At 54.5% G+C, this 60,948-nt stretch overlaps 1 protein-coding gene across 3 annotated transcripts; it reads right to left on the reverse strand.

The window, feature by feature from the left end:
* Positions 1-33,002: 33,002 nt before the first annotated feature.
* Positions 33,003-57,591, reverse strand: TRMT44 (tRNA methyltransferase 44 homolog). 3 transcript variants are annotated; one of them, XM_030876807.3, is made up of 11 exons: positions 56,937-57,591; positions 55,189-55,303; positions 52,052-52,271; positions 50,042-50,110; positions 49,135-49,242; positions 47,822-47,893; positions 44,599-44,705; positions 43,068-43,251; positions 40,770-41,175; positions 38,311-38,427; positions 33,003-33,791 (listed from the first exon to the last, which is right to left on the reverse strand). In XM_030876807.3, exons 1-11 carry the CDS (start codon positions 57,565-57,567, stop codon positions 33,562-33,564), a joined length of 2,259 nt encoding a protein of 752 aa, XP_030732667.2. In that variant the 5' UTR covers positions 57,568-57,591; the 3' UTR covers positions 33,003-33,561. The 3 variants fall into 3 exon arrangements, 1 of the variants encoding a protein (XP_030732667.2); XR_009563898.1 differs by lacking the exon at positions 33,003-33,791 and having other exon boundaries at positions 38,308-38,427; positions 40,562-41,175; XR_009563897.1 differs by lacking the exon at positions 33,003-33,791 and having other exon boundaries at positions 38,516-41,175.
* Between the last annotated feature and the right edge of the window lie 3,357 nt (positions 57,592-60,948).

Genomic DNA, 60,948 nt, shown 5'->3' on the forward strand with positions numbered 1-60,948 from the left:
AGTGAGTGAGTGAATGAATATCTCTCTTGGTTTCCCTGGTAGGTCAGGGACAGTGTGAGCCATTGCTGCGGCATCCAAATGATAAACAAGATAGGAAGAGAAGGCGGGGGGGAGGGACAGAAGGAGGGAGCAGTAGCCCTGTTGCTTCGACACTGCACACCAGCAGGAAGCATCTTCCTGTATTTCACCCTGACTGTTATCTAGAAGCTGCAGCCTGGACCGAGGGGAGGAAGCTAGTGTGGACCGAGGGGAGGGAAGACAGTGACTTCTCTGGAGGCCTGTGGTGCAAAGAGCAAGGAAGGCAGAGTCTGGCAGATGCAGCTTGTAGGCTCAGCTGTGGCCGTGATGAGCTGTGCAACCTTGGGTAACTTCCTCAGCTTCTCTGAGCCTTGGTTTTCTAAGAGTTCTTTCCTTAAGGACTGCAGACTCTATGGGGTGATGGACACAAAGAAGCCCTGGGCTGTGCGTGTGAGGTGTGCTCAGGTGAGACTGAGTGCCACGTGGACATGGAAGGCAGGGGCTAAGGGGGGAGAGAAGGAGGGGAGAGCTTGTGGGGGAGGAGCAGGGGAGGGAGAGAAGGAGTAGAGGGGGTGGAGGAGCAGGGAATATTGCTCCCCCTGAAAAGAGTCAGGCAACAGATGTCCTGCAGTGGAGCTGAGGCTCAGCCTGTCTCAGAGCTTCAGCGAGCTGCCAGGTGAACAAGACGAAGCCTGCACGTAGGGAGAGCTTTCAGCAGGGCAGGGAGAAGCCCCTGTGGGTGGGCACCTGACTGACGACGGCTAAGGGAGAATGTGGGGGCTGTATCTGAGGACGGAGTTCCAGGTGCCAGGCCTCTACCCGTGCTGGCAGGGAGGCTGTACCCAAGCTTCTCTCGGACCACAGCGGCAGCACTAACAGCTGTGGCAGTGGGAGCCCACTGGTGCCCACACCTTCCTCTGCCAATCAGAGGAGCTGAAATCCCAAGAGGGTGGGACAAAACCAGTTGCTTTTTGCCCTGTCCTCCTACTACTTGGCCCTAGACTCAGGTGTAGTCTCAGGGAATGTATAGCAAAACAAGGTAAACAGAGCCCTAGCCTTTCAGCTAAAAGACAGAGGAGGGGACCTCAGGGAACATCATGAAGAGGAAGGAACTTGGACTCTGACATCATAACACTGTTCCTGAACCCCTGGCTTGCCCCCTGGGCTGCACACGTGTAGATCTGACCATAAAGAGCCAAACAAGACATTGAGAACCCATTTAAGGTAGACCGCCTCTCAGGTTCTGGACTGGCCACTGGGTGGCGCACACACAGGATAAATCACCGCAAAGACTGAAAACAGAACTGATGTTAAAACCACGACCCACAGAAAGCTGGTGGATCCTTGTGAGCTGGACCCAGCCGGATCCATTGCCTGCTACAACAAAAACATCAATATTCTCCATAGGACTTAAACAAGACTCAGATTCTCATAACATAATATTCTGAAGGTCCAGGATACAATCCAGAATTACGTGGCATACGAAGAACCAGGAAAACTTCCACTTACCTGGGAAGAGACCATCAACAGATAGCAATGCCAAAATGTCATAATTGTCCGATTAAAACTTAAGGCAGGGCTTCCCTGGTGGCGCAGTTGTTGAGAGTCCGCCTGCCGATGCAGGGGACACGGGTTCATGCCCTCGTCCGGGAGGATCACACATGCCGCGGAGCGGCTGGGCCCATGAGCCATGGCCACTGGGCCTGTGCGTCCAGAGCCTGTGCTCCACAATGGGAGAGGCCACAACAGTGAGAGTCCCACGTATGGCAAAAACAAAACAAAAACAAAACAAAAAAAACAAGGCAAATATTGCAAAAATAACCCAAGAAGAAAAGGTGAACACTACTAAAAAAAAAAGATTAAAAATCTAGGCAAAGGAATAGAAGATATAAAGAAGAACTAGATGAAAATGTTAGAACTGAAAATAAATACAATTATCAAAATAAAAAACTCATTGTATGGACTCAGTAGCAGAACGAACATGATGGGAGAATAAGTGAGTGAACTTGAAGATAGAGCAATAAAAATTATCCAGTATGGAAAAAGAAATTAAAAAATGATCATAAAATCCAACACCCTTTCATGATGAAAACACTCAACAAACTGGAACAGAAGGAAACTTCCTCAACCTCATTAAGGGTGTCTATGAGACAAGCACGGCTACCATCATACTCAGTGGTGAAGATTGGATGATTTTCCCTAAGATCAGGAACAAGGCAAGAGCATCACTTCTACTGAACATCGTCCTAGAAGTTATAGCCAGGACAATTAGTCAAGAAAAAGATAAAAGGGAACCAGATTGTAAAAGAAGAAGTAAAACTATCTTGATTCACATATGGCATGATCTTATATACAGAAAACCTTAAGAATCCACTGAAACATCTGAGTCACTAAAAAGGGGAGCAAGGTGGTAGGATATGAGATCAACACACAAAACTATGTTGTATTCTTATACAGTAGCCATGGACAATCCAAGAAAATAATTCCATTGATAGCATCAAAAAGAATGAAATACTTAAGAATAAATTTAGCCAAAGAATAAATTTAACCAAACTTCAAAACAGTGTTGAGGGACTTCCCTGGTGGCACAGTGGATAAGACTCCATGCTCCCAATGCAGGAGGCCTGGGTTCAATCCTGGTCAGGGAACTAGATCCCACATGCCACAACTAAGAGTTTGCATGCTGCAACTAAGGAGCCCACTTGCCACAACTAAGACCTGGCACAACCAAATAAATAAATACATATTAAAATTAAAAACAGTGTTGAAAGAAATTAAAGGCCTAAATAAATGGGAAGACTTCTTGTGTGCATAGATTGGAAGGCTTAATATTGTAGGCAATACTCCCAAAAATGATCTACAGATTCAATGCAATCACCATCAAAATTCTAACTTGCTATTTTTCAGGAATGGATACACTGACCCTAAAACTCATTGAAAGGGAGCCCAAATAGCCAAAACCACCTTGAAAAAGAATAACAAAGTTGGAGGATGCACACTTCATGGTTTCAAAACTTACTACCAAGCTAGCATCATTGAGACAGTGTGCTTCTGGTATGAGGATTAACAAATAGATCAAAAGGAGTAGAAGCTAGAGACCAGAAATAACCCATACACTTATGGCCAATTGATTTTCTACAAGGACACCGAGACCATGCAATGGGGAAAGAATAGACTTTTTAACAGATAGTGGAGGAGTAATTGGACAGCCACATGCAAAAGATAATGAATTTGGACCCCTACCTCCCACCATATACAAAAATTAACTCAAAATTAACACAAAGACCTCAATGTAAGAGCTAAAACTACTAACTCGAAACATAGGTATAAGACTTTGTGACCTCAGATTTGGCAACAGTTTTTTTAGATATAAAACCAAAAGCATAATCAATAAAAGAAAAAATATATACACTGGACTCCATCAAAATTAATAATTTATAAAGAGTGTTACAAGAGATAAGGAGGGATAGTACGTAATGATCAAAGGATCAATCCAAGAAGAACATATACCAATTATAATGTTTATGCACCCAACACAGGAGCATCTCAATACATAAGGCAAATGCTAACAACCATGAAAGGAGAAATCGACAGTAACACAATAACAGTAGGGGACTTTAACACCCCACTTACACCAATGGACAGATCATCCAAACAGAAAATAAATAAGGAAACACAAACTTTAAACGACACAATAGACCAGATAGATCTAATTGATATTTATAGAACATTCCACCCAAAAGTGGCAGAATACACTTTCTTCTCAAGTGCACATGGAACATTCTCCAGGATAAATCACATTGTGGGTCACAAATCAAGCCTCAGAAAAGTTAAGAAAATTGAAATCATATCAAGCATCTTTTCTGACCACAACTCTATGAGATTGGGAATCAATTACAGGAAAAACAAAACTGTAAAAACCACAAATACATGGAGGCTAACCAGTGTGCTACTAAATAACCAAGAGATCATGGAAGAAATCAAAGAAGAAATTTAAAAATACATAGAAACAAATGACAATGAAACACAACGACCCAAAACCTATGGGATGCAGCAAAAGCAGTTCTAAGAGGGAAGTTTATAGCAATACAATCTCACCTCAAGAAACAAGAAAAATCTCAAATTAACAATCTAACCCTACACTTAAAACAACTAGAGAAAGAAGAACAAAGAAAACCCAAAGTCAGTAGAAGGAAAGAAATCATAATGAGCAGAGCAGAAATAAATGAAATAGAAATGAAGAAAACATAGCAAAGGTCAATAAAACTAAAAGCTGGTTCTTTGAGAAGATAAACAAAATTGAAAAACCCTTAGCCAGACTCATCAAGAAAAAAAGGGAGAGGATGCAAATCAATAAAATTAGAAATGATAACGGAGAAATCACACTGACACTGCAGAAATATAAAGGATTATAAGAGACTACTACAAACAAATATATGCCAAAAAAGTGGACAACCATGAATAAATGGACAAAATCTTGGAAAGGTACAATTTTGCAAGACTGAAAAATTAGAAAATATAAACAGACCTATCACAGGTAATGAAATTGAACCCGCAATTAAAAATCGTCCACAAACAAAAGTCCAGGACCAGATGGCTTCACAGGCGAACTCTATCAAACATTTAGAGAAGAGCTAACACCCATCCTTCCCAAACTATTCCAAAAAATCGCAGAGTGAGAAATACTCCCAAATTCATTCTATGAAGCCACCATCACCCTGATACCAAAAACAGAAAAAGATATCACAAAAAAAGAAAATTATAGATCAATATCACTGGTGAACATAGAACCAAAAATCCTGAACAAAATACTAGCAAACAGAATCCAACAGCACATTAAAAGTATCATACACCATGATCATGTGGGATTTATCCCAGGCATGCAAGGATTCCTCAATATACACAAATCAATCAATGTGATACACCACATTAACAAATTAAGGAATAAAAACCGTATGATCATCTCGATAGATGCAGAAAAAGCTTTTGACAAAATTCAACACCCATTTACGATAACAACTCTCCAGAAAGTGGGCATAGAGGGAACCTACCTCAACATAATAAAGGCCATATATGACAAACCCATAGCAAGCATCACACTCAATGGTGAAAAACTGAAAGCATTTCCACTAGGATCAGGAACAAGACAAGGATGTCCACTCTCGCCACTCTTATTCAGCATAGTTTTGGAAGTCCTAGCCACAGCAATCAGAGAAGAAAAAGAAATAAAAAGAATACAAATTGGAAAAGAAGAAGTAAAACTGTCACTATTTGCCAATGACATGATACTATACAAAGAAAACCCTAAAGATGCCACCAGAAAACTACTAGAGCTGATCAATGAATTTGGTAAGGTTGCAGGATACAAAATTAAGGCACAGAAATCTCTGGCATTCCTATACACCAACAATGAAAAATCAGAAAGGGAAATTAAGGACCCACTCCCATTTACCACTGCAACAAAAGGAATAAAATGCCTAGGAATAAACCTACCTAAGGAGGTGAAAGACTTGTACTCAGAAAACTATAAAACATTGATGTAAGTAATCAAAGATAACATAAACAGACAGAGAAATATACCAAGTTCTTGGATTGGAAGAATCAATATTGTGAAAATGACTGTACTACCCAAAGCAAGCTACAGATTCAATGCAATCCTTATCAAACTACCAATGACATTCTTCACAGAATTAGAACATAAAATCTTACAATTCCTATGGAAACACAAAAGACCCCGAATAGCCAAAGCAATCTTGAGAAAGAAAAATGGAGTTGGAAGAATAGGCTCCCCGACTTCAAACTATACCACAAAGCTACAGTAATCAAGACAGTATGGTACTGGCACAAAATCAGAAATATAGATCAATGGTACAGGATAGAATGCCCAGAGATAAACCCACGCACATATGGGCGCCTAATTTATGACAAATGAGGCAAGAACATACAATGGAGAAAAGACAGCCTCTTCAATAAGTAGTGCTGGGAAAACTGGACAGCTACATGTAAAAGAATGAAATTAGAACACTACCTAACCCCATACACAAAAATAAACTCCAAATGGATTAAAGACTTAAATGTAAGACCAGACACTATAAAACTTTTAGAGGAAAACAGGAAAAACACCCTTTGACCTAAACCACAGCAAGATCTTTTATGACTCACCTCCTAGACTAACAGAAATAAAAACAAAAATAAACACATGGGACTTAATTAAACTTAAAAGCTTTTGTACAGCAAAGGAAGCCATAAACAAGACAAAAAGACAACCCTCAGAATGGGAGAAAATATTTGCAAATGAAACAACAGACAAAGGATTAATTTCCAAAATATACAAACAGCTCATGGAGCTCAATATCCAAAAAACAAACAATCCAGTTAAAAAACAGGTGGAAGACCTAAATAGACATTTCACCAAGGAAGACATACAGATGGCCAAGAGGCACATGAAAAGATGCTCAACATCACTAATTATTAGAGAAATGCAAATCAAAACTACAATTAAGTATCACCTCATGCCGGTCAGAAGGGCCATTACCAAAAAAGCTAGAAACAATAAATGCTGGAAAGGGTGTGGTGAAAAGGGAACCCTCCTACACTGTTGAAGGAAATGTAAATTGATACAGCCACTATGGAGAACAGTATGGAGGTTCCTTAAAAAACTAAAAATAGAACTACCATATGACCCAGCATTCCCACCACTGGGCATATACCCTGAGAAAACCATAATTCAAAAAGAGACATGCACCACAATGTTCATTGCAGCACTATTTACAATAGCCAGGTCATGGAAGCAACCTAAATGCCCATCGACAGACGAATGGATAAAGAAGATGTGGCACATGTATACAATGGAATATTACTCAGCCATAAAAAGAAACGAAATTGAGTTATTTGTAGTGAGGTGGATGGACCTAGAGTCTGTCATACAGAGTGAAGTAAGTCAGAAAGAGAAAACCAAATACCGTATGCTAACACATATATATGGGCTCTAAAAAAAAAAAAATGGTACTGATGAACCTAGTTGCAGGGCAGGAATGAAGAGGCAGACATAGAGAATGGACTTGATGACATGGGGTAGGAGGGCGAAGCTGGGGCGAAGTGAAAGTATCATTGACATATATACACTACCGAATGTAAAATAGTTGGCTGGTGGGAAGCAGCAGCATAGCACAGGGAGATCGGCTCGGTGCTTAGCGATGACCCAGAAGGGTGGGATAGGGAGGGTGGGAGGGAGGCTCAAGAAGGAGGAGATATGGGGACATGTGTATGCATACGGCTGATTTGTTTTGTTGTGCAACAGAAACTAACACGGTATTGTGAAGCAATTATACTCCAATAAAGATCTATTTTAAAAAATGAATAACTTGCTGCCAGGGACATTCTCAAGGAAGTGAAAAGGCAACACACAGAACGGGAAGAAATATTGGCACACCATGTGTCTGATAACTATCTGCTGTCTAGAATATAACAATAAAAAACCCAAATAATCCAACTTTAAAATGAGCAAAGGATCTCAAAGACATGTCTCCAAAGAAGACGTATAAATGGCCAACAGGCACACGAAAAGATGCTCGACGTCATTAGTCATCAGGGAGATGCAAATCAAAACCACAGTGAGACATCACTTCACACCCACTAGGACGGCTGTCACCAAAAACAGAAACAGCTGAACAGCTGGTGCTGGTTAGGATGTGGAGAAATTGGAACCCCTGTGCACTGGTGATGGGCATGTAAAATGAGGCAGCCACTGTGGAAAAGTTCTCAGTGCCTCCAAAAGTTAAACATGGAATTTTCATGTGACACAGCAATTCTACTCCTAAGTATATAAGAAAAATGAAGGGAACAAGAGAAATGAAAACATAGGTCCACAAAAAAACCCGCACATAAATGTTCATAGCAGCATTATTCACAACAGCCAAAAAGTGGAAACAGCCTACATGTCCACCAACGAATGGATTTTTTTTTTTTTTTTTTTTTTTTGCGGTACGCGGGCCTCTCACCGTTGTGGCCTCTCCCGTTGCGGAGCACAGGCTCCGGACGCGCAGGCTCAGCGGCCACGGCTCACGGGCCCAGCCGCTCCGCGGCATGTGGGATCTTCCCAGACCGGGGCACGAACCCGCGTCCCCTACATCGGCAGGCGGACTCTCAACCACTGCGCCACCAGGGAAGCCCAGATTTTTTTTAATGTGGTCCATCCAGACGATGGAAGGTTATTCAACCATTAAAAGGAGTGATGCACTGACATAGCTACAACATGGATGAATCTTTGAAAACATTATGCTGACTGAAAGAAGACAGACACAGAGGCCACATATTAGTGGATTTCATTTATAAATGTTCATAGCAGGCAAGCTTATAGAGACAGAGAGCAGATTAGGGGTCATTAGGGGGTGGGGGGGGATTGGGAATGACCACTAACAGGTGTGGGGTTTCCTCCTGGGATGAGAGAAATATTGTGGAATTAGATCATGGTGATGATTGTGCAACACTGTGAAGATACTAACACCACTGAGTTGTGCACTTTAAAATGGTTAAAACGGTGATTTTATGTTACACAAATTATATCTCAATAAAAAATGCAATTTAATAAAAGGAAAAAAATGGACTTCCCTGGCGGTCCCATGGTTAAGACTCGGAGCTCCCTCTGCAGGAGGTGCGGGTTCGATCCCTGGTTGGGGAATTAAGATCCCACATGCCGCGCAGTACAGCCAAAATTTTTTTTTAAAAAAAGGAAAAACCTGAATAAAGTTTCACAGGCCTGTGAGGAATAATGTAAGGTCGAATGTTTGTGTCATCAGAGTCCCAGACAGAGAGGAGGAAGGGGACAGTGCAGAAAAAAAATCTCAAGAAATAGTTGCTGAAAACGTCCCACATTTGGCAAGACATAAGCTTGAGACGACCCAAATGTCCTTCAGTGGGTAAACAGAGAAACGAACGAGGTTACATCTGTACAACGAGAGCCACCCAGTGGACAAAGGAAGGCCCCGCTGACACAGGAAACTCCTGGGCTGGTCCCCAGGGCATCTCGCTGAGGAAGGAAGCCATTCTCCAGGCCTCCCTGTCCCCTTGGGTTTCTTTCACAGTCGTTGCTCGAAGTCTTCTTCAGATCATCCCAATGTCCTATTTCATCTATAAGATGTTCTGGAAAAGACAGAACCGTGGTGTTGGAAAGTAAGTCACTGGTGGCCAGGGGTTACGGCTGGGGGAGACCACAGGCAGCTCTGGGGTGGCTGACTGGACCCCTGGGCCAAGGAGGAGAGGAAACGCCAGCTCTCCAGACGCGAGAGTCCTGACACTCGACCTGTGATGTGTGGGCACCACGCCGGGTCCAGGAGGAAGCCGGGGACGCACGGAGCGGCCAGCCCTGCTTCCCCAAGGAGCCCCAGGAAGACTCCAGCACCCGGGCAATGAGCCCATCACCCTCACTGCCTGTCCCGACTTTGCCGTGGACACCCGTATCCTCCCCTCGAGCTCAGCCAGGCGGTCACCCAGACCCCTCTCAGCGCGCAGCCCAGTTCACGGCCACTAAGCGTGTCCCCAGAAAGGTGGTGTCTGGCGCTGAGATGAAAGCGCCAGGTCTGGTTTCCGGGCAGCGGGTTTTGTCTCTTAGCGGCAGGTAGACGAGGGAGCGTCTCGCAGTGGTCCGTGTCTAAGAGTCAGGACGCTGTGCTGGTTAATCATTCCTGCAGCTGACACGGGCAGTGTGCCGCCAGGGGCTTCACTGGAGGAGGAAGCCGGGGCCCGGGGCTGTGGACCATGCAGCCCTGCACAAGCGGGGTGAGTGAGTGGCAGAGCAAGGTCGCCCCAAGTGTCCACGCTCTGAGCTCAGCTCTGGCCTGATATCCGCCCTCCCCAGGCACCCTCCCTGCCCGAGCCCCCTCCACTGCCGACCTCGGCCCTCCCCAGGCCAGCTCCGGAGGCCTCTCCGGCCCTCACACCCTGGGAACACAATCCTTCCTTCCTCTTAAACTGGGAATATTTGAGATTCCACACAGTGCCCCATTGAACTTTTCCAGAAATATTTCCTGAGCAGCAAATTCTTGAGCCTTTTTTGAAATGCATTTTCCTTCTGTCCTGCTTTCTCTGCTGCCCTTTGCCTCTCCCGCGGCCCAGAAACTTCTCTGGCTCACAGGAAGGCCTGCGTCCTTTTGAGCAGGGTTCCCTGGGGGGGCCTTACTGATGGGCTGTGAGTTTTCAGCCTCCGTGGGTCCCATGGGCCTCCGTGCAGATGGATTCTGAATCTTGTGTCACCTTGGGAAACACCTCCCCTGGGAAGCCCTCCTGACAGCCAGCCCCACCCCGGGACAGCACGTGGGCAAGGCGTCCATGGGGAAGAACCAACTCATCCCAGATCCAAATCTACAGGTCCTACCGTGCGTGAGCGTGCAGCCTGCACCACGTGGGATTCGCCACGTAAACTGGCATGTCCGCATCAGGATGACATCTGATGAGCACGTGCTGGGTGCTGCTACCAGGCAAACTGCGATGAAGTCTCCCAACGCTTGCCGAGAACCCGGGACAAGCATTCTGCGACAGCCCCATGGTGCGAACTGCGCAGAATCGCCTGTTGGGGCCTCTCAGCTGTGGTGTGTCCTGATCCCAGGCTGAGCCCCCGAGCAGTGAGTGGGCGCCACGTCCCAGCAGGAGGCCTCCGGGCAGAAGCCGCGTTGAAGGAAGAAAGGAGGGAGTGTGAGCGAAGAATGAGCAGGAGAAGGGGCCCGTGGCCGAGAGGAGGGAGGCACCCGGCTTCCGGAAGGGCACGGTGAGCACCGGAGGCTGCCCTTCGCAGTCATGTGCCGTGTGAACGACCCCGACTGTGCTGTCGGCACCCTGCAGCACACGCTGTACATCGCTATTTCCTTTTATGGTCTGAACTTTCCTGTCCTGGTGAAGAAAGCATTCTCTAACCTGAGATCACAAGAACATTCTCCTGGATGTTCTTCTCAACGTTTTGGAGTTTTGCTTTTCCCATGTAGGTCTTCAATGCGTCCAGAATTTGCTTTGGGCCCTACGTCTTCATTGCCCACACAGACAAGCAATTATTTCAGCCCCATCTGTGAAAGTGCCTGCCCTTTCCACACTAAATGACAGAGGGGAGCCAAGACCAGCTCTCTGACTTGCGATCCGGAATGCCCTCCTCCCCCTTAACCAACTCCTATTCATCCTTCAATACCCAATGTGCTCACTGCTCCCAGGCAGACTTCTCTGATGCCAGGCCTGGGTTTGGTGTCTCCTCTGGGCTCCTGCAGCCTCTCTGCTTCCCTCTGCCACAGCAGAAAACACAGAAATGAAGTCTGATAAACTGGGGTAGGTCGTGAAAGGTTGAAATCCTTCTCTTTCAGTTGTGTGACCTTGGGAAAATTCCTTAACTTCTATTAGCTCAGTTCCCTTGTCTATAAAACAATGGTAATAATGTATGCCCTAAAGGTTGTGGTAAGAATTAAATAAGGAGGGGCTTCCCTGGTGGCCCAGGGGTTAGGAATCCACCTGCCAGTGCAGGGGACACGGGTTCCAGCCCTGGTCCAGGAAGACCCCACATGCCACAGGGCAACTAAGCCCGTGCGCCCCAACTACTGAGCCTGCGCTCTACAGCCCACAAGCCACAACTACTGAGCCCACGTGCCACAGCTACTGAGCCCACGAGCCACAACTACTGAGCCTGCGTGCCACAACTACTGAAGCCCGCGCGCCTAGAGCCCGTGCTCCGCGACAAGAGAAGCCATGACAATGAGAAGCCCGTGCACCGCAACGAAGAGTAGCCCCCGCTCGCCACAACTAGAGAGAGCCCGCGTGCAGCAACAAAGACCCAACGCAGCCAAAAATAAATAAGTTTTAAAATAAATAAATTGACACCTTAAAAAAATAGAATTAAACAAGGAATCTTTATAAGCTTCCTAGAATATTACAAAACTCCATAAATGATCATTATAAATGCAGTGCTGACTGTGGGTGTTGTGGCCATCTCTTTCCTTGTCTGTTTGCCCCAGTAGATGGAAGGCTTCCTAGGGGCCGGAACTGGGTCTGCCCCGGGGGGTGTTTGTGTTTGCATCCCAGGACAGTGAGAGGACACGGCTTCGGCCATCGCGGCGGGGAGCAGGCAGTTAAAAGGAAGAGCAGCCCGGGCTTGGCTTGGAATCGGGGCTCCAGTCCGCGTGGCCACCCCATCCCTTCCAGGGCGTCTCTTTTCACAGTGGAAAATCAGCCCTGGCAACCGCCCACTGGAGGTACAGGCACTAGTGGGCGGGCCCTGCAGAGGGCTTCTCCAGATGGCCCCGGAGCAGCGTGGCTGAATTCCTGCTGAGAGCGCTCTCCTTCCCGAGGCGGCAGCCCGGAGCCCGGCGCGGGGGGTGGGCTGCTCATTGCCACCTTGTTTCCCGTCGCCCCACTGGGGACACAGCCAAGCAGCGTCAGCACAGGGACCCAGGCCTTCAGCTTCCTCTCCTGCACTAAAAGTCAGAACGGAAAAGTTGACATGTTTAAAACCCACCGGTCCTTTCAACACGACTTTCTTGCCCTTTCTGTGTCCAGCCTGTGATAGGAGCAGGGGGTCAGAGAAGATGGAGCCCACCCAAGTCCCGGGCCGAGACCCCATCGCTGAGAGAGGAGCTGACGGGCCCTGGGGGGTTCTGTCCGGCCAGTCACAGCAAAAGGCCCAAGGCAGCTGCTGTCCAGCCCCCAGATGGTCTGTACCGAGCCAGCTACTGACGCACCCACCTCCCTCCGGCCAAACCCGGCTCTTCACGTCAAAGGCAAGATAGTTCATGGCAGAGCCCAGGAGGCAAATTGGCCTTTCATCTGTTCATCCATCCATTCATTCATTTGTTCATCTCTCTGTGCTTCAATTTCTTTCTTTCTTTCCTTTTTTTTTAAGTGAAATGTGATTTATTTCAATGTTTTTATTTATTTATTTATTTTTGGCTGTGTTGGGTCTTTCTTTCTGTGCGAGGGCTTTCTCTAGTTGCGGCGAGCGGGGGACACTCTTCATGGCGGTGCGCGGGCCTCTCACTATCGTGGCCTCTCTTGTTGCGGAGCACAGGCTCCAGACGCGCAGGCTCAGTAGTTGTGGCTCACGGGCCTAGTTGCTCCACGGCATGTGGGATCTTCCCAGACCAGGGCTCGAACCCGTGTCCCCTGCATTGGCAGGCGGACTCTTAACCACTGCGCCACCAGGGAAGCCCTGTGCTTCCATTTCTTCATCTGGAAAATGAGGATAATAATAGTGCCCGCAGGCTTCCCTGGTGGCGCAGTGGTTAAGAATCCGCCTGCCAATGCAGGGGACACGGGTTCGAGCCCTGGTCCGGGAAGGTCCCACATGCCACAGAGCAACTAAGCCCGTGCGCCACAACTACTGAGCCTGTGCTCTAGAGCCCGCGAGCCACAGCTACTGAGCCCACACTCCACAGCTACTGAAGCCTGCGCTCTAGAGCCCGCGAGTCACAGCTACTGAGCCCACACTCCACAGCTACTGAAGCCCGCGTGCCTAGAGCCCATGTACTGCAACGAAGAGCAGCCCCTGCTCGCCACAACTAGAGAAAGCCCACACACAGCAAAGAAGACCCAATGCAGCCAAAAAAAAAAAAAAAATAGTGCCTGCCCCATAGGGATGGCGTGTGGATTACTTCCCGGAGGGAGGAGGTCTTCACTGATCAAGCTCGTCTGTCCTGCCCAAGACTGGAGCCAACTGCGGACAAAGAAATCAGGTAGGTGGGATTGGGAATAAAGCATCAGCTTTATTACTTAAAACAGACAAACAAGACTGGATTCAGAAGAACAATCCTGGGACGGGTAGAAGCAGCGGCTTCCTAGTGCCGCCCACCAGGGTTAGGCTATCGTCGGGCCACGGGCAGCAGCGACCCCTGCAGGCCTCCTGTCAGGGCTGCCCCGAAACCCGGCCACCAGGTGGAGCTGACCACACTGCGAACTTGGAGGGGACACGTCCGACCACGCTGTGAACTTGGAGGGGACAGAGAGCGGAGAAGCTTGTGCACGGCCTGCTCCCCCAGCCGGGAAGAGCTCTCTCCTCCAGGCAGGTTTAGGAAAATCCCTCCTTAAGGAGACTGGTGAGGAAAAATGCCTTCTGCCGCTCCCACTCTGTCTACACAGGGTTGATATTGATATAAAGTGCTTAGACAGTGCGAGGTGTGGAGAAGGTGCACACTGACCATTGGCTGTTATGATTCTTACTACTATTATTTGCTAAGCCCTTGCTATGTGCCAGGCACGAGGTTAGAAGCTGAGGATGCAGAAGTGAGCAGAGCGGGCACGGTCCCGCCCACCTGAGCCGCCAGCCCAGCACCCACGAGCTGTGGGATCTGGGTAAGGCAACAACTTCCCTACACCTGCTTCCTCTTGGGCTCGTGGAAAGGATGCCATGAGACACCGTGTTGTGTGTGTCCTCCTTCAAATAGTGGACACTTCAGCTTCACTTTGTTTGTTTGTTTGGCTGTACCACGTGGCTTGCAGGAACTTAGTTCTCCAACCAGGGACTGAACCAGCGTCCTGGGCAGTGAAAGCACCAAGCCCTAACCGCTGGGCCACCAGGGAACTCCCAGCTTCGTTCTTTTCAACTTGTTTTGGACACTTTGGGTCTTTTGCATTTCCGTATGAATTTTAGAATCGGTTTGTCAATTTCTACTAAAAAGCCCACTGAGAGCTTGCCCGGGATTACATCGAATCTACAGATAAATTTGGGGAGAAGAGTCATCTTAACCTCTTCTGTGTCTTCAGGTCTTTACTTTCAGCAGTATTTTGCGGTTTTCAGTGCACCAGCCTTTCAGCTCTTCCGTCAGATTTATTCCTAAGTATTTCATACTTTTTGATGTTCTCGTGAATGGTTCTTTTATACTTCAATTTCCAATCATTCATTGCTAGTGTATTAAAAATGGCTTTATATATTGAACTTGTATCCTGCAACCTTACTTATTCGTTCTAATAGCTTTTTTGTAGATTCCATCAGATTTCCTACATAGATGACCATGGTGTATGTGAAAAAGACAGCTTTACTTCTTCATTTCCAATACGCATGCCCTTTCTTTCTTTCTGTTGCCTCCTTGCACTGGCCGGCCTTCAGTACAATGCTGACCAGGAGTGGGGCAGCATATAACCTTGTCCTGTCCCTCTCCTCAGAGGCAGTCTCTCTTCCTCCACGAAGTACGATATGAACAGGGGTGTTTTGTAGGTGTCCTTGATCAGCTGAAGGAAGTTCCCTTCTATTCCTAGTGTGCTGAGAGTTTTTATCAAAGATACATGTTGGGTTTTATCAAAGCTTTTTTTGCGTCTATTGAGATGATCATGTGTTTTTTCATTTTCAGCTTATTAATGTGGTAAATTACATCAATTGCTTTTAAAATGTTAAACCAACCTTGCATTCCTGGGATAAATCTGGCTTGGTCATAACATATTATTCTATTTATATATTATTGCATTCAATTTGTTTAAATTTTTTTCACTTATGTTCATAAGAGAAGTTAGTCTGTACTTTCTGTAATGTTGTTGTCTGGTTTTGGTATCAGGATAAGGCTGGCTTCATAGAAGGAGTTGAGAAATATTCCTTCCTCTTCTATTTTCCAGAAGAGTCTGGGGATAATTGGTGTTACTTCTTCCTTAGATTTTGGTAGCATTTTCCAGTGAAACCACCTGGGCCTGAATTTTCTCTTTGGGGAGGTTTCAATTACTAATTCAATTTCTCTAATAGCTATAGGGCTACACTCTGAAAAGAGAATCTTTTTCTTCTTAAGCTTCGGTAGTTCATGTCTTTCAAGGAATGTGTCCATTGTAGCTAAGTTGTTGCGGTTTAAGAAGTTGTACGTACTATTCCCTATTTTCCTTTTAATATCTGTGAAACCTGGAGTGACGTCACCTCTCTCATTCCTGATATTGGTAATACTGGTAGGCTTAGCCCAGACAGGATCTCCTACAAAATAGTAAAGACATGCTGAATTGGCTTCTCCAGTAGCTACTTCACATTCTTTCTGGAACCCCTAACGTTTCCTCCCCTCCTTCCCTTCTGCTCGTACCATCTGGTCCTATATCCAGTTGAGCCCCAAGGATGGCCAAGCAAGGTAGGACCAGGTATGGCTGCACACAACAGAAAACAGAATTAAATGGCTTAAAGAGTCCAGCAGTTTACTTTCTCAGGTAAAAGATGTCAGGAGACATGAGGTCAGCGGAGACCCCAGAGCCTGCTCCCTTCCTGCTTCCACATACTCACTGTGCGGTATGTATCTTCAAAGTCACAATCTGGCTGCGACAGCTCCGACTAGCACATATGCATCCCAGCCAATAAGAAGGGAAGAGGAGAGGTTAAGGGGGTGAGCACCCGCTATCTGCCCCCCTTTAAGGAACATTCCTAATTTTCTACTCCAGTACCTCCACTCCACTTCACTGGCCATGCCTGCAGCTCCAACTTCACCTGCTCTTCCCTTCAGCCCGTCTCTTGGGGTCTCACCAAGCCCACTCCTTCCCCAACACGACTCTGCACCAGAGTTCTGTGCCGCATCTCCTTCCCACCAGAGGCTCAGAGGATGGTCCTCATTCCCCATCCCTCTACAGATGGGGAAACTCAGGCCCCAAGAGAAGGGGCTCACCCAGGGTCTCACAAAGTTGGTGCCCCAGAAGGGCAACCACGCCAGCCCCTACTCCCGCCCAGAGCTCTAGTTGGCACAATCCGTCTGGCTCTCTGAAGACGACATTCCAAGAGATTGACTGCAGGATCCAGGACCACCCAGAAAGCGGCTGAATGAGTCATCTCACAGCCAAGGTGCCAGGTGCCTCTGGGCCCTCCAGAAACGGGGCTGTGGTCCTGCTGACCACGGGGGGCGGGGTTCTCTCATCCACTCCCCAAGTCTGCTCAGCCCCCAACACAGGTCAGACGTGGTGCCGAGCATGAGGGTTCAGCAGAGGGTCCTTTTGTCTTCCTAGAATGGTGCTTCAGTCCCCAATGCGACTCCCTCGCCTCCCATCTCCCAGAGGGTGGGCACCGCTCACCCCTGCCCGTGTCCTCAGCTGACGAAGCACTGGGACAGAAACAGGCAAATGACCCCAGAGCACGGGCACAATCCCACCCCACACTCAGATCACCAGGGTTGGAAAGAACTGGAGAAAGTTCTAGACGATCCTACAGCAGCCCCCCTACGCTGTCTTCTGTCCCCCGCCCACAGGTGGACCGCCTGGAGGTCCCAGAAGGACCTTGGGGTGCCATAAGAGTCAGGGCCTGGCTGCAGGCGGGCTGTGAGCAGAGACGCGTCCGCAGCAAAGGCTACTCCATGCCCTCGGTCAGTCCTCTCCCAGCCACCCTGCACCGGGAAGGCCCTTTCTCATTTTGCAGACGGGAAGTTAAGTTAAACTGCCCCAAGGTATTTTAGACCCCTTGCTCTGCTGTCCCGCCTGGAGCCCTAACTCCCCTGACCCAGCCCCTTTGCCGTCCACCCCACACCAGCCCAGTCAGGAGAACCTCGGCAGGCTTCCTGCCCCCCTTCTGCCCTAACACCCAACTGAAGCCTGGACGGGCAGAGCCAGGCCAGTGAGGGCCAGCACAGGGAAAGGGCACTGTCAAAGCAAAGAGATTCCTGAATGCAACTCAGTTCTTGGAAGTCACTTTTTCCTTCTCTCTCCCCAGGTGCCCGCCCTCTTCGCGTCCTGCCAGGAGTTTGTACCTCGTGAAAATCCTGAGAGGAGGGGGCCGCCTCCCAGCCGTGGGCCTGCAGCTGACGTGGCCTCGAGCCTGGCCACCAGCAGGAGGACGAGGGGGCCAAATCGCCTGGGCCCCTCCTGGCCGGAGGGACAAGCCTCCACCAGGATGTCTTTGGGGGCTTTCTGGGTGAGGGGGCTGGAGACGAAGCGGAGCGGACCCCCTCAACAGGCGCCTGGGGCTCCCCTCTGTTATTTGGCCCCAGGGGTGCACAGACCCTGCAGGGCCTCCACCCCAGCCCCTGGCCCCCCCAGCAGCCCCGCCATACCCTCCCTCCTTCCTGCAGACAGGAGGTGCTGCCTGGGCACCTGTGCAGGTAAGGGCAGAAGGGTCTGACCCAGGTTACTCAGAGTGCGTGCCAAGGCCAGGTGTTCCGGACCCCAGAGCCTGTGCCCTCCCCGGCCATGACCTCTTGGGGCTGAAAACAGACTCTGTGAAGGAGCAGGAACCCAGGAGACTGTCAACGTCAGAGGACACCTGAGCTGGAAGGACGAGAGAGCCACCCAACCTGTCCTCAGGCGAGGACTTGGAGGCCCAGAGAGGGTGGGGGCCCCGACCTCACACAGCAGTTGGTGAGAGGGCTGGGACATGCCTGCCACTGCCTCCCAAACCCAGGAGACTGTGCCCCTCCCCTCCAAATGGCCCCCCTTCCCTCAGCTCCCTCCCCCTCCTCCCTCCCTGGCACTAAGGGAGAGAACTTCCCCAGGGTCTGGCCCTGATTACCACTGGATAGAAATGAATTTCAAAATAAATTTCTGGATGAATCATGGCAGCAGGAAACCAAAAGCTGCCTGTGTCTGCTGGAGGCTTCTGCCCCGTCTCACCTGTCAAGCGGCTTCCTGCTGTCTCCTTTTTTAAATCCTGGAAATAACTCCTTGCTAATGGTTCATTTGGAACAAATGCTATGCGGCTGCAACACTGGGCCACCCAACCAGTTAGAGCTGCACTGAAGGCTGCCTGGTAATTATGACCAGTCACCCAGTACTAGGCACCTTTTGCAGTTGTTCAAGTTCGTTCTCTTTCCAGACAGTAATGAACTGGGTGACAGAGCATCGCCATCAAGAAGAGGCTCCCCCTGTACACTAAGCCCTCATGCAATGTCTGAAATCAGCTAGGAGAGACGCCAGGCTTCTCAAGAAGTTGTCTGCTTGGTCGCGCGGGTTACACCGTTACAAGGTTACATTACTGCAAATGTCACTAGGGACACCGCTTGGGATAACACAGTGCTTAGCGCATGGAATGTCCCTGGTTCAATAACATCTTGCTGAACTGAAGGAAGAAAGCAGGGAGGGTAGGAGGGAGGGAAGGAGGAAGAAAGGAAAGGAGAGAGAATGGATAGACAGGTGGATGGTGGGTAGATAAAGGATGGATGGATAGATGGATGAGTGGGTGGTTGGATGGATGGATGGATGGATGGATGATGATGGATGGCTGGAAGGATGGGTAACTGTGAGGATAGATCCTACATCCCCACAGGTACATTCATTCATTCATTCCACAAACATTTATTGAGCACCTATTATGCACCAAACCCATTCCAGACACTGGGGATTCAGTGGTAATCAAGAAAGACACAGTCTCTCTCTTCCTGGAGTTCACAGCCTGGAACTGGAAGGGGAACAAAAAGTCAGGCTCCATTTCCACAGAAGGAGTGCAGAAGGCAGTTTCCCCTTTTGCATAAGCCAGTGCACTTCAACCTTGGCTGGATATGTGTGCGTTTCTGTTGTGAGCTCAGTCATAATAAAAGGCAGTGTGGTGCATGAGAAGGAGCCTGCACTCTGGAGTCTGATCAGGTTAAATCAATGCATGGCTGCTTACCTGCTGTGTAACATGGGCAAGTCAGTTCACTTCTCTTGGTCTGTTTCTTCACCTATACAATGGAAGTAACTGTCCCCATTTGCAGTGCCGTTATGGAAACTGAATGAGAGAATGTAAAGCTCTCAATAAGTGGTAGCGTCTACGAATGTGCCTCAACTGTCAGCTTTATCCTCCCTCTCGAGTACTGCAAACATAGGGGTGTTTACCTACAGGACCCATCCTGTCCCTTGAACCACTGCTCCCTTCCTGGACGAGGGGTCTTTCCAGTGCTCCCTATGGCCCTGTGAACCTACCTAGGCAGCTCACAGACATTCTGTCCAAGGCCCAGGCCCCACCGCAGCCGTCCAACCCCCTCTCGATGTGCTGTTGATGCTGCCAGGCTGCCCTGGGCTATCAGAGGGGCAAGGAGCAAACCCCACTGCCGTTTATCTCCCCACCCCTCCTTTCCCTCTTTGGTCCTCCTGCCAAAGTTGTAAAGAATCATGAAATTCCCTCCGAAGGTTAAGAAATTAAAAGACACGACAGTGTAAAAAGGAAAGAATGTAAACCTGTCTAATCAGACTGACTTTTCACACGGTCCAAAGGGAACCCCTTTCCCAAAGTTAAGCCTTCCTTCCCCAGCCATCTTCCGTGTCTTCTGAGGCAGCACATCCACCTGCAAACTTCTGCCCGTGACCCCCATCATCTCTCAGGGTCACAATGGACTTGGCACCAGCCACCCCCCTCAGGCGCTGAGTGGCCCCAGGTGGACCTGGGCCTGCAGCTCCACAGGATGCCCAACCCCCAGGGCCCTCAGGCCTCTCAGCTCCAGGCAACTCACCGTCCCAGGCCAAGCACAGGCCATCTTCCTGAGGCTGACCCTGCTGGGCCAGCATGACCCCGAGCTAGCCCTGGCCCAGAGCCCTCGGCAAACCGTTCCCTCTTAGCAGTTGATCCCCTCAGCTTCGGCACCCGCAGGGAACCTTCCTGATGGCTGTGTAAGAGGCCCCAGGGAAGCCAGAGGAGCACGAAGGCCAGGCTGTCAGGGACAGAGGCCAGGAGGGGTCTGTCCCGTCTGCAGAGAGTCTGGGCCGGGCCCCCACCACTTGCGTCTCTCTTGTCTTCAGCAGAAGGAAAGCAGACAGTTTACAAATAGAAGACAATGTTGGTGCAGCTGGCGGCCTCCGGGTGGAGCGGGGGATTGGGGGTGGTAGGTAGCAGGTGGGGGTAGTCACAGGCAGCCTGTGGTGTATTCCGGGTCACGAGATCCGAGCCCAGACAAGCGGCACAGAAGGGTCTCACCGGCTGTGCCAGTCAACGTGTCGGCCTCTAGGGGTGCTCATGCTGAAGCCGGTGGCCATGGCCCTGACTGGCCAAGACTCAGGCAGCCCAATCCTTCCAATAAATGGCCTCGTACAAAATAACAGTGTCTTCTGCAGCCGCTGAGCACCTGCTGTATGCCGGGCTCTGACCAAGCGTAGGGTGCACGTGTAGCTCCCTTGAAACACAAGGGAAACCAGGACTCAGAGAAGAGACACGTTCTGACCAAAATCACAGAACATTTAAGTGTTAGTGCTGAGACTGGGACCTCGAGCACCAGCAGCAAAATCTGGCATATTTTTGGCCGAAAGGCCCATCTCACAAGCACAGAAAAGCCGGCCCAGAGCACGGAGGTCCTGGCTGCTACGTCAGCCAGCTGACCAAGCATCAGCTAGACAAATATTTCTTGAGCTGCTAGGACATACCAGGCCCTGGGCCGGACTCCTGGGGTCCAGCCAGGCAGAACACAAAGTCCTGTTTCTAGAAGCAAAAGTGAACCGCCTCAGATCGTCTGGCCCGGGGGAGGATATTTGAGCCAAGCCTGAGAGGGAGCAGTGAGTGAGCTGCATGAGTATTTTGGTGAAAGAATACTGCAGGCAGCGGGACCCCCTGCTCCCTGGCCCAGAGGCAACACCAACCCCCAGTCCAGCCCCAGCCTCCTACACGTTCTTCAGGCTCATCCCAGGGTCACCTCCCCGTGGAAGCCTTCCCAGATTCACCCCTCCCCAGCCTGGGTCCGACACTCCTCTGGGCTCCCACGGCCCTGGTTCTGCCGCTGGTGACACTTGTCTCCTTTGAGTCCTCGTCAGCCCAGGAGCAGCGTGGGGACAGGGGCTGTGTCTGCAGCACCATTTCAGAGCCTGGCACAGAGTGAGAACCCAGGGTGCAAGTCACCGGGCACCCTTCACTGGATGGTGAGCTCCTAGCGGTCAGCTTGGCGGGGCTCAGCTTGGATTCCTCGAGATCGCTTCCTCCGAGCCTAGAACAGAACCCAGCCCAGAGCAGGAGTTCTGAGAGTATTTGTTAGATAAATGACCTCGAAGTCCCGGTGCGCGTGGACGGGCATCTCACGTGGTTCTCCCAACACGCCTGTGTGCCGCGGAGTCTTGTGAATTGTCTCACTGCGCAGCCCTGAGTTGGGGGGAGTATTTGGTAAATTTCTTAAGTAGCTAGAGAAAATACCCTCACTGGGCAGCTGGACGAAGTTTCATGAAGCGGCCACAGCCGTGCAGCCGCTGCCCAGATCAGAAAACACAGACCAGCACCTGCGCTCTGAGGCCTCTGCCCGCCCCCCGCAAGCACATCCCTCCTGAAAGCAGCACATCCTTCTCCCGCAGGCGCAGATGGCCTTGCCTGGGCGGGACCTTCTCAAAGGCGGCACACACGACACATCTCCTCTGTCCGGCTGCCCCGCGCAGCAGTCCCGCGCCCAGGACCCACCCACGCTGTGTGCCATGCGAGGCCGTGTCACTGCTGTGCGGTTCTCCCTCGCACTCAGGTCGGCCACTCGCTGTTGGAGACACCTAAGTGGTTTCCAGTGGGTGCCCGACGTGCGCGTTTTTGCTGGGTGTCCACCCGGGAGTGGGAGTGCTGAGTCGCCGGCCAGCAGATGCTGCCAGACGGTGTGACCCAAACTTTGGCTCAAAGCGCCAGAACCCGCTTGCCCCAGCGGCAGCGGCGCCCCACGAGCTCCAGCTGCCGCAGCACTTGGAACGTCTGGTGTATTTCAGGACTTCTTTCTGCTGGGTGCTGAATGACCCTGCGTGTGGTTCAATCTGCATTTCCCCGCGGACTGAGAAAGCTGAGCACCTCTTCAGGTTTCCCGATCCTTTGAATATCCTCTTTCCTGAGGTGCCTCTTTAAAGCCTTTTCCCCGTTTGTATGTTTTATCTGCCTTTTTCTTAATGGTTTGCAGTTGTTCTTTATTGTAGATTCAGATATTTTTGTCCATCGTACGTACTGCGAACACCTCCGTTTTCAGCTCGCTGGTTCCTTTTCTTACCGGTAGCTTGTGACGGGCTGACATCCTTAATTCTACTACAGCCCAACTTACAATGCTGTCTTTATGAGTAGGACTCACGTACGTGTCCCGGTGCAGAAACCTCTGCCTTCCCCCCCGCCCACCCGAGCCCTGAAGATGGTGTTCTACGTTGTCTTCCAAAAGGCTTCCTGTTCTGACCTCCACGTTCGGATCTGCGGTCCATCATAGACTGAGCTGGGGTGTGCGGAGAGCCGGGGGCGAGGCTCACTTTCCCAAAGACATGCACCTGAACGGGAAAGTGCACGCTTCCCCTGCAGAGGCGCCTTCCTCCCCCATCAGCGCAGGGACTTGGGGTCTGCACTGGATGTCCCGCCCTCTCGGTCTGGCTGCCTGTCTGGGTGCCAACACCTCCCCGGCTCGATTACGCCCCTTTATCACAGGGATGAACCCTGTCAGTGAGTCCCTCCAGCGTAGGTCTGCTTTTGCAAGATCGCCATGACTGTTCTCGGTTCTTCACACTTCCACGCACCTTTGACATCCCCCGTTGATTTTTCCCAAAGAAGGAACCACTGGGGTTTTATTGGCAGTTATTTTCCTTCAGCCCTTCACATAGGTCGCTCCCGTTCCTCCCGGTTTCCATCACTCGGTTTCCATCACTCGTGTCGAGGAAGGGGACAGCGCCGCACAGGTTGGACAGCCAAGACCCAGGGAGACGGCCCTCGGGCTGTACTGCTCATGTGCCGCGGAGCTGACTCGGCACAAACCGGCTTCCGGGGCGCCTAAAGCCGCCCGGGGCTGCTCTTCCAATTCAGGCAATTCTCTGCGCCCAAGTCAGACTAAACTGGTGTAGGTGGATCCCTGCGGGAAATGACGCCAAGGGAAGGCTCCCTGTCGGGAGCTCAAACGGTGGGTCATCGTGAGCCCCTGGTGCACCCAGAATGTGCACGTTTAGCAAGCAGGTACCGGCATCCCACCAGCCTCTCCTCCCGCCCTCCCGAGATCCCACGGGGGAGGCCAGTGCCCCATTTTACAGATGAAGAGGCTGAGGTGCAGGCTGGTGAGGGAGTTTCCCGAACGCATTCTCAGTGGCTGAGCTGAGACCCTGGGCGGGTCCGCCTGGCTCCCTCATCTGCGACCCCACCAGTGACTCCCCCAACCCGTCCCTACCACCCCAATCCAGGTCCCAACAGGTGTCCTCCGGGCAGGCGACGGGAGGCGTGTCGCCGGGGGCAGGGAGCCACTGCAGGGCTGGAGGAAGGTGCTGAGCCAGACGCTGGGCCCGCCCAGCTCTGCTCTCCCAGCCCCCGGGTCCTGCCGGCCACGGGAGGCACACGGCAGCCTCCCCCAGGGGTCTGGCCCCTGAGATGCACCCAGCACAGGCCGCAGTGCCTCCTTCCCTCTGTGCCAGCCGGGAGCGGGGCCAGGACACAGACAGGGGCCTGCGCAGAGGCCGTCAGCAACCGTGAGCACAGCCGAGGGCCCGGAGGAGGGAGCCTGGGCTGCGCCGTGGCAGACGCAGGCCGGCAGCACCCACTCCCTCGTCCACGATGTTTGCTGTGTCCACTCTGTCCCGCCCGGTCCTCGTGCTGAGCACACAGCAGCGGACCCCGCCAGCAAGGTCCTTCAAGCTTCGTGCTGCGAGGCTGACCCCAGCACCCAAAGTCACGTGAGGGTGGGGACTGGCCGGTAGGGCGGGGTGCGGGGTGCGGCTTGAGAGAGGAGTGGTGGCGACGCTGACAGGGCTAGGCTGCTGACCGGCCCTGGGGTCGGGGAGGAGACACCGGGCGGACCCCAGGCTTCTGAGCAGGGCCAAGACAGGGACGATGTCACCCGCAGGAGCCGCTGTGGGCCTCGACTCCGCTCACAGGCCCGGGGCTCCCGGAGGCCCCTGCTCTGTGCTGCCGAAGTGGCACGAGCCCCCTCCCCCGGGGCTCGGCCCTGCTGCCCCCTCTCCCAGGTCACGGCCCCGCACCCCTTCCCTCACCCGCTCCTGTCTCTGCCGGACTGTCACCTGCCATCATGCCCCCTGAAGCGGTTCCTCGGAGGTTCCCATCGACTTAGCACTCGAACCTCTGAGATCACTGGGCGGCTCACGTGCCCACGTACCTGGGTCTGTCCCTCTGTCAGGGGCAGGTGCAGAGCCGCCTGGCCGATGGACACACCCGTGCTCTTTGGGGGCCACCCACACAGGGGGAGCGAGGAGGGCGGCTGGCTTTGGGTCCCCACAGTGGGGGACATCTTTGGGGGGCCATCACAGACCACCACCGGGGAGAAAGTAAGCAGCCCCCGGCATCAGTCCTGGGGAAATCATCACTCAGCATTTTCCCATGTGTCCTTCCTGATTTTCTCTGAGCGCGCATGGTTTCAGGAAGGGACCCATGCTCTCTGTGACTCGCTATTGTGAAAGCTCAGGGCGTCCGGGGCATTTCAGTGACACTCAGCACAGGGCCCTGTATGGCTGCGAGGATACCGCCCCCCCGGAACCCCGTCCACAGGACACTAAAGCAGCAGCTGTGGCCTCTTTCCCTGGTGGGACGCTCAGGCAGTTCCCACAGTTGGTTACACACGACGGCAGGGAGCAGCCTCTGGTTCCCTCTCCATGCTCACCCTTCCTCATCAAGACCCTGGGCTGAGCTCACTCTCCAGGAGCCTCCGGCCGCGGTCAGCTTGTCCTCTTCAGGTAGCCGACGGTCACGGTCGCAGGCGGAGGTGGCCAGGCAGAGCGCAGAGGCCGGGGAGCAGCACAGACTCTGAAGCAGACCCGGGACCCTGGGGGCCTGCGCCCCTCAGCCCCATGGCTCCCTTCTCGGCTTCCGTGTCCCAGAGCCCCAGGGACCCCCATTCAGCCCCCTCGCTGGCCCTGCCGGCTCCACACTGCAGTCCCACCTCAGATCCACGTCTATACCCCTCTGATGGCCCCCGTGCTCCACCCTCTGCACACACTCCCTGCTGGTTTCATCCCCTCCCACTACCCCAGGTACCATCTGGGGTCAGCAGCATAGTGTCCCCTTCCCCCAAGACGTCCCTGTGGGAATCCCTGTAAGCCGTGAGGTCAGGTCATGCTCCAAGGGGGAACGCAGGGTGCAGGCAGCAGGAAGCTGCTCACCAGCTGACCTTGAGATGGGCGATGGTCCTGGGGTGTCGGGCGGGCCCGATGGCATCAGAGGGTCCCTCAGTGTGGATGAGGGAGGGTCACCAGCAAGGACGTGACTGCAGAAATGGGGCAGGGGATGTGACAGGGCTGGCTCTGCAGACGAGGAGGGACCGCAAGCCAAGGAGTGCGGGCGCCTCTAGGAGCTAGAAAAGGTGAGAAGTGGATTCGCCCTGGAGCCTCCAGACGGGGTGTGGCCCTGACCACACCTGACTTTAGCCCGTGAGACCCGATGATAATTGGGGTTGTATAAGCCGCCATTTCTGGGCTAGTTTGTTACAGCAGCAAAAGGAAGCTAACTAACATCTCCATCTCTACCTGGGTGGTCCAAAGGACAGCTCCAGCCCAGATCCCGCTCGAGTCCAGACACATGAACCCAACTGCCCCAGTGTCTCCACGGGGATGTCACCCCAAACTCAGCACATCCAAGAATGAATTCACCACCCACCCACCGTGCCACCCCTTTTGCATCCCGAGTGACGGACACTGGGTCAAACACCATGACTGGAAGCCACCCGAGGTGGGCTTTGACGCGGGGGGGCACGTGTCAAACGCCTCTGCTCTGGTTCGCCGGTGAGACCCTCCTCGCAGGGCCCAACCGCCCGGGCTGCGGTTTCCAGGCTGAGACGGGTCCTGCTCACAAGAGCAGTGCAGCGGGCAGGGAAGGCCTGGCTCTGCCTCTTTCCACGGAAATCGCCCTCAGCACAGCCACCCCTGGGGGGTTGCTTCCCCGCCCAGCCCAGAGCACAGAAGGTACAAAAGGGCCCTCGCTGCCAGCTGGGCCTGCCGGACGGCACTGCTCACACACAGCTCCCAAGGGACCCAGCACGACTCCAGCGAGACTACTCTCTTGCCTAACTCCTTGCCCTACCTGGTCCTGACGTTCCGGGGTCCCTGTCTCGGGCTCCGCTTCTGGGGGACCTAGCCCCCTGCTTCGCACAGAGGGGTGCAGAGGTAGCCACCGCCCGCCTGGTGCTTCCCGAGCGTCACTTGTGCAGGGTGGCCCAGCGGTCAGCGGCTGCGGCCCTCAGCTGTCCTGCCCGTCGGGAAATGCCGGTGGGCATCCACCGAGGGACACGGCGCCCCTCCCTCCCTGCCTCCCTGCCTCCTCGGGCTCCCCTTTCACGGAGGCACCGCTGCTCAGGACTGCGGAGCAATCCCAACCCCTAAGGCTAGAGTTCGATTTACGATCGCTTGTGCTTCTCTGGTTACTCTAGGAGAGATACAATCACAATCTCAGGCTTACCTGTACTCTGCTTCCCAGTTTCCACGGAAACCCCAAACGTTACCTGGCATGTGCTCAGGAGAGGAGTGCCTGACTGGGCCCCCTCCCAGCCGCCAGCTGCCAGCCCTGCATGGCCTCACGGGTTGGGGTGTGGGGCTGGCCAGCCAGCGCCTGATCTGGGAAAGGGAAGGGCCCAGAGGAGACGGGCAGCCCGAGGTCTCAGAAGAAGCTGCTGGCTTGGAGAGGGGCTCCTCCCCCACTTTACAGGCAGGTGAGCAGGCTGAGGCTCGGGGAGGGGAAGGGACTTGCCCCAAACCCCACAGACCAGTCTCAGGACCCTGGCAAACATGACTGTGTTGTGGGCACATAGTCTGAGGCTCACAGCCAGCACTTTACGTTACAGCCACTGTCTGGGTCACCAAAACCACATGGCCACAGTCAGGGCTGGCGGACCCCAAGGCCCTGAGGGACTGAGACAGGCTTCCCTTCCACCCAGCCCCCCTGGGGCCTCCGAGCGTCCGCCTGCACAAACAGGTGACATGCAGCGGCCTTTGGGTGCATGAGGCGTCCCTCTGGCTGGGGAGTAGCTGGGGAGGGGGTTCTGGGGTTCCTGCCGCCCTCACCAGCCCAACAGTAGCCTACGGCCACAGGCAGGGCCGGCAGCCCTCACCCGCCCTTGTGGCCCCTAGCCACTGGCTACTAACAGCCTAAGTGCCTGGAATGTCACCTTCCTCCTCTCCCAGCCCAGTCCGGCTCTGCGGCGAGTTCAGTGCTGGTGGTGGAGCGCTTAGAGGGGTTCGCTGGCCCCAGGCCGGGCAGGGGAGGCTGGCATGGTCACAGGCCTTTCAGTCCTGCCAGGCCGTGGGCTGACCCCTGGACCGGGCACCAGGGGGCTTCGAGGGCAGCTCCGTCAGCCCATCTAACCGAGGCCCCCAGCTTCCCGGCTGCAGCCAGGCCTTCAGGAAGCCGGGACAGGGGCATGGGCTGCCCTGCTAACCAAGCCACAGTTTTCATTTGGGGCCAGAGGGAGCTTGAGTTGGGGTGTTCACTTGTGCCAGGAAACAGCTCCCAGCACTCCCAGCTGGGCCTCTGCTGGAGCCTCGGACGGGTGGGTGCTGGGGAGGGGTGGCGCCAAGGGGAAGAGCAATGCAGCACTTGGCCTGCTTCCCCGGGCAGAGCCCTCGCTCCGCTGCTTGCAGGGACCCCCGGCCGAGGGAGGGAACTGCCCGAGCCAGGCAGGGGCCGCAGAGCCAGAGGGTAAATCAGGCTAAGCGGGCGCTGGGCGCTGTGGGTCCCTGGCCGAGGCCCAGCTGAGAGAGCTCTGCTTTGCTTTTAGTGGCATCAAGTTCTCATGGTTAAAAGGCAGTTTAAGAAACGCGGAATTCCAGCAAAGTCATTTCCTGGGGCGCTGAGGGTTTAGGAGAAATTCCTTTCGCTTCACCCCGTGCTGTTGAAAGTCGGGGGACTGCCCGTCTGGAGCTCTGTGACACCCTCCTTCGGCTCCTGGACGTCCCTCTGAGCGCCATCTCCTCGTATAGTACCCACTAGAGTAGGGAGCCCTCTCTCCTTTCATGTCCCGCGTGCACTCCAGCCAGACAGCCCTGGGTTCCAGCTCTGGTGCTGCCATCGACTGTGTGGCATTAAGCAAGTGTCTCAACCTCTCTGTTGTCTCTGACTTCTCATCAGTACAGAGAGGGACGATGAGGACACCCTTCTCTGGAGGTTGAGGATGAGCAGCCAGCTTCCTGCACCTCCCCTGCGTCAGCTCCACCTCACCCCGTGACCCCAGCCCACCCACCCTGCTGCCTCTCCAGGGCCACAGAGGAGGCCATGGGGGGTCTCTAGCCACCCCAAGTCTCACAAGCCGAGGCTGCAGCACTGCCAGCTAACCCCCCACCCGGGACATCCACCCACGACCTACATCTTACTGGGCAGGAGGGTCCCCTGCCCTCGCCAGTCGGCACGTGGCCCTGCTGCCTTTCTGCTCGGGACCCTCCACCTGAGCCCACACCCCGCACCTCTCGGGTTCACATTCCCACATGACTGAGTCTGTTGCTTCCGGCTGGTTCCCTGGGGTCTGGTCCTCTGGCCTGGTCCCATCAGCTGTGGGTGGGCAGGTGTGATATTGTGATTTATAGTAAGAAACATATCACAGGTACCTTCACCAGGCGTGGAGAGACTGAGCCTCAGGTGGAGGGAGAGGCTGGGTCTGCACTGGGTGGACCATGTGAGCCCCTCTCACAGCCAGTGTTCACGTTCCCATTTTACAGATGGGAAATCGAGGCTCCCTAACCTGCCTGAGGTCACACAGCTAAGAGGCGCAGCCCACATTCAAACCCAGGTCTGTTTGGGCTGGTTTTATTGTTTTCTCAGCTTGGCGGAGAAAACCGGCTTGGGTGTCTCTTCCTGCCCCGCTCCCGTCCCCACTGACTCTCTACCGGAACAGTGCATCCAGCCCACGATGCCCGGTGTGGGGTAAAAAGCAGAAAAGCCCCAGTGGGCAAACGCCTGGCAGCCGTCACCTGGATAAACCACCTGAATGGGGGGGCTGCAGGGGCTACTACAAAGGCCTGCGTCGGCCTCTGCAGACTAAGAATCACTGGACTGCTAGTCACCCAAGGCGGAAACCTACTGGTTGTGAAGGCCAAGTGGATTCATGCGCTTTCAGTTAACCTCCCAGCCGGTCCTGAGCCATCGGGCCTTCCTGGAGTCCGACCCACTGCAGCAACTGACACCATACCAACCACCCAGCCGAGCTCCTGCCTGGGGCCCGGCCGGCGACCCCGAAAACCCATCCACTCCTCCCCCCTTAGTTGCATCCTGAAGCCTGATAGACAAGGAAACAGCCACTGCCACTGCGGCTCAGGGTGGGGCGGCGACAAGGAGATCAGTGGTTTCTGCCTGCAAAACAGCGAGACGTGGACGCTGCCCCATCTTGGTTCTGGAGGAAGTTAGAGGGTAGCGATTTCCACGCGGGGACCATTCGCGTCCATACCACTTCTGTGAAGCTGGCCCCATCCCTGAACCAACTAAATCATCTACTTAACATTTTGTATTATATATTGACTTGCTTTTTACTAAAACGGATTCATTTTGAAAACACACTTCACCACTGAACATGGGAGACCAGCACCACCTGCCCTAAATGGTGAGAAATAAACACACACCCAGATTAAACCTCTGCTCGGCCCCTCGGCTCAAGGGCCCCCCCAGGAAAGAGCCACCTGGGAGGGGGGCTCCCAGGTTTGAATCTCGACTCTGGCAGCTGCTGTGTGATTTGGGGCAAGTCACCCAACCTCTCTGAGCCTCAATTTGCTTTCTGTGGCACCAGGTCACTGACAGCCTATGGGTGGTGAGGTTTAACTATGATAACAGATATAAACCGTCAAGTGCAACAGGACTCGGGGGACGGCGTGGCTGTCCTGTCCGCCTCCTGTCTGGACGAGAGCAATCTCTGCAGGCAGCCCAGCCTCGCCAGGTCCAGGACTTCCCAAAAGTCCTGTCACCCCACTGGACTGAGGGCTCCATCCGGGATGAGTCGGGTGGCTCCAAGCAGCTATGGTAACCGTTTCCTGCGTGGAGGCCCACTGTTCACCCACTTCTAATGCACTTTCCTGTGAGCTGCCTCTTCCCCTAACCACAGAGCCCCCAAGAAAAACGACCCCAGGAAGGGCCAGCCGGAAACAGGCGGGGAGAAGGTTAAAGGGTGCTCTCACCTCTCCGTGCCAGGGCTCTCCCTGCAGCAGCCCTGGGCCTCCATGGTGACCCTTGGTGGGCAGTCATCCCAGAAGCAGAGCCCAGAGGGACGAAGCACAGCCTCAGCTCCCGATCCCCTTCGAGGTGACAGCGGTCTTTAATGGGGAGACGGGGGTGGGGGTCACCTCTGGGTGGGACAGGAAGGTGGCTGCCTAGGGGAGCACACCCCCCACCGGCCAGGGACACAGAACAGGGTGGAGGACGGAGAGAGGCTGGACAGCACCTGGAAGATGTGCCACGTGACCTGAGGTCACTCCCCTGCCCGCAGGACCCCCCAGGACCCTCCCCTCTGGGTCTCATTCCACCACCAGCACCGACTCAGCCCACGGCCTCTAAACGCACCAGCCACCAGGCTAACAGCCACCCAGCCCTCGGGATACTGGGAGGTCACCTCCTGCCCTGCTAACCCCGACCAGCCCCGGCTGGTGGCAGGCCAGTCACTATGGTAACCACTCTGTTCCCCTTGGTGCACCTCCTCCGAGGCAGACGGGGTGAGCCAGGCTCTGGGGACGGGGGAGAGCTGCAGGGCCACGCACCTATGAGCCCACAGGGCTCCCTGGGTCCTCGTAGGAAATGGGACTTCAGGCCGGGCCACCTGGGCACAGGCCGCTTGTGGGCCCTGACGCCGCCCGGCCTGCGGCTCGACCGCGTGGGCCTGGTTTAGTCCACCTCACAGCCACCTGTGGGCGCTCACGAGAGCCCACTTCCCACAAGACGCTCAGGCTCAGCGCCATCACCTGGCGTGTCCTCGGGGCAGGCCGCAGCCAGGCCACCGTGCTCAGCAATCGCCTGGCCTGTGCACCCAGACGTGTGGCACACTGCTGCGAAGCTATAGCATGTGTGACGCCCAACGCCACGGTGACCTCTGGGCAGAGGGCACGGCGGTCCTGGGGGCTGGTAAGAAATGGCTCCCGGAACCCAGAGGTTGGATCTGGGTGACACGGCCCAGCGCAGCCATTTCGGCAACGCTGGGTGGCACACAGGGGAACTGCAGGCGTGGCGCCCCGCTCAGCGCAGCTCTCAGCCGGGCAGCCCCCATTGGGACAGGCAGAGAGCACGCCGCCAGCTGGGGCAGGTGTCCCCGGGGCAACAGGGAGGGCTGAGGTCATCTCCCTGACCCCAAACAGGACGCGGGGCTGAGAACGTACCCTTGGGGCTTTTCAGGACAAGATGCCTGTCCCGGGACCTGGGGGCAGGGGTGCAGCTCATTTTCCTGAGGGCCACCCTGCCTGCCCCAGGACAGGCAGCTCTGGATGGGGTTTTGAGTCCAGATCCTGCAGACCCAGGCTACGGTGGCCGCAGTGCATCACCCTCGTACTGGAAAATGAGCGCGGGGTCTCGCCGGCTCGGGCAGACGGGCTGCCTGGGGGGCACACCCTGCACGTGGGGCGGGCCTGGGGCAGCCCCAGGGCTCACCCCGCAGGGATGCTCCCCTTCCAAGAGGAGAAGGGGGGAGGATGCCAACGCAGGGAGGCCAGGGGGCCCGTCCCGGGCAGCAAGCGATAGCAGCCTCAGCTCAGCGGCCTCGAGAATGGAGGCCCCTCGGCTCTGGGAGTAACAGCTCAGAGACTCTGCGAACCTGGGCTCCTCCCAGCTTTGGCTCTGCCCCCTTGACTTGCTACACCAGGAGGGGTCTCCACAGGCAGGAAACCGCCCCCGGGAGCCCCAGTGGTCCCCCACCCACCTCACTGGTCAGAACGGCCCCACCTGCACAGGCCGAGCCAACCACGGCCGGAGCGGCGTCACTGCAGCCACTCAGGCCCTCCAGCAGGTCCTCGCGGGGCCTCACGCAAGGGAGAGGCTGGGCGGCTGGTAGGCAGGCACAGCCCATGTGCCCACCCGGCCAACTCTGCCCATTCCTGGAGGCTGGCCAGGCGCCTGCTGGCCTGTCCTTGAACTCGACCTGGCACCGGGGGCTCCCAGCTGACCAGGGCTTCCCGAGCGCAGGGCCCTGTGCCCCGCGGCAGCCCCCATCCCAGCCATGCTGCACAGAGCGGAAGGGAGTGGGTTCCTTCTCATCTCTCACAAATGAACGGAGAATCCCGCAGGAGGAACACTCCACAAGGAAAAGGCTGCCGGCTACGTTCCACGGAAAATCAAGGGGCAGAACAGTGTCACCAACACGGCCTTTTGTGTAAAACTACAAACACAATTTTAAATAGAAGCACATCAGGATCTGGGGATTATTTTTGTTTTCCTGGAATGAGAATTAACGGTATCTGTGGGGAGAAGATCTATGGCAGGAGGAGGCGGCCAACCCCGGAGTGGCTAGTGGTTGGCGGGGACGGCCACCCTGCTGGAGAAGGGCCAGTTCAAGCACTTCCTGCACCTCCTGAGCCACGAGACGCCACGAGACTGTCACTCTCTCTTCCCGATGTAAAGATGCTAAACACATTTAAGGGCGACCACATTTAAAACCAACCCAGCACTGGGACGGGGCCGGGGGAGGTGTGAGTGATTGTAGCTTCAGTGGGGCGTGAGCACGTCCCCCTGTGAGAAGCTGGAGCGAGGAGGAAGGAAAACGACCTTGAACGCCACCAGGGCAGAAGCGCAGCGCTCGGGGGAGCTGGGAGCTGCCCTCGGGCTCGGCCTCCCCGCCCCAGGCCTCCCGCAGGCGGAGCAGCTCACAGAGGCTGCTCGCTCTTCTCGGTGGTGGCTGGCCGCAGCTCCCCAGGCCCGTGGGCAAACGGGCAGCGGTCGGAAGGCAGAACACAACCGTCAGGGTGATGAGCGAAAAACCAACAGATGCGGGTCTTGAACGTTTCCGAAAACGGCCTCCGTTTTGCTTCTGGTTCCTTTTCCTTCCGAGGCCTCTCTTCCCTCCAGTCGCGGATGCAAACTCGCCCGTTCACAACTGGGGTTGGGAAGAAAGAGAAAAGACACAGCCGAGGCGTGAACTGCGAGCTGGGCAGGCGGCCGGGCTCTGTGGGGACAGCTGTCCAGGGCCGGGGTGCAGCCACAGGAGACGCAGCCCCCTCAGGCCCGGCGGCGGGAGGGGGAGAGGCGCGGGGATCCCGGGCCATGGCCCCAGCCCCCCACCCGCCCACGGCCTGCAGTCCCACCTACACACACACACACACACACACACACACACACACACACACACACACACACACACACACACACACGAGCACGAGGGAGGGGCCGAGGGGAGCAAGGACCAGGTGCAGGCGCCTGGGGCTGGGAGCCGTCAGGAGGGGCTGCCGCACGCCAGGTGGACGGCAAAGAGCTGGTGCCTGAGGTCCTGCTGGTGACGGGACCCGGGCGTGGCCACTCGTGGGCACCGGCTCGTGGAACAAGGCCAACGCCGACCACGAGCGTGGTCCCGACGCGGGCAGGACGTCCGCGTGGCGGCACTGGCCCTCGAGGGCACGCGTCCGCATCATAAGGAGGGAGCGGAGCGAGCGGGGGAGAGGCCCTGTCCAGGCAGGTGGAGACGAGGGGCAGGCTGCGGGGGCCAGCAGGGTCACAGGCAGAGCCCCCAGACGTAAACGGGAAGTAGGGGGTAGGGGCACGGCAGCCCTGTCGGCAGGGGCAGGGCGGGAGGCCCTCACAGAGCAGCAGGGGGCTGAGATGCGGCGGGGGGACTTGTGTGGGCGGGGTGGCCGCAGAGCTGGGCGGCTGGAGGACCCCAGGGCGGTGCACGGGGAGAGCCCGGGGCCGCCCAAACGCCTCCTGAACCAGTCGCCCCAACTCGGCTGAAGCCGCGCTGGGAGCTTCCGCTTGGCCGCTTCCTCCCGAGACGCCAACACCCCCACGTGGGACGGGGCCAGAGCAACCAAACCCGTCCTGCTGTTCCCTGGAAGCTGTACAGCCGCCTGGAGACGGAAAGGCTCGGCAGAAATAAAGGAAGCTCACTGAACAAACCTGGCTCTCCAGCTTCTAAGGAAAACTTGAAAGTGCATTCACGCTTGAATTTCGCTTTCAAATTGCCTCGTGTTGCAGCAACACGAGACTGTCTGTCTCTGCAGACTGATGCTTATTGAAAACTGTCCCCTGAAACCAGAGGAAGGAACCGCAGAGGTGCCTCTCCGCACGAGGGACACAACGCAGGGATTCACCCTCAGGGGGCGGCCGAGAAGCACCTAGGAAGGGCCAGGCCGGCCCTGCTTCCCACGAGGCAGACACTGAGAGCTCGGCTGCCCTGGCCCGGGAGCTGGGCAAGCAGCCACCGCCTTCCACAGGCGCTCCCACAGCAGCCCCTCCTGGCGCAGCCAGGAACGACACGCCCCAGCCGTGTGCAAAGGAGCCTGGGAGGTGAGACTCCCCCAGACTCCCGCCGTGGGTGCCCCAGAAAGACGAGGAGCCCCTGACGGCCTGGACAGGCTCAAGAGAAGTCCGGGCGAGAGGGTGAGGGGCTCACTGGGGCCAAAGCCAAGTGCAGACCCTCACCCTCCACAGAGGCTGGCCCGTCCACGCTCCCTCAGGGCGGGCTGTCTCGCAGCGGGCCCTCCACCAGCCGTACCACGTTTCCGGAGCAATCCCTGCAGGGTCGGGGGAAGGGGACCCAGGCAGGATTCGTAGGGCCTGTGGGGCAGGCACTGGTGATGAGGGGTGGCCCTGCGGAGGGGGGCCAGGCCGGCTGACAGGCCCCCGCCCCCAGTCTGGGCAGGCCCGTGCCCTCTGCCTGCGCCCCTCCAGCCGGCTGGCAGGCCAGACCAGCAGACTTCCCGAGTTTAAGTGAATCACAGGCACAAAATGTGCTCTACGGAGCTCACTTCTCACCCGACATTTGTGCGCCCACTTCCTCCCCAAAGCGTGAGTCCCTCAGACTCGGTGGACCTGCTGTTCGGGCTCCCCCGCTGTCTCTGACCACAGACGTCACCTGAGCCACAGTGTCCTGAGGAAGCGGCTGAGGATTCTTCCAGAATCCCACTAGGGAGGTAAATTTACCGGGACAGCGCGGCGCGCTCAGCAGCACCAGTTCAGGGTCCCTCTCGACCCGGGGGGCCGGCCCAGCCCCCAAGCTCGCCGGAGACCCTGGGCCAGGGACCGACCTCGCTGAGCTGCGTCCGTGTCCTCAAGGCTGAGCGCGGGCGCATGCCCAGCCCACAAGGTGCTCAGGGCAGGTGGAACTGAAGCATCTGAAACTCTTTTCACCTCCTCGTGTAAAACTAACCATGTTAGTTTTAAAAAAAATCTCCTACGAGATAAGACCCAGCTTTGGTGCTTATTTTTTGCGTGACTGGGTGTAGAATGTTTACTGGAGTTCAACCCCCAAGCCTCGTACTCAGAAGCGTTTCCAAAAATAAACGCGCTCAGCGATGCGAACCGCACAGAAAACCAATCGCACACATGCATATTTACGATGGGGGAGAAAAGAACACTCTTTCATGAAACCAAACAGAAAACCGTGCTGGGAACAGTAGGAAGCAGAGCAGCCCCCTGGGCACAGCGAATGTCAGTCACGAAAGCTCCACGCGGTGCAGCCCAGCTGGGCAGGGACTCCCAGCCGCAAGGCCCACCCGCCCCCTGCCTCTCCGCCCACCAGTGGGCTGCCCTCCACAGCCCCCAACGCTGGACCCGCCAGCTCCACTGCGGGGCTCACTGCCATAGCAACAGCAGCATCTAGCCGACTGAGGTCAAGCTGAAATGAAAACCAACGTTAGCTCTGGAAGGCCCCCGACGGTGCTGCGGGCGTGAACACGCGAGCTCTCAGGTGCACACACAAGGGGCAGGTGGTACAGGTGTGTGTGCCTCGGGGTGGTGCACACACGGGCGGCGCGCACGGAGCTCTCAGGTGCACACGAGGAGGTGGGGCCGCAAGGCGGCAGCACTCACCTCCCGAGGAGGTGCACAGGCCGAGGAGTGGGCAGATGTGCTTCTGCATCTCCGTGCGCGGTCCCTCCGCCCACGCCCCCCGTCACGGGGCAACCACGCTGGCGGCAGGAGTACAAAGGTGCGGGGGGAGGGACTGGCCCACATCCCGGGCTGCGGGACGAGGCCTTCAGGCCCAGTGCTGGCCAGCGCCCTCGGGTCAGACTTCTATTCCGTGCTGCCACAGTGGCCTCCCCACCTCTGCAAAGGCCTCAGCCCAGCAGGGCCCGTAACCCCTCCCCACACAGACCCCCAAGGCACCTGTCCCAAGGGAGTGCCCACCCACCCACCGGGCGCTGGGGACGGGTGGGGACAGGGAGGCTGTCATCTGGGCGTGCAGCCGCCAGCACGGACGGGGGGGTCAGGCAGGCACGGCCTCCTTGCCGGACGCCCCGCTCTGCATCCACGCAGCTGCTGAGCCTGAGGTACTGCTCTCCGGCCGCCTCTCGGGCCGCCTGCACGAGCTCACGGGGCAGCTGGGCCTGCTCCTCCCACCATCACAGCGAGTCAGCGCGCCGCTGCCCGTCACAGAGGCCCAGGTCCCCCTCACGGCCACAGGGGGCTGCAGCCCGCCAGCCCTACCCACCCCGCCCCACCCCGTTCAGCAAGGCCCCATCCTGCTACTTCGCACACGCTGCTCCCTCTGCCTGAAGTGTTTTCCTTGTTCACTTCACCAAGTCCCAGCTCAGATGTCATTTCCTAAGCGAAGCCTTCCTGATGCCTGTCTGAGGTGAGGCCAGGCCTCCCTGGGCGAGAATGTCACCTACAACACTAGGGTGATACAAGAAGACACCCACTATTTTTAAAGCCACGCACAGAAGTACTTAGGCGTGACTAGCATGTCAGATGGGATGTGCTTTAAAATACTTCCACAAAGACAAAGGGGAAAAAGCTTTAAGAAGCAAACACGACGACTTATGGACCCTCTGGCGGATGTGTACACAGAACTTCTTGAACCCCAGGTGCCCATGTAAACATCTGCGACGTCTCCCCTCCCTGTCAGGCTGCAAACTCCAGGAGGGCAGGGGCGGCGGCGCCCCGCTCTGCAGCGCTCTGCAGCCTGCGTGGAAGAGCACGCAGGCCCCGGGCCCTCCTCCCTCCACCCACCTGGATCCCAGGGCGCCAGTGTGTGTGGGGAGGGGGAGTGCAGGCACGCGGGCCGGGGTGGGAGCTCAGCCAGAGGCCAAAGCACAGCAAGTACTGAAGCTCCACCCGGAAAAGCTCCCCAGCGACGACGGGAGGCCCTGCCAGCGCGGGAGGAGGGGGCGCGTCCTAGACGCGGCGGGGCTGGGCCCGGGGGTGCCGGGCAGAGGCTGGCAGCATCAGAGAAGCAGAGGGGCAACCCACATCCTGCGCGACTTGAGATGCACGTGAGGGGATCTATCCTCTAGCTCTGAAACTCCTCTCAAATAAGGTTTATTTCATTAAAAAAAAGGGGGGAAGGCAGGAGAGGGCGGTGGCAGAATCTGCAGGAGAGCAGCTTCTCGTTGCCTCGGGAAGCGTGGAGCCCGTCCTCGGGCGCTGAGAACCGAGGGAGGCCCGGCCCAACCCCTCACCTTGGAACACCTGCGAGCTGTTCCTCAGCAGCGTCTGCAGGCCCCCGCACTCCCGCTTCAGCTTCTGCAGCGTCTCCCTGTCCAGCTCCCCGGCCACTTCCGCCAAGGACAGGCTCCCTGTTGAAGACAGGGTTTCCCCCACGTGAGAACTTTAGTTAAACTGAATCCACAGCTTGCTGGAACTCCGCAGGCAGAGCCATCGCACCTGAGATGTCAGGCCGCGCGTGCCGTGTCTGACCCCCGAGCCTCCCAGACACAGCAAGTCAGCCCTGCCGCGTGACCCAGCCGCTGCTCGGGGCGGGGACTGCCATTCCACGCACCAAGCCCGCCTCGCAGCCACCTGGAACCCCTTCTGAGAGGAGACGGGAAGTCCGGGGGAAAATTAAATCCTGGCCCAGAAGCCTGCCCTCCTCCCCCACCCCCCAGCCTAGAGCCCCACGACGCGGGCTCCACGTGCAGCTCCGCACCGCTGCCTCTCTCCCTTCCACGTGCGCGTGTCCCGAGCCTGCCACCTCCCACCCGGCGTCCCCTCCGCCATGCCTGGCAGAGGGTAGACCCCAGCCTGGGATGAGTGAGGTCCTGGGGACAGACCCGCTCACTGACGTCGCGCAGGGCTCAAACACACTGGGGGTCCTGAGCCTGACGCTGGGGCAGGGGTCACTAAGTCCAGTGACCAAGGGCGGAGTGTGCAGCTGCGAGGCCCCCGCCGGGATAGGCTTCTCACGCCGGGCGGGGCAGTGGGAGTACCTCAGACCAGCCCGGCTGTTGGAGACCCACCCGGGGAGGACGGCACCCCGGCTCCCCGACGTTTCCAACGGGCGGGCAGGCCTGAGACCCCATCATCATTGGAGCCACCGCTACCCACCCAAACTGAGCCCAGGTAGAGACCCCATCTTTGCTCACTATCAGGGCGTCCCACCCCAGGCACAGGCCAGCGTTTCCTGGGCACAGTCATTCCCAGAGGACCCCGCAGAGGAAAGGACCATCCTGGGAATTAAAGGTCAGAGTCTATGTTTTCAGAGCCGCCCGCAGGTCCGAGCCCCGAGGCAGCGTCCTCCCTCTCCACCTTGGCCCGCCTCTGCAGGGCGCACCGAGGAAGGGGTGCCGACCCACAGAACTCCCCAGGCACCTGGGCCTTGTCCGCAGTTATGCGGACAGTCAGCCCCCTCCACCAGGGCGGCACTGGCTACGGCCGCCACCAGGTCCCCAGAGAGGCTCTCCCAACCAGATGCTCCCAGGGTCAGGTGATCCCTGGAGGGGGTCAAGCTCGAGGTCACTGCCGCATCACACGTACACGAGGGATGGGAGGGGCGTGAGGATGAAGAGAGACTCAGCAGAGCACCATCCACGCTGTGGGGGGAGAAGGACCCACTGCTCACCCCTCCCTGGGCCGGCCCACCCACGGGGCCAGCGGGCAGCATCCCCAACAGGCTGAGGGTGGGGCCTCCAACTCCTCCAGTGACCCCAAAACTCAGAGGGCGAGCGCCTGGCTGCTCAGGAAGCCCTACAGCACCCTCGGGCAGCAGCCCACCAACAAGCTCCTTCCCTCAGCCCATCTGCACACTCCTAGTGACTTGACAAAAACGATGAAGACTCCTCGTGACATTTAATTAAAAATGACCACACAGGGACGTCCCTGGTGGTCCAGTGGTTAAGGCTCCACGCTCCCAGGGCAGGGGGCCCAGGTTTGATCCCCGGTCAGGGAACTAGATCCACATGCATGCCGCAACTAAGAGCCCACTTGCTGCAACTAAAGATCCCGCACGCCGCAAGGAAGATCCCGCAGGCGGGCAACTAAGATCCGGTGCGGCCAAATAAATATTTAAAAAATGACTAAAGGGGGCTTCCCTGGCGGCGCAGTGGTTGAGAGTCCGCCTGCCGATGCAGGGGACATGGTTTCGTGCCCCAGTCCGGGAGGGTCCCGCGTGCCGCAGAGCGGCTGGGCCCGTGAGCCACGGCCGCTGAGCTTGCACGTCCGTCCGGAGCCTGTGCTCCGCAGCGGGAGAGGCCACAGCGGCGAGAGGCCCGCGTACCGCAGTTTGAAGTTGGCTCTGAGAAGAGAAGAGCCCCTGCCTGGAGCCCAGCCAGTGCCCAGGGCGCCCGTTACCTCCCCGACTCCAGGCCTTCACGCTCCTGCTCTGACCCAGGGCGCCCGTTACCTCCCCGACTCCAGGCCGTCGTGCTCCTGCTCTGACCCAGGGCGCCCGTTACCGGCCTTCGCGCTCCTGCTCTGACCCAGGGCGCCCGTTACCTCCCCGACTCCAGGCCGTCGCGCTCCTGCTCTGACCCAGGGTACCCGTTACCTCCCTGACTCCAGGCCGTCGTGCTCCTGCTCTGACCCAGGGTACCCGTTACCTCCCCGACTCCAGGCCTTCACGCTCCTGCTCTGACCCAGGGCGCCCGTTACCTCCCCGACTCCAGGCCTTCACGCTCCTGCTCTGACCCAGGGCGCCCGTTACCTCCCCGACTCCAGGCCGTCGCGCTCCTGCTCTGAGAGCTTGTCACGTTTGACTGCTTTCTGCCCAACAACAGATTCGCCACTTGCAAAACCACTCGGCCAATAAAATCTCGAGGGAGGGCGCCACAGTTCCTCACGCGCTTGGCTTTTTCTCTGGGGCGAAATCCAGACAGCCAGAGTCCTTCGGCGGGGGACTCCGGTGTGTGCCCGGCCCCGGCGTCCAGGGCTCCATGCCCCTCGGGGCCATCGGCACCACCGGCGGCGGCCCCGGGTGGACGAGGGGCAGGGACCTGGCCAGGTGGGCTCACAGGACCGCCCCGCCTGCTGTTAATGTAGCGGGTTCTCCGCTCGTCCACAGAATCTTCTCCAGCGGGCGGGTATGTTCTGGATTTCCCAATGAGACACACCTACACGTGAAAAGAGCACAGGAAGTACTTTAGCAGGTTCCAATAGTATCTCAACGTTCTCCAGGGAACTCTCTTGTTCTGGAGAATAAATTCCACGAAAGTCTTCGACACCTGTCATGAAAGGAATCCTTATTTTAAAAAGTCATGCCAACCAATGACTTAATATACTATCAGCAAAAGCCCACAGGAAGCTTCATTCCTGACTTCCACAGCGCCTGACAAACACGACAGACCAAGGTCACCTTTACTGAGCCAACCAGCCGCACCCCACTGCACCCCTCTTCCGCCCCACACACAGACCCTGACGGTAACCCTGCAGGGCTCTCAAGGGGCAGCGCTGCCAGAGCGAGGAGAGCACGTGTGCACCTAGCAGAGCACCTGGCACGGCGGGGATGTCCAGTTCACGCTGCCCCCTTCCCCGTTCGCACGTCCAGACGAAGGCTGCCCTCAGGAGCCCCGGGGAGAGCCAGGCCCCGTCCGGCGACGCTGCAGTGGGTACAGCGTCTCTGGACGTCCTCTCCGGGCCTGAACCCGATGAAGGCGAATCTGGTTGCATCAGAGCCATCCCTCACTGCTCTCCAGCTGTGCCACCTGCTAACTGTGTGATCTCGGGCAGGTGACAACTTCTGTGTGCGTGGAACAAGGCGTGGCGCGTAATCAGTCCTCCATTAACAGCTGCTGTGTGTGGACACCGCACTTGCACCTGACCCCCGAACCTTCCAGTTATAGGAAACCTGAGGTTCGGAGAGATTAAGCAATGCTCCGTGGTCTCCAGCAACCAGTAACGGAATAGCAAACGCAAACATCAAAACGGTAGGATCCTCGTACCTACGTGACCCGAACTCCAGCAAAATTCCATCCAACCTCAGAAGACTGACTTGCCAAAAGAGAGGACATGTAAGAGAATGACGTGAAGGCTCTGAAGGTGAGCCCTAAAGGACACTTCCAAAACGACCTCGAGCAGCGACAGCAGTGTACCTGAAGCCGACAGAGGGGCCCAGCGCAGGCAGCTGAGCCCGAGCGAGGGCCCAGCACCGGCCGGCGAGCTGCTGCTCCCTAGTTGGCAGTGAGGACACAGGCAGGGAGTGTCTGTGATGTGCCCCCGAACGCACTGCCAGGAAGTGGCAAGTCGAGAGTCAAGCTCAAACCTTCGATCCTTTTCACCACCGTCACGCAATCAAGCTGAGATCGGGTGACAGGTTTTTGTGTTTCGTTTTTCACAAAAAGCACTGAGGTCCACAGAGTCTCATGAAAGAAAGTTAACAGAGATTAATGAAACCAATGTCAATGGTTCCCCTGACTCCCTCAGTCGTCCAAGCCCCCTGCGTGGTAAGCAGGTCGGCCCCGACCACCTGGCAGGGTCACAGGCAGTGCAAGGGTCAATTTCTACCTGGAAAAGTTCATTTCAAGCAAATCTGAACTAATAAGCCTTTTAATGAGGAAATGTGAAATCCTTTTGAGCTTCTGAAGCCACTTCAGCCTGTAATTTGGGACCCTAAGTCAGAAGTTAGAGCGTTCAGCCCCAGGCAGCACTACGGCCAGAAACCTGTAGAGAAGCCAAGCTGACACCCACTCTGGGAGGGTCCCCGAGGGGCAGTCACAGTTTCTGGAAAAGGGATGAAGACCTGCTGAGGGTTCCTGCAGAGCTGCCACAGGGCGGGAGAAGGAAGCGCCAGAGCGCCTGCAAAGCAGGGATCTGCAGGCCCAGAACAAGCCTCTGGAGCCGCCAGTGACGGACGGGGATGCTGGGATCAGCAAGGGCACCTCTGGGACAGTCACACCTGCAACCATCCCAGTGCCGTCTACGGTTCTGTGACAAGGACGGCCCCAAGCTCTCCATCGAAACACCTCGGTGTCGCCCGCCGAGGACAGCCCAGGGGACCAGGACGCACCCTCTTGGTGGAAGGAATCCTAAGACAATCCTCCTCTACGTGGAAGCCACAGGTCGACCCCACCTCGGTGATGAAATCCAGGTACCCTCGGTACTGGGTCTTCTTGCTCTGCCTCCGCTGATACTTCCCAACGAAGTCAAAGAAGCAGCAGGGCAGGACAAAGAAGCGGCAGTTGTAGGAGGACCTTCAAAGACAACCAGCGACACGGAAACCCACAGTGTTAAAGAGATTCAATAAAGAAAAGTCCTCGAAAGCCACGCGGCAACGGTGTGCCTGGGCAAAACGCAAACGAGGTGCTACTGGCTAATTCTGCTTTTTGTATAAAAAGAAGAATTATAGCCTTCCCCAGTTGAATTTCTAGAAACAATGCAGCACAGCATCTTTTCAATAAAATATGAATCCAATTACTTTCATTAAAAATATTTGTTTCTATTGCAATTATGATCATCAACTGTAATCTAAAACTTTCTGAAGTACTTGGAGAGTTCAGCTGTTGGACAGGAAATTTCAGAGGTAAGCAAAAAAAGATTATGATTTGCTCCTTGACCTATATTATTCTAAAACAGTCCAAAAGGATGGCCCTGGAAGGTGTTATGCTTAGTGCAATGAAGTCAGACAGAAAAAGACACATACTGTACGTTATCACTTGTCTGCTGAATCTACAAAACAAAACGAATGAAAATAACCGAAAAGAAACAGACTCACAGATACAGAGAACGACTTCGTGGTCACCAGTGGGGAGAGGGAAGCGGGGAGGGGCGAGGGAAGCGGGGAGGGGCGAGGGAAGCGGGGAGGGGCGAGGGAAGCGGGGAGGGGCGAGGCAGGGGTAGAGGATTAAGAGGCACAGCCTACTATGTATAACATAGATAAGCCCCAGGGATATGCTGTACAGCACGGGGAACACAGGACGTATTTTATGATAACTACAAATAGAGTAGGACCAAAAAATTTTTAATCGCTACGCTGTACTCCTGAAACTATGTAATATTGTAAATCAACTGTACCTAAAAGAAAAGGGGTGGGGAGGGCATTAAAAAACTAAATAAATAGAACAGTCCAAAAGAACCTTGGATAAAAGAGACCCGGCGATGAAATGTGAAAGGGCAGCGAGGTAACGCGCATCTTAAAGAAGTCTGCCCGAGGCAGAGCGCCCAAAACTGAGACAAAACATTTCAGCAGAGGTCTCTACTCTGGAAGACAAACCCTCCTGCTATCAGGAAAAACACACCTTTCAACACTGGATATAAACACTGTGGAAGTAATCACAACGAAAATATAATGTGAACATGTGAACCACAGACATAATTTTATATTTTCTAGTATCCGTATCTCCAATAGCAAAATAAAACAGGTGGAATTTATTTTAAATTTAACCCAATATATCCAACAGATCATCGTCTCATCAATCTGGACCAGCCACACTTCAAGTACGCGATAGCCCCAAGCAGCCAGTGGCTACGGTTCTGGACAGCGAGGTTTAGGCAACAAAACATCCCCAGCCACCACTGTGCTAACACCTCCACCTACTCACCTGGCCGCAATCACAGGTATCCATGGCGTTAGTTCATCGGAATGGTTTCCGATTAACCAATCGACGTCCGGGAAGAGGGTCTTATCATTTGGTGTGATTGCACTTTCCTACAAGAAAGACACAGAACAAGACTGAACGTGTAGTAAATAAAATCAGAGCACGGAGGGAAACAACAAACGCAACCACCCCTGCAGAACCGCAGCTGTTCCCGGCCCGGTCTCAGCCCCTCTGGGCTGCAGGTCTTCATCTGCAAAAGGCGGAAGCTGGGCCAGGAGTGAGGAAGTGTGTGCCCAGCCCGGCCTGCCCGAGGGCACGGCTCCTGACAACTTTAGCATCATCGCTGCGCCCATGAGCCAACAACACTTCTGGACGCTCATCTTCTTTTGATATTAAAAATAGCCTTTTTACATAAATATAAGACAGCTAAAGGAGACAGGGGACATGTGAACCACTTTACTTTTGACAGGAGGAGGGGCAAGAAACGGCCTGCAGAGGGGTGAGCGGAAAGCTGGGAGGTCTGAGGCTGACTTGACATAGACCCTGATGCACTTACACAACCCGCGGAATGAGCGCATCTATGAAAAGAGAAAATATAGGAAGAATTTGCAGAAGTGTGCACCAGCCTTTGCTATTACACTATTACCTTTTGTGAACTCTCAGACAGCAAGTTTTTACCCACTGAACAGGCATGTTCACCACTGTGATCGTGTCTGTAGTTAAGCTGGGAACAGCTTGCTTTGAGGATTTAAGAACTTTAAGTGAACACCTTATCCTTTCTGCTAATCAGCAGGCCGTCATTAATTATCAAAGTCAACAGTCTCAGTGGTGAAGATGTCAGTGAGAACTGGAGACTGTACAGCGGAAACTAACACAACACTGCAAATTAACTATACTTCAATGTAAAACAAAGGATTAAAAAAAAACTGGAAAGAGAGACTATATAACCACTCAAAATCCACTAATTTTAGAATTGAAGAATGAACCCCCATGGCAAGTAAGCAGACGTGTTAGTTCTCGGTCAGAACAAATGGGGAAGACACGACGTTAACTCTCACTTTGAAGGCGACGGGAGTGTTTTGCAAAGCTGACGGATATAAAAATTGAATTTAAATTCATCTTTTTGGTTCTTGAATAAGCATATGCGCTTCTTTTTTCACAAATATTAAAATGCTAAAAACAGTATTTCAGTGAAATACTGAAAATGGCCTATGTGTAATTCGAAAGTAGGCAAACTTTTGATACTATCAAAAACAAACTTTTAATACTATTTATTCTTTCTTCCCACCCATTCTACATTTAAATTTGCCTGCCTCTTTAAATGGTCTATATTTACAAAAACGAATTACACTTAGTAATTATCACAATCACGTTTACAGTTTTCTTTCCAACAACATGCTAGACAAGAAAGCTCTCCCTGTCTACCTGCCAGCCTCCACCCTCACATTTAACACGGGAAGATGCAGGACTCTTCCTCCAGCTCGGCGACCAGAGGTCCAGGTGTAACGAGAAAAAAATGCACAAGAGGTGAGACACAGCACTCCTACTAGCAGGCCTTCGCTGAGTGATGGGTGGGGTTTCCCCCACTCCACAGGGAACCTCGAATAAAGAACCAGAATCTTCTACCTGTTCTCCAAGGGGCACGTTGTGCCAGCCAGCTCTTCCTTGGGGTCATGATTTAAACAGAGCCTATTCAACTGCTGTGTGAACTTTTTACCCAAAGAAATTGTTTTGCTGTTTCTCCTGGGACCCAGGGGATTTGGGAATCAACCACGTTATTCCCTTAGCTTTGATCATCAGCCTCATCGAAATTCAGAGCCCAATTTTATTACCTGTGTGAGGACACGTGGTCTGTGCATGTGGCTGCAGAGCCTCCCCTGGTCCTTCATCTGGTTTACCACCATTCCTCAAACCTGAGAGTTTTTTAAATGTTCTAATTTATTGTAATGTATGAATATACAAGCAAATGTAAACTCTTGTAGCATAAAACAAAGTATAAATATATAATGAGGAACTGAGCAAATAAAAAGCTGTCGGGCAGCTGCAATGAACCTCCCTTCCTCCAATGTTTTTATATTTTGCAATAATATTCTCAACTTTAATAGAAAGGCAAAGAGAAAATATCCAAATAAGTCTTGAAACTTTCGTTTTCTTTTCACAGATGAAATGATATACCCGAGATCTGCTTGGAAACCACGGCTGGGCTGAGGCTGTGGTCGGGGAGGGGGAGGGATGAGACAAAGAATCGCTGAGGCGGCCGATGAGTTGCTGGGGTTTGGCACGCGGGCATCTCTCCACTTCGGTATATTCCTGACATTCTCCACGACGAAAAGCAAATGCCCTTTTCATTTCTCCGGTCAGCATCCTGCCCTCGGGCGGATGAGACGTCGCGTCCCGGTCATCCCCGCGCGTCTTCGCTCGGGGACAGGGTCTAGAGGCGATGCGGGCAGCTGGACAGCAGAGGCCCCATGGTGCGCTGGGGCCAAGCGTGCAGCCCCACCGCCACGCTCCCCCGCCGGCTTGGAGGCCTGGGCTCTTAGAGACCAACGCCGGGAAACGCTAGAGCCCTGACCTGCCGCGGGGTGCTGCGGAGGAGACCCCCCTCTCTGATGGCTCGGAGCTGCTCTGGACCACGGCGGGGCGGACGGGGCTTCCTGCAGCCCCGCGGTCACGACTGAGGCTAGGCGTGCTGTCTGTCCCCGCTGGACGGCTGCGCGTGTGCAGCCCGGTCCGGCCACTCCACTGCGCTCCCCTCCTCCGACTCCTCGCCAGCTCGCCGTCTTGCTGGAGGCCACTCCTAGCCACGCTGCTCACAGAGTGGGACCGCCCATGGTGCCCCTGCCCCGGCCCGGTCCTGGCAGGGTAGGCACCCACTGCCTAGCAGAAGTCTGAACATGCGGCCTGTCCCAGGCACCACAGGAGATGCAGAGGAGGGGTCGTCCTCCGCCCCCGCCACCCAGGCAGCCAATAGCCCCCTCGGGCACCCACAGGAGACGCAAAGGGCCTGCGGCAGACCCGGGGGAGGAGACACGCCTCCGGCTCCGGCATCCCTCCTTCGGCTTAACCAGAAGGCTGTGGAGGTCTCAAGCTTCATCCGCCTCTACAGTCTCAGGGCACTGAGACGAATGTGGACTGCTGTGGTTATGAGCATCTCTGACTGGCCCGTACACAGAGACACCCCTTCAAATAACCGCGCTGAGGTCAAGGGCAGGGACAGCGCCAGTACCTCTAAGTGCGTCTCTGGTCCGTACATGTCCCAAACCTTTCGTCTTCGGACGTCAATCCCTCTGCCTGGATGCTGAAATGAGGAATTTCAGGAATCAAAGGTCCAGGTCAGTACACCACAATAAATTAGCAAGAACAGATCAAACTCTGCAGGTATCACCCCCCGCGTTAAGTGCAGGAGACCCTCAGCTCCTCGGCTGCTGAGAACAGACACTTGCATCCTGCGGGGCACAGACAGAACCTGTGCTGCCGAGGCTTCGCGAAGGGGAACAGAGCCAAGGCACGCAAACACCTCCACGGCCACACGCAGCCCTGGGAAATACGCCTGCCCGGAAAGGGAGCCGGCTCCTCTGAGCTGGTCAAGTTCAGCTCTCGGGCTCACCTTCTCTTCCAGCCCCCAGACGAGCCCCGTCCTCAGGGTCGTTCTCATCCAGCGCACCCTGACCACACGCAGCTCTCCCGGGGCCCCACCCCCATGTCTCCACCCACTGGCTCCTAGTCACCACCAGATGCGCTAACACCCCACAGACAACCTGTTCACAGGGGTCACAACTGCAGCCTCACTCTTTTACAAAGCACCTCAGAAAGCCCCGTCTAACAACCCCATTCCAAAGTCCCACAGGTGAGGACAAATGTGTCTGTCCATAAGGCAGGATGCTACGGTCACAAGAAAACCAGCCTTCGGGTCACCACGACTGGGCTTCAATCCCCACTGTCACTCTCAAGCACGAAGCTCACTGGGCCAGGTGACGGCGCTGCTGCACCCAGTGCACTGGCCTCGCCGGACGCCACGAGACGCCGGGGGAAAGCTGACGCCTGCGAGTCCTGAACTGCTCCCAGGGCCGGGGCTGTTCTCAGCTCTCAATGCCTCTACTTCACAATCCAGAAAATGGGTGCAAGACTGACTATCACAGTTTTACATGTGTATGTGTATCAATACAATACATGGGTGCCTGACTGTCCTCTGAGCTAGAATCTAAACTTCTCTAGGGCAGAACCCACCTTATCCTTTATTCCCCTCTCTGTGCCTTGAAATGGTGGGTTTTCCAAAGAAAATACTGACAACAAAAACATCAGAGCTGCTGAAAGCGTGCTGTTCCGCAGGCCGAGTGTCTGAGAACCCTCTTCTAGTCTCACGAGACCGCTGTCTTTGGTCCTGTTTACAAGCTGCCCACCCCACAGAGTTTGCAACCAGCCACTATGCCGACAGCCAGGCCACCTCTGAATCCCGATCGGACCAGCAGAGAAAGACCCTGTGCTGGGCCTGAAGACGCTCTAGCGAAGGTACGAGAAACGGCCCCAAGCATGCTTTACCCCTTCTCTGCTCAGGATGTGGACCAGGAGGCCGTTCCCACAACCGAGGTCGACAAAGCACTGCCTGGCTGTCTCTCCCCGCTCAGCTCTCTCTTCTTCCCATAGAATCTAAGCAAACAGAAAAAAAAAAAACCAAAGTCAGTTTGTGATTCACTTCACCCCAGAGTAATTCAGACACAACCCCACCTGGAACTGCAGATCCTCTCCCACAACAGGAGGAGCGGCCTCCTCCGAGGCCCCGGGCCTCCGCGCATGTGATGCCCGGGTGAGCAGAGTGAGGCGGGATCTGCCCACGGCCCTGGCCGGATGCTGCGCGGGCATCAAAGCCTTCTTCTTCCACCCAGAGTCCACGTTCACGTGGTCATCTCTGGGCAAGAGCTGTACACATTACTGTCAGTTCCTTCAGGCATTCTCTCAATTCTTCAAGTGTTGTATACTTTGAGAAGCAATGTTATTTCGAAGACTAAGAGAATTACGGCTGAAAGGCAATTGCAAGGTATCTCCTCTAAACATCTCATAGATGAGAAAATCAAGACTACGAAGTTAAAGGCCTGCCCAGATCAGGTGGTCAGCAAGGCAGCCGAGAAGGTCTAGAACTGGAAACACTGAACGCAAGGACTGCTAGGTAGGCATGTGCGTATCAGATGGGCCCCGACGGCAGCTCCCAGACGTAGCCAGCATCTCCGTGTTCCGCGCTGACTACTAATCAGGAAGGCACTGCTTCAGTTCAATTCCTGACGTTACATTTCACAATTCAGACTCGTTCTACATTCACGCAAAAGCACCATGCAAAGTTAAAAAAAAAAATCCCTTGTGTAACCAACCCTGGCCAACAGAACCGTAGAAGTCCTGAGCTCCCCGGAGCAACTCCCGCCCTTCCACCTAAACTCAGCCCGCTCAGCCTTACCAGCAGGTAGGCAGCGAGAGCCACGTCTTCATGCACGAACTTCTCAGGGTCAGTTACTTCAGGCCACACCTACAACATTTTCAAGGGCATGTGTAAGTTTTCACCGCATCTGTGTGTAACAGGACACATCATGACCAATGGAGTCTGAAGCAAGACTGTGGAGTAAAGACATTGTCTGTAAGACATTGAGGTGGGGCTGCTGGGCATCAGAGGAAAATGCTGAGCTATGCTACCCTTGTCACTCATCTAGACAAGTATGACAGACAAGGAAATGAGGGGCGGGGGGGCGTCGAGGAAGCAAAGGCACAGGGGTCAGGAGGTCAGTGCTGCACCCTCTGGTCCGTCAGTGAGTTGCCGTCACTTGTCAGGAGTGTCACTCAGCTGTTTGTCCCCGTCTCCCGATCTGTAAAGCGGGGATTGACTCTGCCTCAATTACCACGCAGGATGACCAGCAGGTACTGTGAAACTAGAAAATACTGGCTGTGCAAGTGTGAGGCCTCGTTACTAACATCAGTAACGTGCAGAACGGGAGTTTGGCAGATGAGAAAAAAACCGATGGCCAATACTAAACGTTCAGATTTCTGTTTCCAGTCTAGTGGATTAGACAGTTTGGACGAACCATCTCGCCAAGGACAATTTTAAAAGCTGGAAGAATAAAGAAGTCCCTTCTTAAAGGTACTGAACAGTAAGATAATGAAGAAGCGCTAGGCCAGGACCTGGGAGAGAAGGCGAGGCCAGCCGAGGCCAGCCAGCCCCAGCAGGAACGCCTGAGACGCTGGGGATGCTCTGCTACACAGCAAGAGGGGACTGACACAAAAATACGTGGCAACGATGAACCGTGGTTACTTCTAGGAGAAGGGAGGGAGATACGAACAGGAAGAGTACAAAGTAGGTTCAACTCTGTTAGCACAGGCGCCTCGGAGATATTGCGGGTTCAGTTCCAGACACCCCAACAAAGTAAATATTGCAGTAAGGCGAGTCACGCAGATTTTTTGGTTTTCCAGTGCATATAAAAGTTCCGTTTACACTACAGAGTAGTCTATTAAGTGTGCAATAGTGTTGCGTCTAAGAAAACAATGGACGTACTTTAATTTAAAAATACTTTATTGCTGGGAATTCCCTGGCAGTCCAGTGGTTAAGACTCAGCACTTTCACAGCAGAGAGCATGGGTTCAATCCCTGGTTGGGGACTTAAGATCCCATAAGCCGCCTGGTGCAGCCAAAACATAAAATACTTGATCACTAAACATGCCAGCCATCACCTGAGTCTGCAGTGAGTTACAGCAGTAACAGCAAAGGTCACTGATCACAGGTCACCGTGACAAATACAATAATAATGAAAAAGTTTGAAATATTGTGAAATTACCAAAATGTGACACAGAGATACGAAGTGAGCAAACGCTGTTGGAAAACGGCGCCAACAGACCTACTCCGTGCAGGGCCGTTACAAACCTTCAATTCGTAAAAACTACAATATTTGCAAAGCACAATAAATGGAGATATGCTTGCGATACTTTATTTCTTAAGCTGGGTGTGAATACACAGATGTTTGTGGTTACCTTCTTTTTACATCTTCAAGTTAAGGACATTTTACAAAATTAGTCTCCTTTTTGGAAGTATATGCTTTTGTACTTTAATTTTCCATATATTTTCTTCAAATACCTTTATGTTTATACTAAAGAATTATGGGAACTTAGTATTTAAATATTCCATTATTTTAAATTAAATTATTCTCCTTTTGTTCTCTTGAAAAAAAATAGTAACGTGCCAAAACAAAGCAAGCCACAAAAACCAAATCCTTCTCCACAGCGTAACTGCCAGTGTTTTCATGGTCTGCATCCCTAACTATGTCAAAGTCCAGGCTGCGATGTGGGGCCCTGGGTGGGTATGTTTTGACTTAATGTCTGCATTTGCAGCTCACAGGCGAAACAACGTCACCTGGAGCAGCTTGGTACATCACCTCGTTTCAATGGCGGTGGGGGAAGTCACAGACGTCTCTGCCCAGAATTACCTTGGTCATGTCTTTATACTTCTCTTTAAGCGCCTGGTGAACCCTGCTGTACTTCATGATGGAAATGAGGGACAGGGTGCTTTTGAACCCACTCTGCCTGCTCTCCACACACCACCTGGCCAATCTGGCCAGCAGCTCTTCTCCAAGCCAGGTGGGTTTGGGATACACAATGCCATCTGAATGCCATCTTTCTGGACAGAAAATTAAAACAGATATGAACCTTTGAAAATAAGAGAGATATGAGTAAGCACAGCTGGTTTCAATTCTTATTTTCAAATTACACATTTCTTTGCCAAAAGAAGAGAGAAATTAAGACAGCTACGATGACAAAATATGGTACCCCAAACACAAGACAATCTGGAACTAGTTACAGAATTTTCATCCTACAGAGAAAAACACATTTAAAAAGCAGAAAGAGTTCCTCCTCTCTTGCAAACGTTGTTAAAATGCATTTACACATCTTACGAAGCCCATCAGCCCAACGACAAAGTTCCTCTCACCTCCCACTTCATGCACCGATTAGCTAGATGCTAAAACGTTTACGGATTTCTTTAACTTTTCTAGGTTTTATACATTTCACATGTGCTACCCAGATGTAGAATGCTGGTCCACTGAGTACTTCCCATCCAGGAAGCTGAGCGCTCGGTCACCAAGCTGAGGACACATACACAGTCCCTGTGGCTCACAGTCCTTCTAGGTCACCGTGTGTCCTCTGCCACCAAAATGCAGAGGCTGCGGCCCTGTCTGTTCTGTTCGCCGCTCGACCCCGGCCCCAGCAGTGCCTTATCACGGCGGGCGCTCGCTGTCTGGGCGCCGAGTAAACGCGCAACCCGCGGGCCTAGGTCACGACAACACATCCACCGAGGCTGCGGCCCAGGCAGTGCGATGAAGGGGAGAGGCATCAAGTTTGCTGGCGCACAGAAAAGGAGGTGGCGTCCAGAAGCACAGGCGGCTGGGTGACGGGGCAGAGCTGGAGGCAGGCGCGGGCCAGGGGCAGGGGCAAGGGGTCGCCGGTCTGGTGAGAGTTACAACTGTCAGGCTTTTGCCACCAGGCGCATCAAAGGGACACAGCTCACTCCCATAAGTAACAGGTGCCAAGTGTCCACTGAGAAACACGCCCCAAGACGCTCACCTTTCCCGTCCCGTCCCTTCCCTTCGGAAGCTATCCTGCTGGGGCTGATGGCCTCGGGCCTTTCCTCTGCTCTTCCTGGGCCCCACGCTATTTCCCAGGTGTCACCGGGGTCATCACGGCTACCCCCTCACCCACTCAGGCCTCAGGGGCCTCTCCCGCCCACCCTGGTACGATGGGCACAGCACTGCCCTTGCCAATGAAGGGACCGGGAATAGAGGCCTGAGCCACCTCTCACTTCTCTGCCCGGCACTCAGCACCACCTGGCATTAGAGCATTCACCTGTCTCTCCCGGGCCTTGCTGACCCCCAGCTGCCCAGCACAAGCACACGGTGGGCACACCGAAGTCCTGCTGAAGCCAAGCACAGACCAGGAGTGCTGCATCCCACGGTGGCAACCACCAAACGCCATTTAACTCGTGTTCTGCTGAGAAGGCCCCATACCTGGCCCCACGGTGTGGCCAGCTCCCAACGCAATGCAGGTGACAGCTGCCCGGCAGGGCAACGACAGGAGATGTCAGCCGGGAAAGATGGGGAGTAGCCACCCGGGCACTCGGAAGCTCATGGAGAACAGGGGCTGGGATTCCACCGCATCAACCACACTGAGCGCCTGCCGCGGCCGGACTCGGGCCGGGCTTCCCCAACCAGGCGAGGGGACAGCAGCCTCCAGCGCTCACCCCGCAGCTCCGCCATCGGCACCCCCTGGGTGACCCACACGGGCACACCCGGCTTTCCCACGGGGTCTGCCCTCACTCTCCAGGGGAGAGGAAAGGGCCTCAGGGCAAGGCCCCTTGGGGAGCATTTAACAACTGGCAAGAGGCTTCACCCCGGCCGACCCTGAGTACCCCACCCAGCGTGTAAGCCTACAACAGGTCCCTGGGAAGCCCGGCCCAGCCCCCTCCTGGGGGGCTCAAAGATGATTAACCCGTTTCAGAGATGAGAAGACTGAGGGCCACAGAGGCAACGTACCCAAGCTCAATGCTGGTGGGGAAACGCAGGTCTATGTGACTCCAAAACCAAGCTATTCCCAATGTACCCCTCAGCTCCCTATGAAACCACGTGCAAAGCCCATCCCCAAGGCTGTCTTGAAAGAATAGACGCATGTGGCTCTCAGGAAAACACCAGCAGAAGAACAGCAAGTGATTTAACCTTCCTCTGACTTTTTCATTTAAAAAATACCAAATGGAAGTAAGTCAAATTTCACACTGTCCAGACAGGCCCAAACACCACGTGGAATTAAGGGAACGGATGAAACTGCTGCTTTTATGATAAACATCACAGAACACCCGCTACGTCTAAGACCCCATGAGCCTCAGTGGACAACGAAAAAGAAGGTTCCACTTACCACCCGTTACCAAGGGGTAAGAAATAACAGAACAACGAATGCACTGTGTTTATTTGGATTCGGTGCTAGAACCAGGTGCTACTAACCATCAAGGCTACACAGAATGCACGGGCCCTCCAGCCAGGCTATGACCACCCAGGTGCCAACAGGAACAAGGACGCGTCAGGGAAATGCCAACTAGAAAGCATGTTCCCACAAACCCGAACCGCCTAAGAGGGAGTCCCTGCTGCTCCTTGGTGACCGGAATCTTACAGCTGCCTAAAGAAATCACTGACTGGGGACTTCCCTGGGGGCGCAGTGGTTAAGAATCCGCCTGCCAATGCAGGGGACACAGATTCGAGCCCTGGTCCAGAAGATCCCACATGCCGTGGAGCAACTAAGCCCAGGCGCCACAACTAGTGAGCCAGCGCTCTAGAGCCCGCGAGCCACAGCTACTGAAGCCCGTGCGCCTAGAGCCCGTGCTCTGCGATAAAAGATGCCACCGCAATGAGAAGCCTGTGCACCGCAACGAAGAGCAGCCCCCGCTCGCCGCAACTAGAGAAAGCCCACGCGCAGCAACCAAGACCCGATGCAGCCCCCCCAAAATAATTAATTCATTAATTTAAAAACATCATTGATTTAAAGCATCAATCACTGAGAGAAGAATAAGTTATTCGGTCCTTACCATTCTCCTTCGCTCTGACTGAGCTGAATTTGATACACGTTGTTTGTCTTAACCTTTAAATTCCCTTCACTGTCTTCTTCCAAAGGTAAAAAAATTACGGTTCCATTGAGGACATCTGGGGGGAAAAAGATAGGGATAATCGATTAAAGTGCTTAGTTCAGAGTCTCATCAAAAGCGGTCTTAAAAAAACAGTACTGAATCCACCGTGCCTTCAACCCCCAGGGCTTTTCCCCACTCGATTTACATCAGCGAACGTCCTGGCCACGGCCCATCCCCAAGCCTGCACCGCGCCGAGCTGAGCGTAGTCCTGAAAGGGCCCCCCCGTGGAGGAGCGGTGCTCACCAAGAGGAAGAGGACAGGCTTAGCCCGCCCTGCTCTTCTGCGAAGCCCATGTGAGAATGCAGACATCCACGTTTGAAGGCCTCGTGGGCACTGATGCGCTCATCTCCTCAGGCCAGGAGAGGTGAAGTTTAAAAGGTGATAAAAGCTGGAAGGGCTCCTGAACTAGTCTGGGCAGCAGGGTCAGCGAGGGCCTCCTGGAGGAGGGAACACCCGCGAAGAGTCTTACAGGGGCACAGAGGCCCGCAGTACTGGGGGGCGGGGAGGGGGTATGCAGCCACCAGTAGTAATTCAGCAGCGCTGCTTGTGGTGGACAGAACAGCCTCCAGAGACACCCACACCCTGATACCCAGAACCTGTGACCACACGGAGTTGTTTCATGGCAAAAAGGGACTCTACAGATGTGAAGAGGGTTATGGACCTCGGAAGAGAGAGAGAGTATCCTGGACTACACAGGTGGGCCCCATCTAGCCATGTGAGCCCCGAAAAGCTGAGAACCGTCTCCAGCTAGAGGCAGAAAAGATGCAGCAGCAGGGGAAGTCAATGAGGCTCTGAGCGTGAGTCAAATTCGGCACGGGTGCAGCTCTGAGATGTAGGGAGGCCTCCACGAGCTGCCCCAGGAGCTGGCCTTTTCCCTCATCCCTTTACCACTCATGGTCCAGCGCTCCTTCACCATCTTCCCCAAGCCTTCCAGACCACCCCAATCCACAACCCCACTCTCTGTACTAAGGAGTCACATTTCTACGTGCCCCCTCCAAAAACAATGAAAAATCTACAACCTCCCTGGGGCATGGCAAGGAAACTGGCAGGCTAAGTGCCTTTAGTGCCTTTTCACTTACTGGCTGGTTTTTAATCTAACTGCAGCCTCTGCGAGAGATTCTCCCCGGGACCAAACTCTAGGCAGGCTCCTCTGAGGCCTGTCTCAATTAGGGTTCAACCTTGGCCTATGAAGACCTGAACAAACATTGTCACAGCTCAAGGCCACATCCCTAGCATGACCCTAGACCCCCTTAAAGTGCCCACCTGAAAAAACTCAAGGTTGAGAGAAGAATAGACTGTTCCAGCCCACACCTGAGCAAGAGCCCCTGGGACCGCCTCTGTGGGAGGGGAGGTCCTAACATCCACAGGCACCAGTTAGCAAACCCAGATGGTGTCACAGGGACTGATCCCCACCTTTCCTGCTTCTGGTTAATTTTTCACCTCCCGGGCTCTACCGCTCCATCCTCTTCCTTCATTCTCCCTGTAAAAAGCCCAGTCACCTCTGCACAAATCGCAGTGGAGTTCAGTTCACGCTGGACTCTTCTCCCTACTGTGATAGTGCATTACCAATTAAAACCTATCCTTGCCACTTTCACTAGTGTCCGGCTCTATGTATCTTTGACACCTGCCACTATCAGAAATACTCTTACCTTGCACGACTATTTCTCTCTTCGGAGCACAAGAATGCGCGTTCATTTTTGGGATGACGGTTCTGAGAATCACGTCGAGCTCGTGCTGAGCCTCTAGCTGTGATTCCGCCCCGGAGCGGGTGAAGAAGGCTAGCATCTCTCGATTGCCGCTGGCGAGGCTCCGGGAGAAATCGTCCCAGAGAGAATCCAGGTCCGGGGCGGGGAAGTCGCCCTCCCCGGCTCCAGCCTTGCCGGGCTGCCCAGGGGCCCCAGAGAGCAGAGGCGCTTTGGCTGCTTCCCGCTGGTCCTCCCCTTGCTGGCGCCGGCCCTGGTTCTCCTGGGGGCCCTGCTCGGGGACTGCGCCCGGCCGAGGGCCCGGCCCCCCCTCGGGGAAACACTGGCCGTGTCCCGGCCCCTCCTTGGGCCCGCATCCCGCCGGGGCACGCTCCTCCGGCTCGGGGCCTGAGCTCGGCCGGGGGCCGGAATGCTCGACCCGGGGCAAGCAGACGCTCCGCCGGGCCTCTAGGCGAACGCCACACAGCCGCTTGTTGGCCACCTGCGGCCTCTCCACCCACACGGCCACCGCCGCCCAGAAGCCCCCAGGGAGCAGCGAATCCGGATCGCGAACTGCAACCCTTCCCAGCTCCGCCATGTTCTGTCTCCGCCGAGAGCCTCGGAGGCGCGCCGGGATGACGCACGTTACGGCGCGGCGTGTTTGCGTCATGGGGGCGGGACGCCGCGGCCGGAAGTGAAAGGGAAGAAGACGGACCCACTTCCTTTCCTGCTTTGGGTTGTTTATCGTTATTCGGCTGGGGAGTTCGGGGCTGAGGAATTTTTTTTTTAATTTTATTTTGTTTTATACAGCAGGTTCTTATTAGTTATCCATTTTTTACATATTAGTGTGTACATGTCAATCCCAATCTCCCAATTCATCACACCACCAGCTCCACGCCCCGCCGCTTTCTCCCCTTGGTGTCCATACGTTTGTTCTCTACATCTGTGTCTCTATTTCTGCCCTGGAAACCGGTTCATCTGTACCATTTTTCTAGGTTCCACATATATGCGTTAATATACGCTATTTGTTTTTCTCTTTCTGACTTCCTTCACTCTGGGGGCTGAGGAATTTAACCTTTGCTTTATTCTCCGGGGAAACATCCAAGGGTGTCGGTGCTGGATAGTAACATGACCAGAGCTGAGTTTTGGAGAATTCTGGAGGTGGTGTATTTATGGAATCATAAAGGTCAATCCTGCATCCGACGTCTGATTGGCTCCGTATTGTTACCGATCAAAGTCATGGAGCCTCTGTTTGTGAATGTTCAGGGTTGTCTTCTAATGAAAGCTCGCGCGTCTCCGTTTGTTACTCTGGCGTGCTTTCTCGTGTGGGAGAGTTGCAGGTGGTGCGTTCCTGCGTCTGACCGCTGCCCTGGGGTGTTTGTTAGGACAGGTGAACGTCAGCTGTCACCTGCGTGTTCCCAGGAGGAGCAGAGAAGGGCGGGTACTGCGGGTTTAGGCCAACGTCAACTGCACAGACTGCAGAATCTAGTGATATCCCGAAAACCTCAAAGATTCTTCATTCTTTTTGTACATTATAGTCCCTCAGTTGGGATTTTCCCTAAAGGGTCTCTGTCAGAATCAAGGAGTGAAAACTAACTCAGATCATGTGATTTACCAGAGAGAAGAGCAAAAACCAAATGTCTGTTGAATTACGTAAAAGATAAATGAATGCTAAACCTCATAGTCTTTAACCATGGAGTTGATTTTCATGCTGTCTGTATTGCTTTCCCAGGGCTGCCATAAAAAATTACCACAAAATGGATGGTTTAAAACAACGGAAATTTATTCTCTCACAGATCTGAAAGCTCGGAGGGGGAATCTATTTCTTGCCTCTCAACTTCTGGGGGTCGCCAGCAATTTTAAGTGTTCCTGGGCTTGTGGCCACTAACTCTAATCGCTGCCTCTACGGTCATGTGGCCTTCTTGTGTTTCTCTGCGTCTCTTCTCCTGCAAAGACCCTATTTCCAAATAAGGTCACAGGTACGGTGGGTTAGGACTTTGGCATGTCTTTGGGGGGAGACATAATTCAACCTCCGCCGCTATCCAAAGATGTTTAGCCAGGTGGGATAGCTAAAAGATTAATAATTACAAACCTTATTAGTTGCTAACATGTGGAGGGACCTGGGCTAAGTATTGAGGATGCAGGGCGAAGGAAGATCCTGCCCTTGAGGAACCTTCAGGCCGACAGAGGAGGCAGACAGGTAAGACAATGATCAAGGAATATGAAAAGTGCAACAGTCAAGATATACGGGGTGCAGAGGCTGCAGAAGGAGGGAAGTTTTTTTTACACTATAAGGCTCCTCTGGGACTTTCCTGGTGGCGCAGGAAATCCGCCTGCCAATGCAGGGGACGTGGGTTCGATCCCTGGTCGGGGATGATCCCACATGCCACAGAGCAACTAAGCCCATGAACCACAGCTACTGAAGCCCGCACGCCTAGAGCCCATGCTCCGCAACAAGAGAAGCCACCACAATGAGAAGCCCACGCACCTCAACGAAGAGTAGTCCCCGCTCGCTGCAACTAGAGAAAGACTGCGCGCGGCAACAATGACCCAACACGGCCAAAAGTAAATTAATTAAATAAAAAGTAAAAATAAAAGGCCTTGCCTGCTGATTGGCAGTGGGTAGATGGCCTTTGGACAGGAGTCCACCTTCTCCCCTGGTTGCTGACTCCTGAATAAAGCAAGCTTTCCTTTACACCAACACCTGCCTCTCAAGTATCAGCTATCAAGTGGCAAGCAGTTGGACCTGAGTGCAGCAATGAGAGGTCATAAATCCAGAGACCAATGTTTAGGGGGAGGTGGAAAATTCCAGTTCGATGGGGGCGGTATCCCTGCATAAGCTCATGCCAGTTCCCTGCCAGAAGCCCACACATTGAATCAAAATTGCACGTATCCTGCCTCTTGGGCTCTTGCCTCTTGGCCTCCTGCCTCCGACGTCCCACACGGGCTGGTTCCTGCCTCCCTTGCCACCTCATTTCCCTTCCCTCACCTGCTAAGTCCTGCACGGGGTGCTTCTCGTCCTTGGAACTTGGAAGCTCATTCCCCTCTCTCCCACTCTGTTCCCTCTGCCTGGAATGCTCGTTCCCTATCTTCTCCCAATTAAGAGCTCAGATTAAATGTCTTCTCCTCAGACAGGGCTTCCCGAACGACCCCCGCCCCACCAAAAAAAGAGCCCTCCAGACACCTCATATCTTATTGCCCTGTTTTGTTTTCTTATAATTATCCAAGCGTTGTAGTGTGTTTTGTTTCCTTCCTCTGGAACACAAGCGTCCTTAGGTCAGGAACTCTATCTGGCTTGTTTGCCACCATAGCCCTAGCTTAGTTTTTGGCACACTGGACACACCCAGTGATAACTTCTGAGTGAAAATGTCCGTGAGGGAAGGCAGTGTGTCAGAGCCAGGCTTAGGTCAAGGTTGCAAGCCGTGGCCTGGGGTTGGGAGTGGTCTCAGGATACTGATAGCCTAGAGAACTTCCAGTGAGGTTGGAAATGTTCTATGTCTGCATCGTCTGAAACAGTAGCCACATGTGGCTACGGAGCATGTGAACTGTAGCTAACGCAACTGCGGAACTTAATGTGAAATGTATTTAACTAATGCACATTTGAATTAAAACAGGCGCATGAGGCTAGTGGCTACTGTACTGGACAGTGTGACTCTAGAGATACCCAGGTGGGACTCCCAAACACCCTCCAGGCTGGGTCCTCAACATCTAAGTGCCGGACGCCGGTGGAGCTCAGGGAAAGCAGCGGCTGAGGCTTCAGTGGGAAGGCCCTCTAGGCTCTGAGTGTCCTGAGTGCCAGCCCTATCGTGCTGACTGAACATGGGCTTCACGCCACTTCAGTAGGAGCCCATCCTCCCCATTACTTTCTAGGTCCTCAGCCAGACACTCCCCTGATGCCAAGCCTCCTTCAGTATTTAAACCCTTTGGATTGAATTGTTGGGTTTATGATTTCCAAAAATAAATTCTTTCATTGACTCAT

The sequence above is a fragment of the Globicephala melas genome, chromosome 5 (genome assembly GCF_963455315.2).
Source record: "Globicephala melas chromosome 5, mGloMel1.2, whole genome shotgun sequence".
NCBI classification, from domain to species: domain Eukaryota; kingdom Metazoa; phylum Chordata; class Mammalia; order Artiodactyla; family Delphinidae; genus Globicephala; species Globicephala melas.

Coding starts and splice junctions, on each gene's coding strand:
- TRMT44 (XM_030876807.3), bottom strand. CDS start 57,567: ATGGCGGAGCTGGGAAGGGTTGCAGTTCGCGATCCGGATTCGCTGCTC. Junction 52,272..55,188: donor AGTCAGAGCGAAGGAGAATG/GTAAGGACCGAA, acceptor TTATTTTCAAAG/GTTCATATCTGTTTTAATTT. Junction 38,428..40,769: donor GACGGCCTGGAGTCGGGGAG/GTAACGGGCGCC, acceptor TGTCTTCAACAG/GGAGCCTGTCCTTGGCGGAA.